A 71,787-nucleotide genomic window follows, 5' to 3' on the forward strand; every position below is an offset into this window, starting at 1 on the left:
TTTTAGCAGTTAATAGATCATTGGAAGAGAGCATCTTCAGTCATGTGGTGAGATGAGAACTAGGATACAAAGAGCTGAGAAGTGAGTGGAGGCATAATGACAGAAAACTTTCTCAGAATCTGGTTGTGAAAAAGATTTAAAGAAGTTTTCCTTGAATGAATAGGAAGGTCAAGAAAATGGTTTTAAGGAAAGCAAGGACAACAAAAAGAATTTTCTTAGCTATATATTAGGAAAACAATAATAGTAATAACCAGCATTTGTAGAGTATTTTAATGCTGGCAGAGAATGGAGAATGTAGGCAATGAGAAAGAAAAGATTGGAAATGAGAGACAGAAAGGGAATAAATGAATAGGGTAGTTAGGTGGCTCATTGGATAGAGAGCCAGGCTTGGAAACAGAGGTCCTGGTTCAAATCTGTCCTCAGATGCTTCCTAGATGTGTGACCCTGGGCAATTTAACCCCAATTGCCTAGCCCAGTGGTGGCAAATCTATGATATGTGTGCCAAAAAGGGCATGCAAAGCCCCATGTCTGAGCATGCCTCCAGTCGCCTGCCAGAGTTTGTTACTAGAAAGCCAGAGGGGCTTGGGGTAGAGCTGTTCCCTTCCTCCTCTCCATGCTCCAGAGGACATTCCTCACTTCCCCTACCCCTCTGCCCTGCAGCCCAATGGGAGCTCTTCCTTGCTCCTCTGTCTGGGGTGAAGGGTGGAGGGAGGACAGGGTAGAGTGGGGGGGCGGGGCACAACACTAAGTCTGGGGAAGGGGGCCAGCACTCCATTTCCAAAACGTTTGCCATCACTGACCTAGACTTTACTACTTTTCTGCCTTGGCACCAATACTTAGTAAAGATTCTAAGATAGATGGTAAGGGTTAAAAAAAAAAAAAGGGTGGTGGGGGGGGGGAATAAATGAAGGTCCAAATTTCCAGCCAAGAAAAAAAGAGCTAGAATCAGGTTATAAGTAAATAATTAGTCTCAATGAGGATGAGGACCATTCTTCCTCAGTGACTGGAACAGATAATGAAATATGATTTTAAGGTGGGAAATAGGGAACTCAAAACATCCTATGTTTTCTCAGGAAAGCATGAGACAAGGTCTTCTCCTGAGAGAGATTTGGACAGTGGTATCTTAGTGGATTTGAGGAAAAGAATGAAACAGTTTCATTGGGGAGCATGATAGAGTTGGCTATAACAAAATAAAAGGATTGCTGTTCAGTTTTGAAGTCCCAGTTAAATTTAGATCTCATCCATTTTTCTTGGGCCCTAAAGGTATTATGTGGTATTAGGTACCTGATGTCTGTGTTGAGTATGGACTTGAAGTTATGAAGCCCTGGGTTTGAATCCTGTCTTAGGTGCCCTAAAGCAAGGCATCCAATCTTTCTGTCTCAGTTTCCTAATCAGTTTTTAAAAAAAGGGGGTAGGATTCAAGCACCTTTCCAACTCTAAATTGCTGACCCTTTGATGTGAGTCCTAAGGTTTTGTGACCAAGATGGTTTCTGAAGAACCTAATTAAGTAGAGAAAAGGGTAACTAAGTGGTGCAGCGGATAAAATACTGGACTGGGAACGATATTCCTGAGTTCAAATCTGGCCTCAGACACTGCTTATGTCAGCCTGGGCAAGTCACTTACCCCTGTTTACCTCATTTCTTCATCTGTATAATGATCAAGAGAAGGAAATGGCAACCCACTCTAGTATTTTTGCCAAGAAAACCCCAAATGGGGGTCATGAAGAGTTAGACACAACTGAACAACAAAAAGGAGTAGAAAAAGCAGATGTGATGAGAACAGACAGAATCATACAGGAAAGCTGCTCTTAAAGCAATATAAAAATGCTAACTTTTATTATTATTATATTATTATAAGGTTAGGGTTTAGTAAGAATTTCCTGGAAATGAGACAAAGAAGCAAGTGAAGAAACTAGTGCTCAGTTGAACTGGTTAGCTATAGGATGAAGGAAGAAAAGTGAAGCCAGTTTTGGGGAAATGGTCTTGGGGGGGTACAAAAAAGGATGAAAAGACTGGAGGTCAAAGTGAGGATTAAGAGTGATTCCAGAGGACCAACTATGAAGTATTTCATCCACCTTCTGACAGACAGATGTTGGATGCAAGGTGTAGAAAAGTACATATTTTTAGCATTGTCTTGCTTGACCAGTATACATACTTATTACGTAGAATTGTTTATTTTCCCAATGTGGTGAGGGTAGGAAGGAAGGAAAATTGATTTTTTTTATTAAAAAGGAAAAAAATTAGTTTTTAAAACAATAAGTTTAGAAAGAGTAAGGTAGAGGCAGTTAGGTGGTTCAGTGGATAGTGAGTCTGGCCTGGAGACAGGAGGTCTTGGATTCAAATATGACCTCAAATACATCCTGGTTATGTGTCCCTAGTCAAGTCACAGAAGTGCTCTTCTGCCTTGGAACCAATACTTATTATTTATTCTAAGGCAAGGTAAGGCTTTTTTGTGTTGTTTTTTTTTAAAGTAGTGAGGCAGAAGAAGAGAATAAAAGTAAGGCAGGTTAGAGAGGAGGTTTTCATAATTTGATATCTTGGATGTAGTACTTTAATGGGGAGTGTCAAGATCTAAGCTATGAGCATCACTGTGGATGGAAGTGGAGTGAAGATACAAATCATGGAAACTGATGAGGGTTGACAAATGGGGTGGTCAGGGGTATTTGATATATAAATTGTCTTTATGGAATTTCCCTAATATAAAAGACAAGGGTTGGAGTATGGAGGAAAATGTGGATCCAGGTACTGAACTTGTTCAGAGAGAAGAGAAAGTGACCAAGAGGCCAAAAAACCTCATCAGGGATCTACACAGAATAATATTGATGGATGGAAGAAACCTGGAAGGTGGAAAGGTTGTTGAGAGATGATGGAAGAATGAAGAGCCAAGAGAAGTAGTGATCAGGGATGCTCCTTGCCTAGACTTTGGGTCCTTCACATATGTCAGGTATGCAAATTTCTTGAACCATGTTTGAGATAGAATTGTTGTATTCCATCTGATGGTGAACTTTGCATAGCAAAGCAGCATTCCATTGTGCCATAGAATTGCACCAGTCACAAGATTTTGGAGTTAGCAGGGTTCTTACCCATCCATCTTCTTGGTCACCAGAGGATAGAGGAAAAGACATAAGGGAGAAGTGCTGGGTAGCCAGTGAGGCAATGCCTTCCAAAGAGATCCAGGTTTCCATGAGTGCAAGAAGCTAGAAATATCACAAGAGGAAGAAGTCTAAGATAAAGGGAAGTTCACCTCTTTTATCTTACTTGGGAGTCCAAGAAAGTACAACCAAAGTTGAGGCAGAAGAATAAGAACTGGGAAGGAGGCAAGGCTGTAATGAAAGCGTGAAAAGAAGCCAGGGCTGGTTATAGAAGAAGAGGGTTTCCATCTCAGCAGATAGTGACTGAATCACAGAGATAAGGAAAAAAGATGGGTAGTCATAGATAATTGACCCAGAAACAAAAATCCTCAGTGTTGGCTCTGCATGGGGACATTTCCTATGTCTCTCAGCATCATATTTTATAAGGCTGTTATACATGTCTCATCATCCTTACCCCAAAATCCAATGCAAGACTTAGAGTAGCAGAGACATTCTAAGGCATTAGAGACATGACCCATCTGGAGATGCCCAGGCCCTTACTGAAATCTCTTCTCCCTGCTCCACCACCCCCACATTGTATATACCCCATAACCATTTCTAAAACCCATTAGTACACAATTGCTGCCAGGGGTCTGGATACATAGCTCCGGGCTGCAGGCATCGCCCTCACTTCCCATGTAACAGCAGTTGGAAGCCATTAGCCAGAGTTGGGCAGGAAATTGCTTTCTTTGTCCCTGCAATCTGTTTGGGGCAAGGAGAGAAAGGGTGTTTTTCCACTCTGAATAGGCTATTTCTTGCTCTTCTTGAGTAGGCCTCCTGTTTTCTGCACAGTTGAGATTAGATTTCTGACTTTAATAAAAAGAGGGAGCCTTGTGATGGTGGTGTCAGAGAAGAACAAGAGTCAGAATGATCCAGTTGGGAGGAGAGAAGGAGCCTCAACTAGGGGCAAATCTGGACACTATCATCATCACTGCCATCACCATAAGCTTTATCAACATTTACTCTTTGCCAAATGTCCTCAAGCCACTCAGCTTAGACTCCATGCTGTACCAGTGGAGTAGAGCTGTGGCATTTAGGCATCATGGAAGATGGAGCTCATTGGATTTAGAGTCAGGAAGCCTGGGTTCTCATCAGAATCCCAATCCTTAAGTGTGATTTGAATAAATCACTTCATCTCTCTGGGCTTCAGTTTTCTCACCTGTACAAGGTAGAGAGTGGACATTTTCATTATTGACCTCATAGAGTGATTAGATGGACAGTCTAGTACTGTGATTTCATCAGTAGAGGAAAATCTTGGTGAGGAAACACCCTCTATCACCTCCTATTAGCCACTGTCCTACAATTCAGAGTCTTAAAGAGTTGACTGGGAAGCTGAGAGCATTGCCCAAGGTCTCACTACTAGAATGAGTGAGAGATAGAACTTAATCCAAGGTCTATTTCTATCAACTAAACCAGTAGGGTCAAAGTCAAATAAAAGTGGAGGCCACTAATTCCTACATATTGACTTTTGTTTTAAAATGTGATTCTGTCTATGTTTTACTGAATTAAAAAATTAATTTTGTTAAATATTTGTCATTGATATGAGTATGGCCCCTAGACTGAATGTTTGATGAACAAATGTGATACTGACTTGAGGGAGGTCCATGGCAGCATGAAATTGTTTAGAAAAGCACTTTGCAAGCCTTAAAGTGCCAACTAAATATGAACCATTGATGGTGGACAGTGGATGGGACAAGCCCATAGGATAGGTTTCTAGGCACTTGAAATCATTAGAGAAAATATGAATCTATAGGCCAAATTATACAACCTCATTCATCCATCCAAACATCCAATACAAACACACCCACAAACAGACTATACAGACACACAGGCCCCATTGAAGTAATTCCATGGCATATGTATTTATTTAATGTTAGAAAATATAGGATATATAGAATATAGGATTTGCTCCTCTCCATGGTTCTCCTTTCTCTAGAATCTTTAGCCACTCCATTCTTCTTTCCCTCATTTCCTACCCAACTCCATACCAGACTGCCTATCCTCTATCTATGATCCATATCCCCCTCCCACTGGAACTTTGGCCTCTCCTTCAGGAATTCAGACTCTTTCACCTTGTCTTTCCTGGAAACCATCTTTTCCTATCACCTTTCAACTATCCCTATACCATACTGCTACAGGATACTACACTCTCCTTTATGGGTTATCTTCCTCCATTAGAGTCTTAAACTCCTTGGAAAAAAGGTATCATCTTGATTGTATTTGTATCCTGGGGTTTAATGCAGTATCTAGAACATGCATTTAATAATAAATGCTCTGCCTCACTACCTTAGCTATCCATCCATCTATCTTCCATCTTTCCAGCATCTAATTATCAGTCTATCTATCCATCCATCCATCTATCATATCTCAATTCTATATTTATCTCTGTCAGTCTATTCTATATCTATTCATCCATCTATCATCTAGATATCTATCTATCCATCCATCCAACCATCTTTCTTTTTTTCTTTCTTTCTTTCTTTCTTTCTTTCTTTCTTTCTTTCTTTCTTTCTTTCTTTCTTTCTCCAGGTATTTCCCCTTACCCATAACCTCTCTGTTCTTTCTTTCCATTAGAGATCCATAGCCCTTGAACCATTCCTCTTCCTCTCAGACTCCCCACCCTCTGTTTGTGGAGAAGCTAAATTGGCTTACACTGGCTTGGTCCAACCTGGTAAAATGATTGGTTGGATATTGCTTAGCTATACTTGGGCTCTACTGCAGCTTTTTTGAACTTCTTATGACCTCTTTGATATTGCCTTGTTTCATCTTCCTGCAATATAATTTTTTTCCTTTTCAGTTCAATTCATTTTTTATAACTAGTTAGCCTCTCTCTGCCTTAATTTCCTCAACTGTAGAATGGGGACAATAATAGCACCTGTGTTCTTGGGTTCTTGTACAGATTAAATGAGATAATCTTTGTAAAGCACTTAGCACAATGCCTGGCATCTAGTTAGTCATTTAATAAATGCTGATTTCCATTCTTATTTTTTCTTTCCTTCCTTGCTTCCTTGCTTCCTTCCTCCCTCCCTCCCTTTCTTTCTTCCCTCATTCTTTCCCTCCTTCCTTCTTTTAATCTTTCCATCCCTCCATCCTTCCTCCAATCACTCCATCTATCCTTCCTTCCACCCATCCTTCTCCTCCTCCTCCCTTCTCTCCCTCCTTCCTTCTCTCTCTCTTTCCTTCTTTCTTTCCTTCCCTCCTTTTCTCCCTTCTTATTCCTTTCCTTTCTTTCATCTTTCCTTCCATTCTTAGCTCTCTTTTTCCTTCCATCCTTCCTTCATTCCTTTCCTCCCAGGAAGCCAAGAGAATTCCAGGCAATGGGGAGACAATCAGAGAAAATGCCCAGAGCTGAGAGATGGAGTGTCTTGATCAAGGGATAGCCAGGAGCCAGTATCATTGCATTAATGAGTTCATCAGGAGCATAACTTAGAAGACAAATGGAAAGACAGAATAGAAGTTCTACATTATAAAGGGTTTGGTGATAGGAAGCCACTGGTGTTTATTGAGGTGGGTCTACATGGGTAGATGGGGGCTGGCAGGGTGGACTTTAGTGCTTTAGGATAGACTAGAGTGAGGAGAGAGCTATGGCAGGGAAACAAATCAGAAGGTTATTACAATAGTCCAGGTATAAGGTAATGGGAATCTGTACCAGGGTGTTGGGAGTACTGAAAGTAGAAAAGGGAAATAGAAAAGATGTTGCAAAAGTAAAAATAATCAGTTCTTAGCAGCAGATTAGATAGGTGGGGTGGAGTAGAAGGACATAGGAGTTGAGAATGACATCAAGTTTATAAGCCTGGGGGACTGGGAGGAGGGTAATAGGGAAGTTTGGAAGAAGATATGGGGGAAAGATAATGAATTCTGTTTTGGACATAACAAGTTTAAGATGTCTATTGGACATCCAGTTTGGATGTCTCATAGGCAGTTGGAGATGCAGGCCTGGAAATCAGCAGAGATTAGGGTTTGATAAATATATTTAAGAATCATCAGCATAGAAATAATCATTGAACCCATGGGTGCTGATGAGATTGTCAAGTGGAATAGTCTAGAGCAGGGGTTGGCAACGTATGGCTCTGGAGCCATATCTGGCTCTTTTGAGGGCCAGATATGGCTCTTTCTGCAGGAGCCATAAAGTCCATTTTTTTTTCAGGCATTGTTACAGGAGCTCACACTGTGAGCACTGTACGGCTCTCACGAAATTACATTTTAAAAAATGTGGCGTTTATGGCTCTCATGACCAAAAAGGTTGCCGACTCCTGGTCTAGAGGGATAAGAGAAGAGGACTCAAGACAGATCCTTGTGGGACACTCATGGTTAGCAGGCTTGATTTGAATGAAGATTCAGCAAAGGAGACTGAGAAGGAACAATCATATAGGCAGAAGAACAAAGCAAGGAGAACCAAGGAGTCATGTCCCAAAGACCTGGAGAGAAGGAAGTAGCAAGTAAAAGAAGGTGATGAACAGTGTGGAAGGCTGCAGAGAGATCAAGATAGATGAGGACTGAGAAAAATCCACTGGCTCTGGCAATTAAGAGATCACTAGTAACTTTGAAGAGAGTTGTTTCACTTGAGTGATGAAATTGGAAACCAGATTGTAAAGAATTAAGGAGGAAATAGGAAGAGAATGACCTTCTTAAGAAGTTTAGCCCCAAAGGTTGTAAGAGATTATGGGATGATAATGGGGATGGATTGATCAAGGGAGGATATTTTGAGGGGGGGAAAGACATAAGCATGTTTGAAGGCAGTAGGGAAACAATCAATAGACCAGGAGACATCAAAGTTAAGTGAGAAAGTGGCGTAGAAAATTATTCTGGAGAAGATGGAATGGAATTGAATCACATATATTTAGAGAGGTTTGCCTTGGCAAGGATTAGAGCTACCACTTCCTATGAGTCAGAGATGAGGGAGGAGATAGTTGCAGAAGGCATATGAATGATATGAAATAAGAAGGTGGGGAGAAGAGGGAATCCTTAACAAATAGCCCTCATTTTTCTTTCAATAAAATTTGAGACAAATTTCTCAGTTGGAGGGGGGGAATAGTAAAGGGGAGCCATTGGAAGTTTGAGGAAGGATAAAAAGGTTTGAAAGAGTCACATTGGAGAATAGATTGTTGAATTGATTAGGGAAGTTTGCCTAGAAAGATTGCCAAGCAGGAGTGAGGGTCCAGTAGAGGTTTGTAGGGAACCAGTTATAATGGTTCTCTTAGTTCTTATTTCAGCAGCAGGTATGTTGGGACAAGGACTAAGGATGGTGGGAGTGGGCTTGGTAGGGCACAATCAATGATGTGATAAGTGGGGAAGAGATTCAAGAAAAGAGGATAGGGTCATGTTGAACTATTTTGCCAAGGAGTCAACATGGAGAAAACAGCAAAGAGTGACTAGTGCAGGGATGATGGTCTGGGAGAGAACTTAGAGATTGAGTCTATGTCAAAATGAGGAAAGGAAGAGAGTATAACTAATACAGGGTGAAATAGAGGTAAAGAAGTAGAGAAACCCTATGAAGAAATTGACAAGATCCCCCAAAGGAGCTCAATACATACCTTGATATTAAATGATTTCAATGTAAAGGTGGGCACAGGTGAGAATGTCCAAAATGTAGGGGGGAAATGGGTCAGGATTAAGAAATAAAAAGGCTTCTAGACAACTCAGATGCTTCCAACCTGTATAATATAAATAGTTCAAGAAAATATTTGGAAGACTGGACATGGTGACTACCAAAAAGTGAGATTGACCATATGCTGTCAAGAAACAAATACTTATTGTTGTGGAAATCATTTCCAAATCAGCTGTGTGAATCATATCATGGTCTAGTTAGAGCAAAGACCAAGATCAAAACCAAATTAGAAGAAAGGTTACAGAAGAGAAAAATTGCACTATGTGCAATTACAATAGCTCCAACCCATTAAGAGATTAGAATTTAATACTATCTAGCATTTGTATTTGTAAAGCCCTTTACAAATATCTAACTAAGTGTATACGGCAAGATTTAAATTTAGGTCTTACTGGCTATAGGGCAAAGGCTCCATCCATTGTACCACCTAGCTGCCTCAAAATAAACTATTGACTCTGAAAAATGGAATATGGATAAAAACTAAAAGACATTGACTGATCATCACCATTTCTTAGAGGAGTTTAACCGATATGAAGCAGCTGCCACAACAAGAAGGCTAATAGTGCTTTAAGGCCACTTCAGCCAATAAATGCTTAATCTTCTTGTCAAACAGAGAGACATAAAAGGCAAGGACATTACCCATTTAGCTCATTTTATGAGACACCAAAGAAAATGATGACGGAAAGCTACAAAACAGCATCTAGCAAAAAGCAGTGGAGAGGAAAATGAGTTTGCATAAGACTCGACATGAGACCCAACTAAGCCAGATCATCCCAAGAGTATCTATGAAAGAAACCAGAAGGATAACAAATAACCCTGCCCCTACGAATAGAGGAGTTTCACCATCATTTCTATGGTCACTTATCTTGTCAATCCTGACAATGGAGCCATAACACTTCGATTCTAACACCTCATTTCCAAAAGTGTAAGATGAGGTGGCTGAAATGACAGTAAAGAATATGAAATTAGGAAGAATGGCACAACTTGACCAAAGCCACATGCCAGAGGTAACAATTTTGAAGGCACTCAGCGGCTAATTTTGAAGTTATTTCAAAAAAGACAGAATGAGAACTAACAAATAGAAATAAGCAAGACAGTTTTATGCATACATATGCCTTTTTGTCAAATGTCTAACGGGGAAAGGGAAGGAAGGAGAAAGGGAGTTACTTGGACATTTTAATGTAACAAATAGATAAATTTAAATTTTAAAAAGAGGGAATGAGATACCCATACATACAACAAAAACAAACAACAGAAAAATATTACAAATGGTGATATTACTTTTTTTTAAGTGCCCCAGAAGGCATCAACAACTACATCCCATTGTCTACTTTCTCATCTCTATAAACCATCTTGTGCTGCTACATACTATACTGCTACATAATGGGAAACTAAGGAGCTATCCTCCTGTGGGGAAAATGGATAAAGAAATTATGGTATATGAATAGAATGCAAAATATTGTTCCATAAGAAATGATGAACTAGACAATTTCAGCTAAATCTGGCAAAACCTTTATAAATTGACAGAGTGAAGTACAGAGAGTAGAAGAGCAATGTATACAATGATAATAATATTATAGAGAAAAATGACTCAGAAAGATTTTAGAACTCTATTCAATGCAATAAACTACAAAAACCAATGCAATAAAATACAAATAAACTAAAACTCTAAAAGAATCAAAATGTAAAAAAAATAATAAAAGTTTTTAAATTAAAAAATAAAAAATAAAAGAATCAAATTGAAATGTGTTCTTCACCTCTTGACAACAGAGGAGATGAATTTAACATGCAAAGATATCCATTTTAGGATATGGTTAATGTGGGAATTTGTCTTGCTAGACTGTATGAATCTATGTTGAGAGATTTGGTTTTCTTTCTCCTTTCTTTAAAAAAAAACTTTCTTTGCTCAGTGGTGGTTGGGGCAGGGGAAAGGAAGGGAATGATAGAAGCAGATTAATAAAAAAAAAAGGGGGCAGCTGGGTAGCTCAATGGATTGAGAGTCAGGCCTTGAGACGGGAGGTGTTGGGTTCAAACCCAGCCTCAGAAACTTCCCAGCTGTGTGACCCTGGGCAAGTCACTTGACTCCCATTGCCTAGCAGGCAATACACAGAAGTTAAGGGTTAAAAAAACAAACAAACAAAAAGATTAATTAAAAAAATTCTTGTTACTCAAACAAATAGACATACTATGTTGCCCCTTTCCCCTCCAGAACAACTTTGGGACCCAGAGCAGGCTCAGTGAGCTGACTTTTCATTCATGATTGGCATTTCAAAGGCCTGGATTATGATGCAGGGAGGAAACAAGAAAGTAGGAGGCATCTGCCTCTTCCAGCCATTCTCCCATACCAAGTGGAGCTGGGGGTGGTGACCTAAAGGTAATAATCTTAAATGGCAGTGGAGGCCTTTTGGAAACACCTTTACCACAGAAATGCTTCTGAGACAGCCAGGTGTCTGACATACAACCAATGAAGAATCTTCCACTTTCTGCATTATTCTAAATGCCTCTGGTAGTCTGACATCAGCTTGTAGTCTGACATCAGGGAGATTGGATCTCTCAGCTTTGGGGAGCTTGTCCCATCTTTCTTATTCACGATACTTAATCAGGTCCCCTAAACTGGTAGGATATTAGGGAGAAAAAAGGGAAAAAGAATGAAAGACCCAATTTATCTGGAATTCACAAAAATTTCTCCTCCAATTCCCTTTCAATTGCATCAGAAGTCTTTCCCCAAATAATTATAGAAATCAATGGCCTCTTGTAGGTGGGTTGGTGTGGATGGGGGTGAGCAATAAGCATAGACTAGCCACTCATAAATTGGTCTCTAACTGTAGCTGGCTCTTACTCCAAAGTTCCACCCTTCTCTCCACTCAGGAAATTCAGTGGAGTCAATAAAGACATTGTCTTCCATTGGGAGTGACTGCCTGAGCGCCTCAGTAGAACTCAAATTCAGACACCCCATGGTGGTCACTCAATTTCTCCTCTTTTGGACCCTACCATTCCCTTTCCACCTGTTGCTGAGCTTGCATAAGACCTGGGAGACTTTGCCATAAATATTCCTTTCTTTGATCTTTTGAAATCTCTACTTACCACTCAGAAACAAATGAAAGTGTTTCCTCCCTTCCTTCTGTCCCAAGTCCCTGATCTTTCCCTGTGCAGCTCCTGAGGGCCAAGCCAAGCCTCTAGAGCAGGTGTCAGCAACGTATGGCTCACGCTCCACCTCCCGACCAGCCAGTCCGGGCAGAGCCCCAGGATGTGCCCCAGGGGCCCCTTCAGCCCCCACCCCATATTCCAGCACTTTTGGCCTCCATCCTCCTCCTTCTGCAGGCGTTTATGGCTCTCATGGCCAAAAAGGTTGCCGACTGTTGCTCTAGAGACTGTGTACATAGATCCCTGGGAAGCGTCCTAGTGGAAATATCGAAGTAGCTTCTAAGGAATGGAAATTATACAACTTTGCAAGCCCTCCAATACAAAATACAAGAGAATGGGGAGAGTAGGAGTCCAAAAGCAGCTCCAGAGAGATAATGGGGAATCTTCTTTGAGCCTCACAGCCATGGTGGCAGTGTGGTGGCGGCTGGCTGCCCAGCCCATTAGTTTCCATTTCTCACCCCAAGAAGCTAAGGGAAGACAAGGATTGATATTAGAATCATATAGAGATGGTTCTCCATCGCAGCAGCCCTCCTGGGGCTGAAGCTCTGCTCACGTTGCAGAGCCTTTTGAAGCCTGGAGGAACCTTTCCCTCCACTTGCTCATTCAACAGCAGGCATTGGTTTATGACTTCTTTTCTTGTCCCATGCTATAAGCTATTTGCTTTATACTGACTTTTGCTCTTTCTATAAATATTTGTTCAACCACGATGTGTATTTATTTTCATGTTTGCCTTTAACCTGGAAGTGAGTTTAGGTGGAAATTTGGTTGAATAAATCACAGTGCATACCAATTGGAAGTTCCCATTTCTAGTTTGGTGGGGGATAGTCTGTGTGTCCCATGGGGACTTATCATGCTTTGATTTTGTTTTATGACCTATTCTATAACCGTCTCAACAAACAGAAACAGAAACCTAAACTTGGACATTGACTTTCTTTTCCTTTGGAAGAATAATCTTGTGCCAAGTTGTGTGGGGCTGAGCTTTGATTCCTGAGGCTAAAACTCCATCCCTTTACTCAAATGTGAGGAGATTCATCTTAGTTTTGGTTTCGTTCTCCACCTTCACCCCAGATCCTTGCCATATATAATCAATCAACCAGCATTTATAATTATGAATGCTTATTATACTTATAATAATAGTGCCTGGCTTATCGTATGCCAGGCACTAGTGACATCTAGTGGTTTTACCTTATATATCCTGCTTCTACTCCAAGATATCCTGAGAAGACTGAGCCCTGGGACCCTAGAACCCATAATTTGGTCTTCTGGAGATTTATTTGACTATCCGCCTTGAGAAAGAAAATCAGACCCTAGTACTTGGTGAGGATGCCCCAGGTTCCATCCTGCTCACGATCTCCTCCTACATGTCTCCCTGGGGTGATAGAGATGGAATCTTAGAGTTCACCTACTTTCAACTGCTTAAATTTTCAAATAAGGGAACTGAGGTATAGAGAAGTAAAGTTACTTACCCAAAGTCACACGGGTAATAAGTGCAGAACCGGGATTCAAAACCAAGTCCTCCAACTCTGAGTCTAGATCTGTTTCTAAGAAAAGCTATCTTTCCATGACATTAACAGGCTAAAGTGACTGGACTTCAAATATACAAACACCAGGACATATGGAAGCAAACCAGAGGAATCCCACAAATACATTGAGATTATGTTCCTGAGAGTTCCATCCATAACGTTAGGAGGGTTAGGATTAGAGGGTTCAGTCTAGGATAAATGAGGGGAACAAGAATAAATTAGAAGAGACAAGTGGGGAGACATAGGGACAATGAAGAGAGCATCAAATTTTAAATCACAAACATAGAATAACCTAATGTTAGAGTTGGAATAGGCCTCACAGGCCACCCAGGTTAACATACACCTAAGTAAGAATCTCCCCACAATATTTTTGACAAAAAGTTACCCAGACTTTTTGAAGTCCTTTGTTGAGGGGGAGCCTCCTATCTAAAGAGACAGCCCATTCCACTGTTGGATAGTTCTGATTGCTAAAAATGTTTGCTCCACACTGATCTGATATTTGCCCCTAATGAACAGTTCTGCTACTGGGGCCAAGCAGAAAAATGCTCTCTCTTTTCCACATGATAGCCCTTCATGTTCTTGAATAAAGTTTTTATGTGCCCTTGAGTCTTTTCTTAGCTAAAAATGCCAGTTCCTTCAACCAACTCTCACAAATCATGATGTTGATACTATTTATTTGTTTGTCTTGTTTCTTATTTTAAATCAGATAAGCCAGTAGTTTATCTATTTGACTGTTTTTTTCATAGAACCAGTTCCTGGTTTTATTTATTAATTCAATGGTTTTTTAACTTTCAATTCTATTAATCTCTCCTTTGATTTCCAAGATTTCCAGTTTGGTGTTTAATTGGGGATTTTTAATTTGTTCATTTTCTAGTGTTTATAGTCACATGCTCAACTCATTGATTTACTCTTTCTTTTATTAATATATGTGTTTAGAGATATACATTTTCTCCTCAATACTGCTTTGGTTACATCCCACAAATTTTGGAATGTTGCTTCATTTTCTTTGTTGTCATTGTCTTTAATGAAATGATTGTTGTTTCTATGATTTATTCTTTAACTCCTCATTCTTTAGGAATATATTATTCAGTTTCCAATTCATTTTTAGTCTATGATTCCACAACTTTTGTTGACTGTAACATTTATTGCATTATGGTCTAAAATACATTTAGTACTTCTGTCTTTTTGTATTTGTTTTAAGGTTTTTATGTTTTGATTCATGATAAGTTTTTGTGAAGGTGCCATGTACAGATGAAAGAAGTAGTATATACCTTTCTATTCCAACTAATTTTCTCTAGAGTTCTATATCTAACTTTCATAAAAATTGATTCATTTCCTTAATTTCTTTCTTTCTTTCTTTCTTTTTTTGGTTATATTTATCTAGCTCTGAAAGTGGAAATTTGAGGTCCCCCACTAGTATAGTGGTTTTTTTTAAACCCTTACCTTAATACTGTGTATTGGCTCCAAGGCAGAAGAGTGGTAAGGGTAGGCAATGGGGGTCAAGTGACTTACCCAGGGTCACACAGCTGGGAAGTGTCTGAGGCCAGATTTGAACGTAGGACCTCCCATCTCTAGGCCTGGTTCTCAAACCACTGAGCTACCCAGCTGCCCCCTAGTATAGTTTTGCTATCTATTTCCTCCTGTAACTCATTTAACTTTTCCTTTAAAAAATTGGATACTTTTTCATTTGGTCCATAATTTTAGTATTGAAATTACTTCATTGTTTATGGTACCTTTTAGCAAGACATAAGTTCTGTGATTATTTCTTTAGGAGTTAATTAATTCTGTTTTTGGTTTCTCTGAAATCATGATTATTACCATTGCCTTTTTTACCTCAGCTACAGCATAATAGAGTCTGCTCTGCCCTTTATTTTAACTCTGTCTGTTGTTCTGTCTCCAGTGTGTCTCTTATACCCAATAAATTGTTGGATTCTGGTTTCTAATCTATTCTGCTATCTGCTTCCATTTATGGGAATGAATTCATCTCATTCACATTTACAGTTACAATTAGTAAGTGTGCATTTCCCTTCAACTTTTTTTCTTTTTATCCTTTTCTCTTTCTTTTCATCCTATCCTTTCTCAAAAGTTTGTTTGACTTCTGACCATTGCTTCCTTAATCTGCCCTCCCTTTTATCAACCCTATCTTTCTCTTACCCTGCTTCCCTGATGAGTAAATTAGATTTGTATCTCCAACTGAGTGGATGTATATATTCTACCCTCTTTGAACCAATTCAGATGAAAGTGAGGTTCAAGTATAGCCTTCCCCCCACCATTTCTCTCCACTCTAAAAGCTCTTCCTTGCATACCTCTTTCTCACTCATTTTTGTATTTTTTTGTTGATCTGAAAATTTTATTTATTTAATTAATTTAGAATATTTTTCCATGGTTACATGATTCATGTTCTTTCCCTTCCCTCCTACTACCCCCCTTCCATAGCCAATGCATAATTCCACTAGGTTTTACATATGTCATTGATCAAGATCTATTTCCATATTATTGATATTTGCACTGGGGTGATTGTTTAGCATCTACAGCCCGATCATATCCCCATCGACCCATGTGATCAAGCAATTGTTTTTTTTTTCTGTGTTTCTGCTCCCACAGTTCTTCCTCTGATGTGGATGATGTTCTTTCTCATAAGTCCCTCAGAATTGTCCTGGGTCATTGCATTGCTGCTAGTAGAGAAGTCCATTACATTCAATTTTACCACAGTGTATCTGTCTCTGTGTATAAGGTTCTCCTGGTCCTGCTTTTTTCACTCTGCATCAATTCCTGGAATTCATTCCAGTTCACATGGAGTTCCTCCAGGTCATTATTCCTTTGAGCACAATATTATTCCATCACCAATAGACACCACAATTTGTTCAGTCATTCCCCAATTGAAGGATATCCCCTCATTTTCCAATTTTTTTTGCCACCACAAGGAGTGCAGCTATAAACATTTTTGTACAAGTCTTTTCCCCTATGGTCTCTTTGGGGTATAAACTCAACAGTGGTATGGCTCACCAACCATCTTTCTTATAGATGCATTCATTGATAGAATTCCCTTCCACTCTTAAAGCAAAAAAATTGAAAGTTCTCCTTTTAATTAAATATCATTTTCCCCATTGTAGGATTATAATCAGTTTTGTTGGGTAGATCATTCTTGGTTGTAATCCTTGCTCCTTTCACCAAAATATCATATTCAAAATCCTTTACATCTTTAAAATGTAAGCTGCTAAGTTTTGTCATCTTGACATCTTTGCTTATAACTGTTTTGACATGGTTGGTTGTCTTCTGAATTTTTTTGTAACTTGATCTTTTCCATCATCATAGTAATATTTATAGTCAGGTTTTATTGTTGTTGTTATTTGCTTCTCATCCCACCATGTTTCTTGACTTTTAATATTGTATTAAAGTTGTCATCTGTTTTCAGTTTGGGGGCATTGTCCTAAGTTTCAAGACTTTTGTGCTGCTGTTTTCAGAACTAGTTCTGGGTTTTAGAAGTTGTAAGTGCTTCCAGGGTGGTGTGATCTAAAGAGAGGAATGGTCCTTTTTTTCTTAGATTTCACTCTGGTCCTTACCCAGGAAGGAACTCTAATCCCTTGCAGTCACAAATACAGTCACAAATATTCCTCAGGGCTCTTTTTCCCTTGTGACAAAAGTGATACTATTCCTCAGGTCCCCAGCTCTCTTGTGGCCTAAGGTGCTTCTCCCTTCCTGGAATTCAACCTGGAAGTGAGTATAGGCCCGCATTGGCAAACCTTTTAGAGATATTATGCCCAAATTGCACATCTAAGCCACCTGTGAGTCCCCTGCATTACCCAGAGAGTGGAGGAAGGAAGTGCTTGAATTGGTCTGCTGGACAGAGGGGCAGTGCATGTAAAAAATGTCCTCAGGTACTGTGGAGAGGGGGAGCAGAGCAGGCCCCTCTGTGTCACCCAGGCATACATGCTACGTTTTTGCTAACATGGGATAGTCAATGGAGTTGCCATATAATATCCAGTGGTAGCACAGGGGTCTCCTGTAATCTATTTTTGATCACTCGCCCAATCCCCTTATCATTTCTGGTTTAAGAGCTCCAGAAGCTGTGATTGCTGCTATCATTGCCTCCAACACCCACAGCTAATTTTGAAGCTGTTTCTGCTCCAGGTTAGCCTCTACCCTATTGTCATGGATCACTCCTTCTGATTTCCTAAGTCATCTGGCTAGGAAAAATGTCTCACCTTAATCTTTTGTTATCTGTACCACTCCATAATTTGATTTGAGAGGTAATTTTTTTTTAAAACCTTACCTTCTGTCTTAGAGTCAATACTGTGTATTGGCTCCAAGGCAGAAGAGTGGTAAGGGTAGGCAAAGGGGGTCAAGTGACTTGCCCAGGGTCACATAGCTGAGAAGTGTCTGAGGCCAGATTTGAACCTAGGACCTCCTGTCTCTAGGCCTGGCTCTCAATCCACTGAGCCACCCAGCTGCCCCCTTGAGAGGTAATTTTAAAGCTGCTGGAGGGGAATGTTGGGAGTGTTTAGCTTTGTGCTTCCTCTACTCCACCATCTTGGCTTTACTCTTGCATATGGAATGATCTTGAAGTTCTTCACTTCACCAATTGCCCTACTCTGGACTTTCCCCTGTTTATTATCATCTTTTCTAAAATGTGGCAAACCAAATGGGATACAATATATTCAGATATGGTCTATAATTTGTATAGCTGGATTGTCACTTCCACGGCCCTGGATTATGGCTCTCAAGACAATCCAATATTTTTAGATTTTTTAGCTGACATTTCACACTGTTGATTCATAAGCAGCTTGAGATTCACATACACACCAAAAAACCCTCAACGTCTTTCTCAGATAAATAGCCATCTCCCTATTTGTAATATGGATAGTTGATTTTATATACCCAAGTATGACTTTACATTTATGTATAGTGAATTTCATCTTGTCAGATCCACTCCACTGCTCAAGCTTGTTGAGATTATTATCTTGACTCTGTCATCCAATGTGCTAGTTATCTCTCATAACTCTGTGTCATCTGGAAATTTGGTAAGTGTGCCATTTATGACTTATCCAAGTGATTGACAAAATGAGTTTAAAAATACCTGCCAACCTCAGATACTTCCTAGCTATGTGACCTTGGGCAAGTCACTTGATCCCAATTGCCTAGCCTTTATTACTCTTCTGCCTTGGAGCCAATATTTACTATTGATTCTAAGAAGTTTTAAAGTTTTGTTTTTTTAAATGCCTGCCAAGCAAGATCAAAGTATCCCACTGAAGACTTTCCAAGATGATATTTTTAATGGCTACTCTATGGATCTGGACACTTAATCTAGTCCAAATATGCTTAAATGTACTTTTTGTCCATCCCACATTCTTCCTTCTTGTCCATAAAAATACCATAAGAAACATTGTGTTATTCTTGTGGACAAGATGGAGAGATTGGTTAGACAATAGTAAAATTAGTTTTAATCATAACTGGTTACTAAATTTAGGTAAGCTAAATTACTATGCTAAACTAAACAGATTGCTAATATGTAGTTTACACTCTATCTATTGCACTTTCCTGATCTATCCAGTTTAGTAAGATGGCCAGAAATTAAGAGAGATCAGTCTCCAACCCTCATCTCCAAGTTTTATGCCTGTCTTTTTTAAAATTTAGGTTGGTAGTTCAGCTCCTTACACATCTGGATTGGTCTAACAACTCCCTTCTTTTCTTCCTCAAAGGAATTATTTTTCTTTATGTCTTCAGAATTTCATTCTTGAGAGCTTCTCCCCAATTTTAAGCTATGGGATTCTGTGTCCTTTTTATGAACCCTCTGATCTCTGCCCTCCCAAAATTCAGGGCTCACATCAAACTATGCCCAGATTTCCCTTCTCTATCATAAATTCTAAGGTGGAAATGCTCACTTCCCACCAAGTCCCATCATTTTTGCCCCAGCAACCAGGTCCTGCTTGTTGATGACGAGATTCATGCTAGTACATCCTCTCATTGGTTGTTTCCTCCATCTTGTGAATGATTGAATTATTATGAAGGCTAGCCAAGAATATAATAACTGCTCTGCCTTTGGCAAAGAGAGAGAGCTCCCACAGATGGCCAGATAATTGAAGTCCTCCATCAGTGCCATCTAAGGCCTTAATGCCAGGCTTTCCATCTATTTTCCAAATGTTTTATGTAGTCAAATATCCTGTCCAGGTGGCCTATAGCACAAGGGTCAAACATAGGATGCAGGCCTCGTTACTCACAACTCTCCCAAGTAGGCTCAAACCAGATTAAAAGACAATAGAGGAATATTTGACAAAATAAATAAAAGTACAATAGAACATATACAATGTCAATATGCAATTTTCTAAGTCAATATGAGACCAGAAGCCAATTTCTATTTGAATTTTATATTCCTGGGCTATAGAATTCATAAGATCAATTCTGCTGATTACTTGGTGTGAATATTGGTTTTGGTACTTATTATCTCCGTAACCTCAGTCAAGTCATTTGGTCTCACTAGGCCTCAGTTTTCTTTTCTATAAATGAACTACGTGAATAAAATTGTACTGCATGATTTGGAAGACACCTTAAAGCTTTCTGCCCCAAAGATCCTATGACCATGACATTTCCTTATACAATGGAAATACCAAAGATGTAAAGGACCATAGGTTTAGCTTTTGATGAGCAAGGAAAGAGGGAGAAAGGAGAAATAGGGGAAAAAGAAGCAGGATTGAGTAAGGAAAAAAATGAGGAGTGTTTGGGGGTTCATTTTGTCAATTTCACTCAAGAAACATTTATTAACCATCTTCTCTGTACCACATAGTGTTAGGAACTAGAAATACAAAGACAAAATCAAACAATCTCTGCCCTCAAAGAGCTTACAATCTACTAGGGAGGCAATGAGGATACGAGTAAGTAAATAAAAATATACATACAAAATAAATATAAGGCCATTTCAAGGGGACACTAACATTGGAAAAAATCAGGGAAGGCCTATTGTAGGAGGCAACATGTGAGCTGAGCCTTGAAGGAAGTTAGAAAGTCTAAGAGGTGGGTGAACAAAGAGAACATTTCAGGTACAAAGCTGGGGGATGAAATGTTGAGAGTGTGAAGGAAAGTAATGTGAGATTAGTCTGGAAAGAGGTTGGAGCCAGACTGTGAAAGGCTTTAAATGCCAAAGAAGATTGTATTTTAATTTCAGTAGAGGCCATATGGAGCCACTGAAAGGTTCTTGAACAGGGGGCGTTGTGTGATTGGAACTATGATTCAGGAATCTCAGTTTGGCAGCTGTGTGGAGGTTATATCAGAGGAGAGAGACGAGAAACTGAGAGGCAGCAAGTAACAAGAAAAACAAGAAACGGGATAATTATGGTGTGAATGGAGAGAAGGGGACCAATAACTGAGACTGTGAGCCCAGGGATTTGGAAGGACGTTGTTACTTTTGTCAGAAATATGGAAATTAAGGGAAGGGATGGGTGGAAGGAGATGGAAGCCAGAATCTGGGACTGTGCTGCCAAGTCCTGGTACCATGTTATAACAATGTGACTGGGCAGCCTCATGACTGTGAAAGGGAGCCACTGTAAAGCTGCCCTAAGCTAGGAAGGAGGTCCTTGGGGTCTGCAGTTGAGCATAACTCCTTGAAGTTATTATTATTGATGGTCATTCTGATGAACCCTGGAAGTGGCTGGTGTCAGAAAAGGGGCCATCACCCCCTACACATGGCAATGGCCTTTGGGGGGGCAAAGAAGTGCTGGTTTCCCAGCTCTGATTCTTCTCTTGGTGGAGAGATGATCTCAGCTTAAGCAGGGAGACACATATTCCTTTTCTGCATGTGCAGGCTCTGTCTTCTGGCCTTGGAGGCCAGTCTGTGAACAAGAGGTAGCTTCAGGAAAGTAGGTGGCGCAGTGAATAGAGAATCAGGCCTAGAGACAGGAGGTCCTGGGTTCAAATTTGACATCAGATACTTCCTAATTAACCCCTATTACCTAGCCATTATTGTTCTTCTGCCTTGGAGATGATACTATCAATTCTGACAATAGTATCAATTCCAAGACAGAAGGTAATGGTTCTTAAAAAAAAATAGAGGTAGCTTCCAGGAGAATGAGAAGTATGGGAAAAGAGATAAAGATTTTGCTCAAGCCTTCAGCATCTAGAGGGAGATAAGGGGCAGGCCATACTGGTGTCTTCTGGGATCAAGCCAGCTTGGATCCTCAGAAATAGCTATATGGAGAGGTAAGAGAAAGGGGAGACCTGCCAGGGTTTACCTCCTTGGCACTGGAGCACACGTAGGTGTGCTACATTCTCAGACCCAAAGAGATGAGGAAAGTACGGATGAGATCTTAAGGCACTGAGGTCTTAAGTGCAGGCCCTTGATATGGAAGATGTGTCTGTCCACTAGGGTTTTGCGGTGGATTCTCAGAATCCTGGGCAAGGATCCATGTCTTTGTGACATCCAGCTCTTGAATCTTCCACGTGTTTGTTGGAGACAAGGGAGAAGCCACGTACCTCAGAAGTCCCTGGCAGGTCTAGAAGAGCCCTAGGGGCATCCCATGGGGATGCCTTAGACTCTGAATTCCAGCCAGACACCTTCAGGCAAAATCCAGCCAGACTTTGTGGACATAGGAAAGCCTGGGAGGAAGATGCCAACTCTTAGATTCTCAGGGGGCCTGGAACTCAAAAAATCTCTCTCATTCCTTTCCAGCTCTTTAAGGGGGAAAAAGAGGGGAAACAGCCCTGACATGGCTAAGTAGCAGCTGCTTCCTTTGACAGTCATGAGGCTGGACAGCCATACTGAAGGAGGACGATGGGGAGATTTCTGGAGTCCTTTTACTAGGTGTTCATTGCAGAGCCAGAAGAATCTTCCTTCTGGAAAAAGATTATCTGGGCACTAAGAGAGACTCTGCTTCAAGGGCCCTGTACACATTCTCCCATGACGTTCCACCCCCAGCGTGGCTGCAGCCTAAGAATTTAGACAATTTAGGCGGCACTTCTGCTGTGCACACCTTTGTCAGCTTGCCCTGGTGCCACGATCCAGCAGGCATCAAGACAAGGGCCAGAGAATGGTCGGAGTCATTGAAGGTGTCTCCAGAGCTCCTCCATGACTCGGATCACTAGATCCACCCATTTGGATGGTCTCCATATCAACCCCTTTCCCTCTCTAAACTGGTGTGGGCAACCCTGTCAGAAAGGTCTGTGGGATTCAAGATCATGTCTCCCAATATTTTCCAGTTTGGTTAGAAAATTAGCTCCTTTTCCATTTTATGCCACTGCTGTTCCAGGCTTGGGAAAGCAGGGACACATCTGCACACACACATATACCCAGGTTCATGCATACACACACATACATGCACCCATTGAAGGAGATAATAAAGTTACTGAAGAACATCTGTTGGGCCCACATTTCCAGGAGATACTGGAGTAATCCCTGTAGCTTCAATCACAGGTGGAGCCTTCACAGTCAAGGCTGTGAGATGGTCTGGCTTGCCCTGCCAGTTGCTTAGGACTTCTGGCCCCACACCTCACCCTAAAAATAGAAGAAGAGTACAAGCAAGTTAGAAGGGCACAAGGAGCAAAAAACCTCAATGCTGCGGGGCTTGGAATTCTTCTTACCCTCCTTAGCATGGATTTGTTCTCGGCCTCAGCAGAGAAGATAGTGGGCCCCATTCAGTTCGGTTTTAGTAACTTGTCTTAAACTCTTACTATGTGCCAACTACCATGCTAGGTAGGGGAAAAGGCCACAAGGAAACAGACCCTGCTCTTAAGGAACCTACATTCAACTGTACACAAATAGGCAAATATGAGATAATTTGAGGACAGAGAAAGAATTTGGGAGGGATCAGGAAAGGCTTCATGAAAGTGGCTCACAGCAGAGCCTGGAAAGAAGCCAGTAGGAATTCCAAGAAGTTGAAATGAGGAGTATGGAAGTGCTTACTAGGCCTGGAGAATGACAAAGGCAAGAAGAAGAGAGCGTTCTGTATTTTAGGTGTGGTAAAGGTGACTACGTTAAAGTATTAATGTATATTTGGTAAGGATTTGTGCTGAGGAACAGGGCTCCTTAGATATCTGTGGGCCTGTCCTGTGCCTCCCCATCAGTTTTTTCACTTTTCATCCTCCTACTTCTGAGACATTGGAAGGGCTGGGGAATGGGCGTGTTGATATTAAATTTAACAACTGATTTTTCAAAAAAAGAAAAAACAATAACAAAGCAGATATAGCATTCTTTTAAGCCTCAACTACATTATAAATAAATATAAATAAAAACTAAAATTTCTCCATCACTTTAAGTCTAGACAGCCAACAAAATATTCTGTGTAGTTGCCATTTATGAGGTATAAATGCTCATATTGAAAATTTAACAACCGACTGGTATGAGCTGGCTCCAGGGTGTCCCTGGAGGGGTATGATTTTCCCTTCCATGACCAATGGAGACTCCAAGACACAGAGACATCAAATATCTTGCCTGATCACACAGCAAATTGGAGTAGAAACCATGTCTCCAGACTCTTAGCCTCTCCACTGGATAATACTGAATTACCAACACAGAAAGACAAGCACAATAACAAGCCTCATCTTTCACAACCCCTATGAACCAATGATGTATGTATGTGGGCTCATGGGCGAGGGATGAACAAGGGTGGCAACTTAGGTGAGTACAAAAGCAGGATCCCACCATATTTTCCTATTAGGGAAGGAATGAAAGCAAGAAGGTCTTTGAGAATGATGATACCTAAATTTTCACCAACCCTGTGTTTTATAACTAAGCCTAGGGACCTTCTCCACTTATGAAACATGAGATATCATAGTTTAGGGCTTTTGTCTTGTCTTATTTTTGGACTGTAAACTTCACGAATGTAAAAACTGGGTCTTAACGAAACTTTGAATCTAACCTAGTGCCAAGTTCTGTACACAGCAGCAAATTACTATTAAGTTAAATTTTATTTTGACCCTAAAATTCATTAGTCACAGTATTATTGTAGCCTGAGGCAGCTAGTTTTCTCAAAAGGTAGAGCACTGGATTTAGGAGTCAGGAAGATGAATTTAGATTTGTCCTCAGACATCTACTACCTGTGTGACCTTGGTCAAGTCACTTAACCTCTGTCTGCCTCAGGTTCCTTATCTGTAAAATGAAGATAATAATAGCCCCTGCCTTCCAGGATTGTGGTAAAGATCAAATGAAATAATTTTTGTAAAGTGCTACACAATAATAAATAATTCTAGAAATAATAATAAATATTAGTCAGATTAAAGGGAAAAGAGGTTTTTGTCCTCATCTAGGCCAAGAGAGGTAGGAGATAAAAGCACTTAGAGGTCCACACCTGACAAGATTAAAGATTGGTATCCAGCAGACTATTGGAGAAGAGCTAGCTAGGGTTAAGCTCTGAGCATCTCACCTGTCTCCAGAAAGCCCTAGTTCTCTTACCTCCATTTTGCTGTAAATCCAATGAAGGACTTCTGTCACTTTGGTGTATACACCAGGTTTGTTCCTCTGGCCACAGCCTGTGCCCCAGCTGGTGACGCCTGCAAGGTACCATCGGTTGTTCTTCTCACACACCAGTGGCCCCCCACTGTCCCCCTATAAGGAGAAGATAATGGTCTCAGACATGGAGGAAGATCAGAGTCTTTCCCAGGTACCTTGGGTATCTTGCTACAGGAAAGCCCGAGTCTCTGAAACTTCCCATTTCCCTGACCCACCTCCCCTCATTCTACCCGATCCCCTGGGATGTTAGAACGTCTCTCCCCCAAACAAGTGTCACTCCCTCACCTGGCAGGAGTCTCTCCCTCCTCGAAGGTCCCCGGCACACATCATTCGTGGAGTCAGATAATTGTCGTAGACCATATAGTCGTTGCATTTCTTAAAGTCAATGAGATTGACCTGAACCTCCCGCAAGAAAGGGGACGTCTTATCTTCATGGAAAATGAGAGAGAGAGGAAATAAGGGAGATGGGGAATGAACCTAGAGTTTGATCTCCAGCCCAGCCCACCAAGACCAACTCCATCTCCATAGTGCTCATGCCCCAGGGAGGCCTCCTACGGTTGTAGAAACCTTTTCATGGTGGTCTCCCAAGGGCCATTGCTCTTTGTACTTGACCCTGGGCCCAAGGGAAGTCCCTTCATGGTTGAATTTCTATCCCCAAATACACATACCCACCATTCTGACTGGCACTCACACACACACACACACACACACACACACACACACACACACACACACACACTACTTTGAATTCCCATAAACTTATTCACAAAGTAGCTTCACATACCTAGGCTGAGTCAAAATAAGCTCTATGAAGAAAGCAGGGCAATTATTTGCATTATCCTCTTACTGATGTAGAAATTGAAGTTGGATGAGGTTGCTCTTGTTCTTCTGACTAGTGACCTGGGACCCTAACTCAGACCTTCTGACATACAACACATTCACTTTGGTACAAACCCCAAAATGTTCTCGACAATTATGCATGCAAACACACAAAAAGAAACACCAAATTTACACACATTTAAACACAGACTTCTCTTAGGGAGGGCCACTACCCTCCATCTTGTTCCTGTCTCATGGTTTCACTTCCCCTAAGACTTTCAACCTAAGGATGATGATGATGATGGTAACTATAATTTATTTGTGCCCTAAGCATTTTGTGTAGAGTTATTTATATATGTTATCTCATCTTAACAACAACTTTGTGAAACAGGTGCTATTATTGTCTTCATTTTACAGATGAGGAAACTAAGGCAAACAGAAGCTAAGTGACTTGCCCAGGATCATATAGCTAGTAAGTGTGTGAGGCAGCATTTTAATTCAGACCTTACTGACTCCAAGACCAACATTCTATTTACTGCATTTTTACACCGAGTTAAAACTGAGCTTGCTGCCAGGACTCCTAACACCCTAGGGGCCAGGTACCTGTAGAGGTGACTGTTGCTACCTTCCTCCTGAAGCTGCCTGAAACTGTCCTCTGGGATGCTGACCCCCACAGCCCTGGCTGTTTTTTCTAAGGTCACCAAAAGATCCCCAATTAGATTCTGGAAATGAGGCACCCACTTAAACCCTCTTCTTTACGGGTTATGGTCAGTTCTGTACAGAGTTCCCCCCTCTGGTTCTGGGAAGGGAATTTCAGAATGCTGTGGCTTGGGCTGCCCACTTCCCTGCCCTCACAACCAGCCACAGCCTCAGCATCAGCCCTGACTTCTTACCATCTGTTTCCTTTGTCTTGCCAAAGCCAGTGATCCAGCAGGTCTCATTGAGACTGAAGGTCTGCCCATGCATGGGGAGGCAGGCGGGATGGATGCTAGCTGCAATAAAGACCATGTGGCATTAATCTAAGACCAGTGCTGGGGTTTTGTCGTTTGTTTAGATTTTTTTTCTCAAGGGCCTAAAATCCACTGTATGGTCTAAAAAGACCTTGTTCTTTCCCACTCCCCAGAACTCAGAATTCTCATGTGACCAGAGACTGGCTCCTTCCCTTTTCCCAAAGTCTTCTGACCCAAAGATTTACAGGAATTCCTGTCCCCTTTCCACACATGTTGTTGTTCAGGCTTTTTCAGTAGTGTCTGACTCTTTGTGACCCCATTTGGGGTTTCTTGGCAAAAATACTGGAGTGGTTTGACATTTCCTCCTCCAGCTCTTTTTACAAATGAGAAAACGGTTAAATGACTTGCCCAGGGTCACAAAGCTAGTACGTATCTGAGGCCAGTTTTGAACTCAGTTCTTCCCAACCCCATAGAACAGCATTCTATCCATGGTTCCACTTAGCTGTCCACATTTCACACATACAGAATCTCATTGAATTCAAGGGTGGGAAGGGACTTTAATAGCCATGTAGTCAGACCCATAATCAATCTCTATTATGGTTTCACCCTAGTCCAAAGGTCAGTCCTCAGGCCCCTAGAGTCACAGGATTAAATGCATGAGCCATGGATACTGAATAGTCTGAAAGTGATGTCCTCCTTGTATCCTCAGGGTATCTTGGGCTAGGCTGGCAATAGAGGGACATCTACTTGACAGAGAACACAGAGGACGTGTGTTTTGTAGCCACTGGGCCCTTTTTGCACTCTTTTCTTTGAATAGCAGTAGTCTGAAGTACAGGCCATCCAGTCCAATGATCTGGTCTCCTAGAGCTATGCCTATTCCACTCTGGTGATGGTGTTTTCCACCCCTCCCTGGAATTAATTCATGGCAGTATGACCCAAGCAAAAGTTCTTTTAATTCTGTTTACCATGACTTTGTCTTTGGCCAAATGCAGAAGGAAGAATGTTGAGAGTCAGAAAACCTATGCTCTGACATTTACTAACTATACCTAACTTTAGGGGAGTCATTCCCCCTCTCTAGGCCTCAGCATCTCAGATGAAGATTTGTAAAATGATGATTTGATCTCTAGTCCTTTCTAACATAGGATCTTGAGCATGTTAGTATACACTAAAAATATTTATTAAATTGAGTCCCATCCCTAACAGACCTCTCAAGCATGGGTCCACTCCACAGTCCTTCTCTTTTATCCTTCAGAGTCTCTAAAGACACAGTTTCCTTTCTCTCTAGTCTTTCTCTTTTTTGGTTTAAACCTTTCCCGTACAGACTTTTCCTGTGCAGGGATGAATGATGCCCCCTTGGTAGTCTGAGAACATCCAGAAATACTAAACCATCACACAAATTTCCTAGGGTCTAGGCTTATTCTCTTTCCTCCCCATGACTAGAGAAATAAATACAAAAAGTTCAGATTTCTCTACAGCTCATTAGGAAGATACTCAATTACCCTCTTGAGACTCTCCTCCCATGTCTACACATCAGGCCTGAGTGAGCCTGCATCCCTCCAAAGGGAACTCTTAAAAAATGGGAAGCATGTAGGCCAGGGTTTGAGATGGTCATAGTTCTGGGTGAGGCTCCCTAGGTTACTCCATGCCCCACTTCCAATCAGTCCCTCCCTGCTCAACTGGCCTCAGTTTCCTCCTCCTTATTCCATGAGCTAATTGTACTGACTCATGGCATCATTTTCATAATTAAGAAGCCAGGCACCAGCAAGTACCCCAGGCCTCAAGAGCATGAGAACATGACAATGGCAGGATTAACAAGCTTAAGATTCCTAGGACTCCAGCTCCACCCCAGGACCTCCTTCTACTAGTACAGTGTTAGGCACATAAGTGGCATTCTCCCACTACTCCTTTTATTTCTCCTCTTGCATTACAAATTCAAACATTTATGGCTGTAAGGGTCCCCAACCCATTCATTTTGCAGATGAGGAAACTAAGGCTCAAGGAAGCTAAGTAATTTACTTAGTTTATTAATTGATGTCATCACCAGAGTGGAATAGACACAGCCCTAGGATAGCAGACCATTGGAATGGATGTCTGGGAGTTCAGACTACTGTTTCTTTCTTCTACCCAACAAAAAAAAGGTGCAAAGAGTGCCCAGTGGCTACAAAACACATTTCCTGTGTTAAGTAATTTGTCTGTGATCACACAGGCTCTAAGTGTTAGAGGTAATATTTGAACCCAGGTCCTCTGTCTCTTGTCCCTTTGTTTTACAGGTAAGGCATCGTAGACCTAGGTTACTGAAGTGATTTTTCCAAAGTCACAAGACCAGGCCTAGAATCCAGATCTTCTGACTCCATACTGTTCTTTCCACAGCACCAGGATTGACTATGGAAGGTCTTCTTTCCTGCTGCTCTTTTATCAAATTCCTTCCCATCCTTCAAAACTCAGTTCAAGTATCTCTCCTCCATAAAGCCTCCCCTGAGTAGCCCAGTCCACAGTGATTGCTACCCCTCCTTGGAACTTCTAAAATACTTACTGCCTGAATCACTCCTTTGGTGTTTATCAGAAACTGCTTTATATTACTAGGTTTCTCTTTTTAAAAAAATTTTTAACGTCTTTCTACAAAAATTCAATTCTACTTTATTTTTAGGTCTTTATTCTATTCCTTCCACTTCCACAACCCTGCCCCACCTCCCCATCTCCACCACTGAGAGAGCAAGAAACAAAAAATCAGTTACAAACATTTAGTTAAGCAAATCAAATTTCTTCATTGACTTTGTCTAAACAAACAAACAAATAAATCTTAATCTGCACTCTGAATCTTTCACCTTTCTACCTACTCCATTGCGGTCACTGTAATGCACATGTCTTTCCAGACATTCTGGAAAGCAAGAGACTATGCCCCCTAAAGTCACTATCTGTCGCAAAATTGTTCATGCCCTTGGACCCAATGATAACAGTACTGGAAACACATTCCAAAGAAATTAAGGGGAAAAAAAGGTGTAAAAATATTTATATTTGCATGATGCAAAAAATATTTACAAAAGAAATTTGAATGGAATGTCAAACAACTGGAAACTAAGGAGCATATCCATCAATGACTGAATGAATTATGGTAGGCAAGCATAATGGAATCCATTAGAAATGATGAAAAGGGTAGATTCAGAGAAACCTGGGAAGATTTGTATGAATTGATGTAGAGTGAAATGAGAAGAAACAGGAGGATAATTTACACAAAGACAAGAACAGTGTAAAGACAAATTTGAAAGACCAACTATAACTCCAGAAGCCTGGAGAAGAGGTGACTTAGAAAAAAATGATAGCTATCTTCAAATATTTGAAGGAATATCACCTGGAAAAGGGATTAGATTTTCTCTTTATGGGCTCAGAGGACAGAAACAGGAGCAATGACTAGAAGCTTTAGATTTTAGCTAGATATAATCAAAACCTCCTTTAAAAGTAGACTTATTCAAGGACGAGATGGAATTCCTCAACAGGCAGCAAGTTCCCCTTGGCTAAATTACTGTTTTGGATACTGTCGAGGAAATTAATATCCATACATCAACTAGACAGATGGCTCCTTTTCTCTCTCTGCTTGTTGAAACCTTCCCATTTTCAAGTTTTTCCTCTAATGCTACTCTTCCATAAAGTTTTCTGTGCTATAACCAGTCAGAAATTGTCTTTCCAAAATTTGTATAGTACTTTGAACCTCTTATATGTTAGCAACATTCATTCCACATGAATTTTGTTAGATAGTTATAATATATTTATGTATAAAGTACCTCATATTCATTTTTCTTTTTTTTCAACCTTTACCATCTGACTTAGAAATGATATTAAATATCAGTTCCAAAGCAAAAGAACTGAAGCTCCTTGAGGGCAGGGACTGTTTCACTTTTCTCTTTGTACTCCCAGTACTTATCACAGTACTAGTAAGTAGTACATAGTAAGTGCTAAATAGATGCATGTTGATTGATTCAATGACATGTGTCACATAGCCTATGCCAGTGATGGCAAACCTATGACACACATGTCAGTACTGACATGTGTAGCCATTTTTGATGACACGCGGCCACATGCAGGCGCATACAGAGAAGTATGGGGCCACATGCCAAGGATGAAACATTTGCTGTAGTGTAGTGTAGACACTGTGTGCACTATAGATGACAATTCTACCTCTATTAATTTACCTATTTGGGTCTATTAAATACAGTTATATATTGCAATTATACATTTTTGTTATTTTAACTATAAATATCATGGAATTATGGTTTTTTTCTCGAAGTGACATACCACCCAAGTTATGCTCGGGTTTTTGGTGAATTTTGACACACCACGCTCAAAAGATTGCCCATCACTGGCCTATGCCATATAACATCATGGGCAGCTAGATGGCACAGAGAATAGCATGTTGAACCTGGAATCAGGAAGACTCACCTTCCTAAGTTCAAATCTGGCCTCAGACACTAGCTGTGTGATCCTGGGCAAGTCACTTTGCCCTGTTTCTCTCAGCTTTCTCATCTGTTAGAGTTAGAGAAGGAAATGGCAAGTAACTCCAGTATCTTTGCTAAGAAAATCCAAAATGGGATTACAAAGAGTCAGACACAACTAAAAACAATGGAACAACAAGAATAAATATGACATCCTCATTACAAATGAGATTTACATAGTACTTTAAAGTTTGCAAAGCACTATGTTATCTCTTTTGGTCTCCACAACAAATCCGAGTCAAGTGCCACAGGTATTGTTATTATACTCTTTTACAAATGAGGATACTGAGGCTTGGAGAGGCTAAATGGTTTGCCCAGAGCCACATGTTATTGTTGTTGTTGTTGTTCAGTCATGAACACAAAACATGAAACAGTCACATTTCAGTCATGCCTGACTCTACTTGATTCCATTTGGGATTTTCTTGACAAAGATACTGAAATGCTATTGCCATTTCCTTCTCCAGCTCATTTGACAGATGAGGAAATGGAGGCCAACAGGGTTAAGTGACTTGCCTAGAGTCACACAGCTAGTAAGTGCCTGAGGCCAGATTTGGACTTGAGAAGACGTTTTCTGACTCCAGCCCTGGCACTTTATCTACTGTGCCTCCCAGCTGCCGCTCAGAGCCACATAGCTAGTGCCAGGCGTGAGACTAAGTGCCCAGTGGTTCTTGTCTCCAAGTTCAGCTCTTTATACTGTGCACCATGAGACAGGGTCTGGGTCTCAATTATCATCATATTCTTTCTGCCATCCCCTGATCCCTTATCCCCAGTGCTTTGCACATGGTAGGCACTTAATCAATGGCTAACTGGTGCAATGGAGGCTGTAAAGCTGAGTTTCATCTTCCTCTGATATAATCCCCACAGGCAGATCTGGGAGGGACGGTCTTGGACTCGCTCACCGGAAAGGGTCAGGGGCTTGTCAAGCCTTACAAGGGCAATGTCATAGTCATCCTCCTCATCAGAGTAGTTGGAATTGATGATAATCTGGGAGACTGAGGCTGCTTCAGGCAAGTGCTGCAGGTTAGTCGTCCCAGCATACACTTTCCAGCCCTCCAGGATCTTTTCTCGGGTCCTGCCAGAACAATAGAGAGAGTTTTGTTGGCACCAGCCACCTACCTGCCTCGGCTAATGGGTAGCATCTGCTTCAAGCAGATAACATTAGGCTGTACCTGTGACAGGCAGCCTGATTAAATTTGTGGTGAATGCAATGGCCATTGGGAGGCCCCTAGAAGGGACAGAGATTTCAAGTTATTTCAATCACTCTAGGCTCCTGCCCTTCACTGTGCACCCCCTTTGTACTTGCACGTACCTGCTCTCGCTGCAGCACCTCTCACTTCAAACCTCCCCTCAAAGGAAAAAAAAAAAAGAAAGAAAAAGCCAGAGACTAGGACTGACAGCTGTTGTCAGTCCTCTAATGGACTCCCTGCCACTTCTTTCCTTGTATCATCTATGCTGGGATGCAGGCAGGAAATTGCTCACATTTGATCTTTTCCCTATGAGCTCTAATTCAATGGCTGTTGCCACAAACAAGCCTCCTTTTTAATTCCATTTTATGAATGCAACTCCCATTTTCTTAATACTCTTCACAGTCTGCCTCAGTTTCCTTATCTGTAAAAATGAGCTTGAAAGGGAAATAGCAAGCTACTCCTGCCCCTCCTACCTTCCCCTTCTAAAATGTTCTAAAAGAGATTAAAAAAAAAAAACATCGGATTTGGAGTCAGAGGACCTGAATTCAAATCTCATTTCTCACATTTGCTACCTTCAGAATCTCAAGCAATCATTTAACCTCTCAGGGCCTCAGTCTTCCAATCTGCAAAATGAATGTATTTGACTAGAGTTCTAAGATGCTTTCTGCTCTAGATCTGTGATTGCACCAATCATGTCATTTTATTCTCCTATAAATCAAATGAGGCTCCTGAGAGAGTGTTAGCAGCATTTTGTACCCTTCCAGAGGTTATCTAACCTAATTTCTGACTGTGAGCATAACTGTATCTGAGATAGTCCAGATGGAGGAGGGGAACGAGTAGAGGGGAAGGAGAGTCTTTACTTTGAAATGTGTCCTTGCCCTTATCAACAGGAAGTCTACCTTCTACCCATCCCACGGCAAATGAGAGGCCCCATGTTTCCTCCCCTGCCCAATCTAAACCACTCTGCATGCATCACTACTTACACAAAGAAGCAATGGGCAGCTGTGAGCACCCACTGGGCATCAATGAGGGTCCCCCCACAGATGTGGGTTACACCGAAGTGTAGACTAACTTGCCAGGGCCACTTGTTCTCAGGGGCCAGAGCCCCACCCACAATCCGCCCATGTGGGGCTCTCATACCACAGCCTGTTGGGGAAAGAAGAATGGGAGAAACCTAAAAACATGGATTATTTCCTATTATCCTCCTTCCTCAACCTGGACTCCATGCTGTTCCCCTTGGGCTCAGGAAGGGCTAAGAAAACTCCACCCCTGGAAAACATGCCACCCACATCTGCTGCATCATGGCTCAGACATAGCCTGGCTTTATCACTTCCTAGTCCTGCACTGTGCAACTCCAGGGATCTGCCTTGGCCATCAGCCCTTTTTAGGGTTGTCTAATATTTGGAGATTCAAGTGAGAAAACATATGCAAACCTCAAAGTGCTATGTAAATGAATGCTATTATTTGTATTATTCTTTCTGGTCCATGAAGGCTATAGCACTTCCTCCTTTCAATCTAATTTTAATATCAATCTTAAGCAAGATATAATTAGAGGAATAAATCTGGTTGGTTTTTTTTTTTTAAACCCTTCTCTTCCGTCTTAGAATCAACAGTGTATTGCTTCTAAGGGAGGAGAGTGGTAAGAACCAGGCATTGGGGCTTAAGTGACTTACCCAGGGTCACACAGCTAAGAAGTGTCTGAGGCCAGATTTGAACCTAGAACTCCCTATCTCTGGGCCTGACTCTCCTCCACTGAGCTACCCAGCTGCCCCTCAAAAATCTGTTTTTAAAAATAATCATGTGATATGCTTCAAAGTTCAGATTAAGTAAATTTTGAATTATATTTTTTGTTATCCATTCCATAGCTCCCTTCTTCCTTTAGAACAGATAAATGAGGGTGAACTAGGACTCCTTATCCTGATTTAGCCTGTCCAAACATCCATTTTATCACTGAGTTTCTTTGATGATAAGTAATATGCAGGATGAGTGCCAAACCTGGAGTCAGGCAGACATCTTCCTGAGTTCAAATCTGGCCTCAACTAGCGATGTGACACACCACCCACCTCTCTGGCAAGTCACTGAACCTTGTTTATCTCAGTTTCCTCATCTGTAAAAGAAGCCGGGGAAGGAAATGACAAACTACTTCAGTATCTTTGCCAAGAAAACCCCAAATAGGGTCACAAAGAATCAGATACCACTGAACTCAGCCTTCTATTTGCTCCTTCTGCCCTCCTCATGAAACACATAACTTCTGCCTTGGCCTCTGACTCACTGACCTCTAGAAGAAGTCTCCCTGGTTCAAGAGGAGGGCTATGCTGGTAAATGTTTAACAAGAAAAAAAAAGGCATGCCTAAACACCTTTAAGTTTAATCTACTTATTAACACTTTCTTAAGTCTAGACAATGGATAGGATAATAAATGAAACCCTGATTTATTGCCCTTTTTAGAGCTGGCTTAAGCACATGCCTGGTAATATGGGAGTAAACTTCCAATCACGCACCAGGGAGACTTCTTCTAGAGGTCAGTGAGCCAGAGGCCAAGGCAGAAGTTATGTGTTTCATGAGGAGGGCAGAAGGAACAAATACTAGGCTGAGTCTTTGGGTACTCTATTCAGTGCCCTGGGAGCCTCAGGGACAGGACTACAACAGGGCTAGAGGAGATTTGCTTAACCCTGATTCTTTGAACAATGTCATCAAACTCAAATAAAAATGGGACCACTAATGTGGACTGCATGGCTAGGTGACTCAGGGGATAGAGTGCTGGCCCTGGATTCAGGAAGACCTGAATTTAAATCTGGTCTTAAGACACTTAATAGCTGTGGGTACCTGAGCAAGTCACTTAACTCTGCCTCAGTTTCCTCATCTGTGAAATGAACTGGAGAAGGAAATGGCAAACATTCTAGTATCTTCACCAAGAAAATCCTAAATGGGGTGGATATGACTAAAAAGAAACAAAAACAACTGAGCAACAACAATCTGAACATAAGAATCTCTGTAGGTTGGGGACAGCCTCAGTGGGTAAAGCACCAGGCCTGGAATCAGGAAGGCTCATCTTCCTGAATTCAAATCTGGCCTCAGATACTTCCTAGCTGTGTGCCCCTGGGCAACTCACTTAACCCGGGTTGTCTACCCCTTACCATTCTTCTGCCTTAGAACCAATACCCAGAATTAATTCTAAGATAGAAGGTAAGAGTTTAAAAAAAAAATAAGAAGAATGAAAGAAAGGGGGGCAGCTGGGTGGCTCAGTGGATTGAGAGCCAGGCCCAGAGATGGGAGCTCCTGGGTTCAAATATAACCTCAGCTACTTCCTAGTGTAAAATTGGAATTTGGGAGATGCCATCTAAAAGTATATATATATTTTCTATGGACACGTGGGAATTATCAAACTACATTTCCCTTGGTCCAACGGGTTTCCATTTCTGGTTCTTTGGGCGTGGGAATGCCTGCGTCACCACACAGGGCACAGTTTATAAATGAGAGAATCAAAAATAGTCTCGCTCTCTTTGGCTAGCAGGCAGGGAAGAGAGGAGAGGTAATAATAATGGAGGAGGCAGCAGTTTTGAATTCTTACTGGCGCGTGGTCTAATGATTTATCTCTATCAGCATGGCTTTAATTAAAATACTAATTTATATATTTATATCAGTCTTTATTATTTTTAATCGTAACACTAGTGTGACCCTGGGCAAGTCACTTAACCCTATTGCCTAGCCCTTACCACTTTTCTGCCTTGGAACCAATACATGGTATTGATTCTAAGGTGGAAGCTAAGGGTTTTAAAAAAGAGAAAAAGAGTGAATTCTAAGTATCAGCTCCAAGGCAGAAGAACAGAAAAGCTAAACAATTGAGGTTCAGGGATTTGTCCAGGGTCACAAAGCTAGGAAGTATCTGTGGCCATATTTGAACCCAGGACCTCCCTGTCTCCAGGCTTGGCTCACTATCCCCTGAGCCCCATAGCAGGCTTTTCCAAGGTTCTTTATGATTGTGTCCTTACAAATGGCTTACCTACAGTCACATAGCTACCAAGTATCAGAACTACAGCTCAAACTTATGCCTTCTGATTCTTTTTTGCTACTCCCCCCCCCCCCCCCCGCCAGTAATCCATAATGAAGCCATATCTCCCAGGAAGACTCTGGGCCAGAGCCCCTGAAACCTGGTCATCCACTCCTTTCAAGTTCCCTGCTACTGTTTTAGCCCAAGCTTGGCTGTTAGTTGGAGCCAAGTCTACTCTGGTCCAATGAGAAGAGAATCTTCTTACGGGTGCAGTGAAGAGAGATGAACTGATGGGAAGGGCAGTCAGACCTAGAGGAGGAGACATGCAAAGAGGTGGGAAAAAATAAGGACAAACTTACCTCCCCAAGGAGCCTCCCTTGATTCACCACTAATCAACCCAAATTGCTATGATGCTGCTATCCAGTAAGAATTCACTTCACATAAAAGTCTAATAAAACTCTACTTGGCAGACAGAGATGACCCACTGCCAGCAGAGATGGTCATTAAATGTCCTTCTTAGCCATCTACCCTTCCTCACCCAGTTGCTCTTGTAGCTAAAGACCCACATTTGCCAGAAAGGATGGATTTCACAATTTCTGTGAGAATTTGACTTAAGGAATCTATAAGGGTGGTGTTTTTGAAAGGGTACCAAGGTGGGGATCAGATGGCCTTGGTTCGAATCCCAGCTCTGCTATGTGAGTATGGGCAAATTGCTTTGCCTTTCTGTTCCTCAGTTTCTTGGTCTCTAAAATGAGGGGATTGGACTAGTTAATATCTTAGTTCCCTTTGAGTTCCAAATCCTACCACTCCATGGATCATGCATACACATTCTAATAGCTGAGCACTGTACTCACAGACTGCTGTAGTATTCCTCAGCCTACCCCCAAATCAGAGCTCAGGAAATACTGTCCTTTGACTAATAGCAAAGTCCCGATGATGTCAAGCACAGGAGACCAAGCCGTATCAGACAATCTTACAGTTAAAAACTGTATTCAAGGCATATAGTTGGGGACACCCTCTAGGCTCGCCAGTTCTTGGAATTCCCTTCATTCCTATGGCCCAATGATACAGTCACTCACCCTCCCTATTCCCCTATTCAAAATTCACTTCCTCTTAGATTTATAGTACAAACAGTGTGATGTTTACCTTAGCATTAGCCTTATTAAATTTTATTTGTACCCTTTGTTTGTGGGTTCAGCTTGGTCACTCTGGCCTAGATGCCAACTTCCCAGAAGCCCAGAAGGTAGGAACTACGGTCATGTACCCTGTCCATCCTAAATAGGCATTGTATACATGCTTATAGACTGTAAAGAAGGGAGAGGATTGAATTTCCTGAGACTTCCCTAGATGGCATAAAATCATCAACTAACAGAATCTCAGAGGTGGAAGGGACCCCCTAAGTCACAGAACCATGGGTTCTTAGAGTTTGAGCTGGAAGGAGCCTTAGAAGCTGCCAAATTCAACTCCCTCATTTTGTAAATAGATGAGACTGAATGGAATATAGAGGGGCAGATGGCTTCTAAACAAACAAGTTTACCTATTGATGCTCTCCTGGATGGTATTGTTGTACTCAGACACGATGTAGCTACTGGTGTATTCTTGGAGAGTGATTTCACCTGTGTGGTGAGCACTGCTGGGATAAAGGAGAAAAGAATGAAGGCCACTGGTTCCTCCCCTAAGATTTTGATTTCCGACATAGTCCTGAAGTCATTTGACAGCCATTCACAATCATAACCCCTTAACGTTGGTGGCAAAGAGTTGGAAATTGAAAGGATGTCCATCAGTTGGGGAATGGCTCAACAAATTGTGGTATATGATGGCGATGGAATACTATTGTGCTGTAAGGAATTATGAACAGGAGGATTACAGAGACAGCTAGAAAGACCTACGTGAACTGTTGCAGAGTGAAATAAGCAGAATCAGGAGAACATTGTACATAGCGACGGCAATATTGTGGAATGATCAACTTGAAATATTCAGCTACTCTCAGCAATTCAATGATCCAGGACAATTCTAAGGGACTTAGGATGGGGATTGCTATCTATCTCCAGAGAAAGAACTGTTGGAGTTGGAATGCAGATCAAAACATATGGTTTTTTACTTTTATTTGGGTTTCTAGTTGGGGGTTTTGGTTTTATGATTATTCTCTTACAAAAATAACCAATATGGAAATATGTTTTATGATTATGCAAGTAAAACCCAGATCAAATTGCTTGCCAGATCTGGAAAGGAGGAAGCAAGGGAAGGAGGGAGACAATTTGGATCATATAATTTCAGAAAACTTATGTGGAAATTTGTTATTACATGTAACTGGTAAAACAAAATATTGGTAAATAAATAAAATAAAAATACAATATCGGTAAATAAAAATAAATTTGGCAAAAAATAAAATACAAATTAACAAAACAAAACTCCTTAACATTGATAGGACCCTTTCTTATCCCTCACTCAAATGTTTTATTCCGTCCTCATACCATTTCTGAAAGGTAGACAAAGCAGGAATTATTCTTCCTATTTCACAGATTAGAAATTGAGACCTCAAAGGGTTGTCATGAGGATCAAATGAAATAATATTTATAAAAGCACTTAGCATAGTGGCTGACAGATAGTAGGCCCTTTTAAAATACTTTTTCGCTTCCCTTCTCCCATCATCCAAGACTCCTTTCAAGACATAAATACTCATGGCCATAAGCACATTCAAGCATTTACATGCTTGATCAGGCCTGTGAATAGTCCTACATTAATGATACCAAAAGCTCAGAAACACAAAGGGCAGAAGGAGAGCAGATATTTGGGCCGTAAATCAGAGACTTTTTAAAATCTAAAGATCATGTGGCATATCCATGAATCCCAGTCATTGCCTAAACCTTCTTCAACCTAGTAAAGTAACTACTTTGACCTTTCTTATAGAACTTTCCAGCATTGTTGGTCATCTCTCCCCACATCTCATTCCCTTGCTAGGACAAGAAGGTTATGAGATTTGGATCTAGAAATAGCCTTTGAGATCAGTTAGTCCAGCCCTGGAATTTTGCAGATAAGGAAACTGAGGTCCAGAGATGTGAAGTAACTTGTCCAAGATCTTATTTAAATCTCTCTTTCCATGGCATGAGGCTCATTTAATCACTGAATATCAGGTGTGAAAGGGTCACGAGAAGTCATCTAGACTATCTTCCTAACCAATTTGAGAATTCCAATTGTGATATCTCCAACAAGTGATGGCAGAGACCTAACTTGGATCACTTCTAATGATAAGATGTTCATTTCCTTTTAAGACAGCCAGTTAAATTCTTGCACAGCTCTCAGGAAGTTCTTCCTTAGGGTAGAAAGATCAGACAAGCAGGATGGCTTTGAAAGGTATAGTTTCTATAATTAAAAATGCTTTCTACCTCCAAAGAAAGAACTCTGAAAAGATTCTAAATGTAGATTGAAACATGCTGATTTTTTTTACTTTAATTTTCTTTTTGTTTTGTTTTTGCCTCTTTTCTTTTACAACACAACTAATATGGAAATATATTTTGTTTTACTATTATATGTATAACCTTTATGAAATTGCTTATCTTCTCAATGAGGGGGTAGAGAAGGAGGGTGAGAGAATTTGAAACTCAAAATTATAAAAAATGATGTTAAAAAACTTTACCTGTAATTAGAAAAAAGTATGAAAATTTTTAAAAATTAAAAAAGAAAGCTATAGGCTTATCTTACTATATACTTAAAATTAAAAAAAAACAACAAATAAATTATGGGAGCATCTAGGCAGCACAATGGTTAGAGAGCCAGGCCTGGAGTCAGGAGGTCCTGGGTTCAAATATGACCTCAGACTAATTGTCTGACTGGGCAAATCACTTAACCCCCACTGCCTAATCCTTACCTCTCTTCTGCCTTGGAATAATATATAGTATTGATTTAAGACAGAAGGTAAGGGTTTAAAAGAGCAAAAAAAGCAAATTATATATAATAGAGACCTGCAGATTAATGTAAACCCTCTTGCTATTCTACTATATATGTGCATATATATTCTTTCTATTTGGTGTTTGTTAAGATCAGAATCAAATTAAAAATTAATTCTTAAAAATGTTTTTCTTTAGACTTATATAACTGATGCAAAGTGAAGTAAGCAGAACCAGAAGAACATTGTACACACTATTAAGAATATTGTAACAATAATCAACTGTGAAAGACTTAGCTACCCTAATCAAGACAATTCAATTCCAAAGAATCAATGCTATCCACTGCTAGACAGAGAATTGATGAACTCTGAGTGAAAATTCGAGCATTCTTTTTTACTTTATTTTTCTTGTTTTGTGTGTGTTCCCACGCATATTTTCTTTTACAAAATGATTAATATGGAAATACGTTTTGTGTGACTTCACATGTATAATCAATATTTTATTGCTTTCCTTTTTGAGAAAGAATTTGAAACTACTTTTTTAAAAACGAAAGTTTAAAAATTTACATGTAATTGGAGAAAATTTACAAAGTAAATAAAATATATTTGCAGTACAAATGTTCTTTCTCATATGAAACTGAAATCTGACTTTTTATAGCTTCTGTCCATTTGTCCTAAGGTCGTCCCTGGGACCTAGAAAATCATTTCAGAATGAGTCCTTTCTTGGGATGCTAGAACCTGCTCAAAAAGATTCTGGAGAGCTGATTGTTAAGTTTTTAGCATAAAAATTTTAAACTTCAGAAATCAGCAAAACACTACAAGTCAGGGCTTGATTTATTGTTTTGCTGATTTCCAGTCTTAAGAAAGTAATGAAGAAAATGTTGGTAATACATATTAAACTTTAAAATGTCATGCATTGTTGTTCCCATTCCTGGTCCAAAACTGGTTGTTAAATATTTACCAGCATACTTTTGAGTTCTTTGGAACTCAGCCAGCCTATTAAATAGTACAACTGCCTCTTTTGGAGGGGGGGATGTTTTAGGCCTAGACTCTGACTTTCAGAAATATTCTCAGGCTAATTTTTAGCTATTATAAGGCTTAGAGAGCTTTGGGGTCTGAAGGAGAAATATTGGAGGGAAGGTAATGGGATGTAAAGAGATAGGGACACGGGCAAAGGTGGAGGAGGGATGAAAGGACACATTACCTCTGAAAGCCAAGTTGTTGGCAGATCTTCTCAGAGTAGGAGTTATTCCAGCCAGCACTGCAGACAGGCAACCACTGACGGTGCACTCCAGAATAGACTCTAAGCAGAGACTTGTCCCAATCAAACCTCACTGTAAAGAAAGGAGAGAGATCCTGAGGCTTCAGGATCTATGAGTTTAGAAGTCGTTCTCTTGCAATAGAAATTGGGAGGGAGAAAGAGCTAGACACCTGGAGGGTGTGAACATCTGTTTTTCTGATTTGTCTGAAGAAGGAATAAAGTTTCAAAACAAAGTCCCCAAAGCAAGAGCCAAGCCAGGAAGCTCTATATTCCAGGTGTTCTGGAACAATTCATGAAAGAGAAAAGATCCCCTCAGTTGATATACTGGTTAGTTTTGCTGAAAGGCATTTTTTCTCCCTCTTTCTTTCTTTCTTTTTTTCTTTTTCTTTTTTTTTTTTTTGTAATAAGGGATGACTTTCTGGGACAATGAGATTCTATCAGTGAATAAGCATTTATTAAACTCCTACTATGTACCAGGCATTATGCTAACTGCTAGGGATACAAAGAAAGACAAACAAAAAACTGTCCCTCCTCTCAAGGGGCTTACCATCTAATGGGAGAGACAATATAAAGACAACAGTGTACACACAAAACATGCAATCTGTAAACTGAGCCAGAGAAAGAAATGGCAAACCACTCCAGTATCTTTGCCAAGAAAACCATAAATGGGGTCACAAAGAGTCAGACACTACTGAAATGACTGAACAACAACAAAAAAAAACTAGGGGTAGTCTCAGAAAGAAGGCCCTAAGGTTAAGGAAGATTGGGAAAGGACAGAGGAGCAATATATTATAAAATGAAGCTGATGTAACAAAATCAATAAAATTATTCTAAACATCTTGGGTCTTTATTTATTTATTTAATTTAGAATATTTTTCCATGGTTACATGAATCATGTTCTTTCTCTCCCTTCCTCACACCCCCCTCCCATAGCCAACAAGCAATTCCACTGGGTATCTTGATGGTTTTTTTTTTGTGTTTTTTTTTTTAAAGAAAGAGACTTTCTGGACCTTAGTTTCCTTATTTGCAAAATTATAGAGTTGAAAACTAGCTGGCCTCTGATATCTTCAGGCTCCTAATCACCTAGGTCTCATGACCTTGGCCAGGCTATCTGTACCTGGGAGGGCCACAGTAAGCCACCGTAGGTGAGATGAAGAAACTGCTAAGGATAGGGCAGCTAGATGGCTTAGTAGATTGAGAGCAGGCCTACAGGTCTTGGGTTCAAATTTGACCTCACAGTTGTGTGATTCTGGCCAAGTCACTTAACCTCCACTGCCTATCCTCTTCTGCCTTAGATTGGTTCCAAAGTTGAAGGTAAAGGTTTTGTTGTTGTTGTTGTTTTGTTTTTTTTAAGAAAGAAAAAAAAAAAGAAACTGCTAAGGACTCCTGCTCTGGGAGAAGTTATGAGGTCCTCAGAGGAGAGAACAGGGTCCAAAATCTGAGCCAAGTATATAGACATCAAAGGATAGAGTAGCCTAATTTGGAACTGGAGGGTACTTTAGAGGCCCTCCACATTTTTATAGTTGAGAAAATAGAGATAAACTTTGTCTATCTCTTGCATGCATATTTATGCACATATATTCGTCCAGACAGACTCGCATGTGGATAGGATATAAATCCACATGCATGCATAGACATTCAGAGATGTGATTGTCCAGCACCATCATGGGATGGGGTGGGCATACAAACCTTTTGTTTATCCCACATTCACCCTCCCACTAACAGAGCCCCTTATGCCAGGCTCAGGCAGGATCATTCACACTTCCTCCCGCCCAGAGTAAGTGCTGCCCACCCATCCTTACCCCACTTACCACAACCCAGCTCATCACTCTTAAGCTTGCAGTCCACAACTCCATCACAACGCACAGCATTCTTGTGGCAGTTCTCAATGGGCTCCCTGTACTTGATTGTTGTGTGACCTTTCCAGAAATGAACTAGAAAAAGAACAGATGTATGGGTCACTATCAGGACACAGGAGACTCAGCAAAGTACCAGTGGTTTGTAGAGATATGAAGTTGGATTCCCTCTGGGACTCTGGGCTTTTCTTTCACCATTCTCAAGGAACAGATGGTCTAGAGTGCACCAAAAGGACTGTAGCCTAGAAAGAAACCTCTAGGAAACTGAGGCAAGTAATTTCTTTCACTCTGGGGCTGTTTGTCCATTTGCAAATTAAAAGACTTGGACCAGCATATTTCTAATGTTCCTTTAAACTACAAGGAATCAAAGAGGCAGGATGGCAAAGTGGAGAGAGACCACTGAACTTTGAATGAGAATGATCTGGGTTTAAAATATACCTCTCACATACTATTTGCATGATCATGGGCAATATGCTTAAATTCTCTGAACTTAGATTTCCTTCTCTTTAAAATCAGGGTGATGATTTCTATACTGTTCACCTCATAGAGTAGTTGTGAAGTAGTGTATTTATGATAACAAATAAGGTAAAAGTGAATTAAAAACTCTAAATGTCCATTTTTATTTTAAGTGATTATGGGTCCACACTCATTTCTGCTGCTCTAGAGGAGAAGCCCTCTATGTTGTTGATGCCATGTAACCTTTGTCCTAGTTCCCTCTCTTTCAGTTCATTACAGTCCATCACCTCTAAAATGCTCCTACAATTCTTTTTTGTTGTTCAATCATTCTGCCTTATGTAACTCTTCATGACCACATGGACATTGTCCATGGGGTTTTCTTGGCAAAGATACTGGAGTGGGTTGCCATTTCCTTCTCCAATGGGTTAAGGCAATCAGAGGTTAAGTGATTTGCCCAGGAACACACTACTAGTAAGTATCTGAAGCCAGATTCGAATTCCTTCACCACAAATATGCACAAACGTTGTCCCCCTAAATGGTTACCATCATCCCCAGGAACTCAAAAGCTAGTGGAGTTTCTATCCATTCATTGTAGGGGCCCCTCAAAATTTTATCTTGAGCCCTACAAATTCATTCTGTTGTTAATTGCATTGGATTATCTCTAAAGCTTCCTTTAACTTCAATGATCTGTGACTACAAGTGGTCAAAAATGTGGCAGAGTCTATAGAAAGTTGGCCTACAACTTGGTTCAGGAGAAACTAGATTCAAATCCCAACTCTAACAAATACTGGGCTATATGATTCTGGAGAAATCACTTAATCTTTCAGTGTTCTAGTGAACTCTCTAAGATTCTATGCTTCTAAGAAGTTGCTGACTTGCATTGACAGATTGCAATAAAATCAGATGCACTCTATCCATCAATCTTTTGATGAAGGAAAGCTCACTTATAATCATGGTTGCAATTACCATCTCTTTGAGGTAAGTGGGATCATTTGAATGACTCACAAATCTACGAGCAACAAAACCATTGCCACAAGCCACATATCACAATCTAGCCCATTATGTTTTAGATCATAATTTTCTTTAGTAACTCAATCCAGCCCTGAAGTTTCACTTAAACTCTAGTTCCTGCTACTTCGACTGACTCCAGGGCATCTCCACATCATCATCGTCATTCATATTTCCATAGCACTTTTAAGGTTTACACATTTCCCACTACAGTCCTGTGAGGTAGGGATAGCAAATATTACTAACTCCATTATCTGGATGAGGAAACTGAGATCTAAGAAGGTTGAATGACTCTCCCAAGGTTAATGTGAAAACAAATAAGTACTGGAGCTTGGATTCTAACCCAGTGTTTCCTAACTACAGTCTCCGACTTTCCAATACACAGTGCTTTCCACTACCTCCAACTTAATATGTTCACAATTGTAATCATGTCCCCGCCCTCCAAAGCAATTCCCTCTCCTAAACTGCCTATTGTTGATATTGGTGCTACCATTCTCCCCATACTAAATCTGAAAGCTGGATGCAAGCCTTGACTTTTCCTTTCCTTCATGTTGTTCAGTTATTCAATTGTATCCAACTCTTCATGACCCCATGAACCATAGCCATCCATGGGGTTTTCTTGGCAAGGATACTGGAGTGGTTTGACATTTCCTTCTCCAGAAATCCTTTTGCCAAGCATTCAGAAGTTAAGTGACTTGTCCAGGGTCATACTGCTAGTAAGTGTCTAAGGCTGGATTTGGTCTTCTTGACTCCAGGCCCAGCACTCTTTCCTTTGAGCCATCTAGCTTTTCTTTCTTTATACCCTCTATCAAATCTGTGTCAACGGCTGTCAACTCTTTCTTTACCATACCTCTTGAATTAGTCCTTTGTCCCTGTTACCATTACCATTCTCCCCATCTAGACCCTTACCTCAGGGATGATTGATTTATAATCCATTGATCAGTCCTCCTGACTCCAGTCCCTCTGTTTTCCCCCCAACCCAAACCATGCTGAATATCATCTAATAAATTTTCTTTATATGCCAATTAAGTCATATTACTCCCCTTTCTTAAGAACTTACAGTGTACTCATGATGAATCAGATCAAATCCAACTGGGGATACTGAAACTCAAATATAAGGCCAAGATATGGCCTCATTTTACCTTCACTAAACCTCTTTCTTATCCCTCTCCATTACGGATCAGGCAGAGCAGACTCCTCATTAATTTCTGAACTTGTTCCTATATTTATTCTTACCTTTGATGGAACAACCTGCCTGGAATGTCCATCTCTCCTGGAATACCTTTTCTCTTTCTTATTACCCATCCAAATAGCCTTCCCAAGTCTACTTCATATCTTATTTCTTCCATGAAATTTTCTCCTCCAAATTCCTCTCCCAAAATTCATCTTAGATACTGCCTAGCTGTGTGGCACTAGATAAATATCTTAGTCTCTCTGAGTCTCAGTTTCTTCATTTGTAAGGTAATAACAACAATAATAATTGTATTTATATAACACTGACATTTATAAAGTACTTTACTTATGTTACTTCCTTTGATCTTAACAATCCTTTAAGGGAGGCCTTATTATTAGCCCCATTTTACAGATGAGGAACTAAGGAAGACAGACGGCGACATTCACAGAATTACACAGATAAAAAATGTCTGAGGCAGGATTTTAATTCAATTCTTCATGAATACTATCTTGCTGCTTCCTAAATGGTGATGAAAAAGTAAAAATATCTACCTCACTGCTTGTTGTGAGGATTGAACAAGATAATGTATGTAGGTTGCTTTTCAAACCTCTAAGTACTACATATTTACTAGCTATTATTAATGTTGTTGGGTTAAGAACTGAGTGGTTGGTTCCCTGACCACTTCTCACCAAGGAATCACAATATCTCTGAGATGAAAGGAATCTCAAGCCATCTAGGTCAACCCATCACCATCCAGAAACCTCTCTACAACATACCAGTCATCTGACCATCTAGCCTTTGTCTGAGGGCCCCTAATGAAGGGGAATTCACTATCACCCAAGACAATTCATTCCATTTTGGGGTAGCTCTAATCAGGACATGCTTGACCTTGACTGCCCAGCCCACCATCAGCAGCAGGACTCACACAACAGGATGAGTGCGACGACCAAGGCGATGAGTAGCAGGATACAGCCTATGAGGCTAAGTCTCTTCTGGCTCCCCTGCCAGGTGATCTTGGGCATAGAGACACCTAGGAATGGAGTGGGAGTAGAGGAAGATGAGACTCAAAGAAGGGATATAGACACTATGGAAGAGGGAGAAGGAAACAAGGCTGGGCCATTTGGGTCCATTTGGGGATTTGACCCTTCACAAAAGTGAATAAGAGAGATAAAAGTCTCTCAACAAATTGGTTGATTGACTGGAGCTTTCCCAAATGACAACTATTTAATGCAAAGTCCTTGGATTCTCATTCTCACTGTTAGGAGAATAGTTGGGTCTGGGATAGCTAGACAGTATATCTCTGGTATTAGGGCATAGCAGGGGTAAGCTAGCAGGGCAATCATGAATAAGATTTTAATATTATCAGGACCAATCCTAAGTAATCCATTCAGAATGACTAATTTTCCTGTAGATCAGAGATTCTTAACCTTTTTGGTGTCATGAACTCCTTTGGCCCTCAGTTGAAACCTATGGATCCCTAAATGCATTTAAATAATCGAGGGAAATGCTCATTTGGAGGTTGTTAAAGATGTAATTTTTTTTCCCCATCCACATACTTAGACCTTCTTAAATCTATCCAAAGACTCTTCTCCCCACCACTGGTAAAGAAAAGCCCCTTGCTACTGAAAAATACCCAATCCCATCATCTGGAAAAACCATGTTTCTCTCCTATGTCAATCTCCTCCAAGAGAGGGATGCTTTTTATCTCATTTCTTCTCCATAGGTGCAGCTCGTTTACCATCACTTCAGCCCACATCTAGCAGTGTGTGGTACCAGGCTGACTCCTAGTTAGCTGATTAGGATGACCCAAAGGAAAAATTATTTGGTCTTTAATTCATTTCAGTTTGCAATAAATTATCCAGGAAATCAGAGCACCAGTCAGAACAATAGTCCCCTATATTCCCTACCCTCTGCACTGCCATAGTACTTGCCTACTTAGTCACTTCTTCAATATCTTAATAAATACTCAATAACTGGACAGATATTCACTGTCAATTCCTCCCACTCTTCCAACACTTGCAAACATATCCACGTTCAAGAAACAGAACCAATAGCAAGTCCTTCCCCCTCTTATAGAGAGGTTCATCGTGCCTACTGTTTTCCTATTGCCTTCAACCCTAGTTTTGTTTCCCTCAACCCAATATCCCATCTTACTTCTGCTCTCTGAGGCTGCTCGTGTGGCTGGAGATGACCTTGTAGGGGTTGATCTGACAGCAGATCGCACTGGGGATGATGTAACTAATCTGACTGGAGATGCACTGGCAGGGGATGAATTTGCTGTTGATGCGATGGATGGTGACCTGGTAGGTGATGACCTTATGGGGGGTGATGTGATGGATGTTGACCTCGTGGACGATGACCTTATGGGGGCTGATGTGATGGATGTTGACCTTGTGGATGATGACCTTATGGGGGCTGATGTGATGGATGTTGACCTCGTGGATGATGACCGGGAAGGCAAGACATTCTGAAAAGAGAGGAGATGGGTAGGGCATTTTGTGCAATTCCCCCAAGTTTTCAAAAGTGTACAACCCCCAAATATTCCTATACTAGGAGATAGAAGCTATAAGAAGAGAGTCTAGAGATTTTTTAATCATGTTTTCTTCATAAATAACAGTCTGAGACAAGCATATATCTCAGTAAAAGCTCTTATAATAAAATTACTTTAGAATCACCATAGCTCCCTACAAATTGAAAAGGATAAACTGGACTTCCAAGGACAATGGTGCATTTTCCCTGAGGCCCATGGAATAATCTGCCTTTTGAGGCCTTTTTCTGTGCAGGGGAGTTGAAGCACCTTAGACAAGGTTACCATATACAGGACATTGATTAATGTCTTCATACTGGGGAAATAGGCCCTCACCATTGAACATTGGTAATCCTATTGTAATTCAAAGAAATCCTGCAGGGACAATAAGCTTTGGAAGATAGACAGGCAGATAGATAGATAGATAGATAGATAGATAGATAGATAGATAGATAGATAGAAAGAAAGAAAGAAAGAAAGAAAGAAAGAAAGAAAGAAAGAAAGAAAGAAAGAAAGAAAGAAAGATAGATAGATAGATAGATAGATAGATAGATAGATAGATAGATAGATAGATAGATAGATAGATGGATTGGTGGGTGAGTGGATAGATGAGATGAGATGAGATGAAACGAGATACATATATAGCATCCATTTTGCAGGGTTGTTGTGAGGATCAAATGAGATATTTGTAAAGTGTGTGACACAATGCCTGGAACACAGTGCATGTTTAATAAATGTTTTTCCCTCCTTGTTTCTCTTTTTCCCTCCCTCTCTCCCTTCCTGCCTTCCTGCCTTCTTTTCTTTCTTCTTTCCATTTATTAAGTATTATCTATATGCCAAACACTATACCAAGCAATGAGGATACAAATACAAGCAAATAAGGCGATCTATGGCCTAAATCTTACATTCTAAAAGAGGAAGACAATGAAAAAAGAAAGAGATGGGGTTGGGGAGCAAGATGAAGAAGGAATAGTACAAGGCTGCTCATTGCAGAAGTGGAGAATAAATAAAGGAAGTAAAGCAGGAAGTGAAATGAGCGTGACTAGCGCCCCTCCTGAAATGATGGTCAGCTCAGGGCTGGGAACTCACCAATCCTGAGAGCAGCCTCAGGACACAGACAGTGGGACACAACACTATCACAGCTACCAGCAGCCATTGACACCAAGACCAGATCTGGCCTGTGGACAACAGGAGATCCAGGGCCTGCAGGGGCTTCTAAATCCGAAGTCCCTTAAGTAAAAAAGCTAATTGGATCTTGGGGCCCATAGTTGTCTTCAGCTAGTGTCTCCCCCTCTTAACCCACTGCTGAATACTAGGCCTCTAGGCTATCTAATTTTTCCTTCCCAGCCCTGGCTGTCACCCTGGAGCAATGCCAGAGCTAGTAGTGCTGATATATTCAGAGCTGCCTGGTATTTTTCCAGTATCTGGGCATGCTGCTCCCTGGTGATGCTCTCTGTGTATGCCTGGCACCTGCTGCAGCTGGAAAGTGTCTCCTCTTCCTCCCTCCTAAGCAGTCCCTGTAGGAATACTAACAAGAACTCCAATAGGCCAGTCCATATGACTCTGTCCAAACTGCTCTGGCTAACAGGGGTGAGGTGGGGACGGAGAACTGGGAAGAGGAGGCTCATAGGAGCATAAAATTGAGAGCTGGAAGGGACTTGAGAAGGCCATCTATCTTCTCTAGTCTCTCCAACTCCTCAGTTTACTATGGTGGAGGAACTGAAGTCCAGGGAGGGTAAGGAAGAGAGGTCACACAGGTAGCGGAGGAAGGATTCAAACCCAGGTGCTTTGACTTCACTATACCAAACAGTTGGTTTGGGAAGGATAAATTTGGCTCTGAGATCTAATCTGTAGTGCTATGTGAGTATGAAAAAAAGTTACCGCTCTAGGTCTCTACTTATTTTAAAGGCAGAGTAGAAAATCCCCTATCATGATTTAATTTTATTAACTATTTGGTTAGTTTTAGTAACTAATTAGTACTTAATATCAACTATATTTGTTATTAAATCAATTTGATCAATAATTAACTTTTACTATTTGATTTTTATCAATTATCTATTTTTCAATTAATGTATTAATTATTCAATCAATTCTATTTGCTCATTAACTTATCAATGATTTTATTTTATTAATTATTTATGGTTTTTGATCATTAGATCAATTTTGTTTACTACTAATAATGAAATGTATCAACTATCTAATTTCATTATTCAATTAATTTCATTGAGTTTAATCAACTGTTAATTTTATTATTTGTCCATTAATTATAAATTATTAACCAGTTTTATCAATAATTTGATTTTATTAATTCTTCATCTAGTTTTATTGGATAATCAATAATTGATCTGATCAATTCTTTGTATTTCATTCATTAAAAATTTAATTTAATTTATTAATTAATAATTATTCAGGCCAACTATCTAAAGTTTTGGTTATTCAATTAATTTCACTGGCTAATTAATTAACCATTAATTGCTCCATTAATGTTAGCAATTAATCAATAATTGATTTTGCAATGTTGATTTTATTAATTATCCATTAATTCTTCAATTAATTTTATTTATGAATTGATTCATTTTGTCAACTATTTGACTTTTATCACTCAACTAATTTGTTGACTAATCAATACCAAATTGTCTTAATTATGTTTTATTAATCAGCAAATTAATTTTATTTATCAATTAATGGTTAGTCATGTCAACTATATAACTTTGTTGATTATTCAATTAACTTTATTAATTAATCATTCCTACTAATTTATATTCATATGTTCATTATTGATTATAAATTGATTAACTTTAGCAAATAATTCATGATTGATCTTACTATTTAATTGTATTAATTATCCAGTACTCATTCAATTGATTCTATTTACTAATTAATCAGTGTTATCAATTATTTTATTTTTATCAATTATTCAACTAATTTTATTGACTAATCAATAATTCTTATTCTGTTTTTATTAATGATTAAATTAATTTAATTTACTAATTAACAACTAATTTAGTGTTAATTATTAGTTACTTAATCATTTATCTTATTAGTTATTTAAAGTTATTGATCATTATTAGTAGGGATCACAATTAATAAAATGGCCTATCTAGTTATTAAAGCCTTTATCTCAAGATCCAACTCTTATATCCCTTTGAGGTATTATCATCAATATTATTACTATCATTATTATTGAGATAATAAAAATGACAGAATAGACAAGATCTGGGTTCAAGTCTCACTCTGACCCATAATGATTGTGTGTCTTGGGCAAATACTCAAACTCCAGGTAATTCTCCTAGTCTGGAGATTGCAGAGCAGGGGTCCTCTGCATTGATAGAAATTTTTACATTGGAGGCAGCTAGGTGGTTCAAGGGCCTGGAGATAGGAAGTCCTGGGTTCAAATATGATTTCAGACATTTCCTAGCTGTGTAACACTGGGCAAGTCGCTTAATTCCCATTGCCTAGCCCAGTGATTCCCAAAGTGGACGCCACCACTCCCGGGTGGGTGCTGCAGCAATCCAGGGGAGTGGTGATGGCCACAGGAGCATTTATCTTTCCTATTAATTGCTATTAAAATTAAAAAAAATTAATTTCCAGGGGACTAAGTAATATTTTTTCTGGAAAGGGGGTGGTAGGCCAAAAAAGTTTGGGAACCACTGGGCTAGCCCTTACTGCTTCTGCTTTAGAATTGACTCTAAGATGGAAGGTAAGAGGTTTTGTTTTTTTAAAAGAAGTTTTCATATTGCAAATTCCCTTTACAGATGGAACCAGAGATCCAGTCAAAAAAATTCACACCGGGGCAGCTGGGTAGCTCAGTGGATTGAGAGCCAGGCCTAGAGACAGGAGGTCCTAGATTCAAATCCGGCCTCAGACACTTCCCAGCTGTGTGACCCTGGGCAAGTCACTTGACCCCCATTGCCTACCCTTACCACTCTTCCACCTATAAGTCAATACACAGAAGTTAAGGGTTTAAAATAAAAAAAAAAATTAAAAAAAAATTCACACCTCTGAGAATCAAAAGTAATTCATTTAGTCATTTCTTCATAGTGGAGTTCTGAAGAAAAAAGGGCCTTTTTGTGATAATATCCTGGTCAAGTAGTAGAGAATTCTGGGTTACTATGCTATATGCTAATGGCTGAGGAAGAGATTAGAATGTCTCAGTGACTAGGCCAGCATGTTGCTAGGGCTACTACTGAATATTAGCTAGTGGTGTTGAATTCCCAAATGAGATATTTGTCAAGCACTTGGCATGGTACCCAACACATTTTTGTTCAATCGTTGTTCAGTCATGTCCAACTCTTCATGACTCCATGTAGGGTTTTCTTAGCAAAGATACTGGAATAGTTTGCCATTTCCTTCTCCAATTCATTTTACAAATGGGAAACTGAGGCAAACAGGGTTAAGTGACTTACCCAGGGTCTCACAGCTAGTAAATGTCTGAAATTGGATTTGAACTCAGGAAGATAAGTCTTCCTGGCACTCTATGCCCTGTGCCACCTCAGTTCTTTGCCTGGCATTCTCCATTTGGCATGTATTCAGTTATATGTCCTTTTATACTGTAACCTTTATTTACATGGTAGTATAGCCTATGAGCTACCAGTTCAATATATAGTGTATAGTAGACTCTGGGGAAATGGATTTTTTTTTCACTTATTCATTCTGAATAATTAAAATATGTGTATTTGTGTAGCCTTTTAGACTTATCTAAATGATGCTCATGATATTGTTCTTATGTATCCATTATAGATTTGCTTCTCTTTTTTTAGTGTTGTCCTACTGTACAATAAATGCTACAAAGTGTTTACCTAGCAAAAACCTGAACCTGTTGTAGTATGAACTTTTGACACTTTGTTTTTGCATAGAACCTTGTGCAATCTCAAAACAAAAGGCCAGGATTACTAAAAAATATATCTGAACTCTCTTGTATCATAGAATTTTCTTGTTCTGAATATCCTCAGAATCAAAGCCAACAAACTGGCATTTCAACTCCATTTTCTGAACTCTTAAGCTAAAATAACATGAAGAAACAAGTTTGCAGCTAATTTTGACACCTTTTAAGTCTGTATAAAAGTATATTGTGTTGAGGCGGCAAACAAACGAGTGCTACATTTTGGATATTTAGTTTTCTCTTCATTTATACCATCTAATACATGACACGCTGTTGTAGTAGGTATAATTTTGTGGTCTTTATTTGCCTTTACATTCATCTTAAGCTTCTAAATAAATCACTCTATTTTTTGTACTTAATGTAAAAAAAAAATAGCTCTTAGAAAGCCCTTAATAAATACTCGTTCCATGAAGGAATTCCATATGAACTGGAATGAGCTCCAGGAATTGATGCCGAGCAAAAGGAGCAGAACCAGGAGAACATGGTACACAGAGACTGAAACATTGTGGAACAATCGAACGTAATGGACTTCTGTACTAGCAGCAATGCAATGATCCAGAACAATTCTGAGAGACTTATGAGAAAGAAAACTATCCATATCCAGAGAAAGAACTGTGGGAGCAGAAACACAGAAGAAAAACATAGGATCGATCACGTGGTTCAATGGGGATATGATTGGGGGATTTTGGGCTTTAAATGATGGCTCTATTGCAAATATTAATAATATGGTAATAGGTTTTAAATAATAATATATGTATAACCCAGTGAAATTGCTCATCAGCTCAAGAAGGGGGAGGGAAGAGGGGAGGGAAAGAACATGAATTTTGTAACCATGGGAAAAGATTCTAAATTACTTTTTTAATTTTTTAAAAATACTAATTCCATTCCATTTTTCCATTCTCATACATGTCCAACTTAACATGCTCAAGGGATATGTTTGTTTTAGGGCTCAGATCTATAGTCATTGCTGTTGATTACTAACCCATTTTTACAGGGCATTTTGCTTAGTAGGGATTTTTTCACCTGGGGTAAAAACATTTGGAAGAGTGGGGAGAGAAAAGTGGCATTGCATGACTGACAGTCTGGTAACCACAATCAAGCTCTATAACCCTCTCTTTAATTTGCCTTCATCCTTAACTGGCATAGAGAGGCCATGAGGAATAGACTACACTGGGAGAATGTCCTTTTTTACTCAAATTCTCTAAGATCCACTTCCCCCATTAAGGAGATGGGTTGTGGAGGGACTGCAGTGTGGGAGGCATGTGCAAACCAGTCTCTGGACCATATCGAAGAAGAAGTAAACTCCATGGATATTGGCACTTAGGACACAGTTCTGGTTGTCCCAACTTGCTTTTGGTTCTGCTCTTATGAACAAGAGACTGGATTTGCAGAAATCTTTATAGTGAAGACCTCTAAAGATTTGCACAGCAGAAGAATGTGTGCTTCCCCCATACATTTTCGCCCATGGTCACATAAAGCATTAGCCATGGGATCAGTGACTAAATCTTGAAACACTTTTGGCAGAGTCCTTGAATTCTCTGCTCAATGGCTTAACACATTAGGCATTTGCCCATCCTGTTCTGGCCCCTCTCCTCCCTATGGCCAAGGTGGGAGCCTTCTCCTTGTCTAGGGGAGAAAAGGGAATATACACAATCCACCCCTATGCCCCCAAATACAAGCCAGGCATATGGGATAGCCCTGGAAGTGTGTAGAATGAGCCAAAGTCCCTCAGTGCTTTGGCCTATCTTGTGGGCTCCCCTGCATTTCCTCCTATCACCTTTGACCTCCTTCCACTCCAAGAAGTCCAGCCAGTAGAAACTACAAGAAGGCGGTAAAAAGGGCCTTGAAAGAACTTCATCATCTCTCCCTCCAGTGTTATTTTCCTCTAGCAAACAAGCAGGTTTAAAATATCTGTCCACCCACTGCCTTGGCCCCTGCAGGAAGTGGGGGTAATAGGCCCAGACCTTGGGGAGGTATGTAAAGGGTGGAGTTACCAAGACTCAGTCCTATTTTGCCTAAAAAGGAAGATGGTAGGGGAAAAAAGACCATGGGGAAGGTGGGCCCCTGGTAGCTATAACCTTGGCCTTCGCTAGCATTGTGGGGAGAGACTTAACTCCCAAGAGCTAGGAGGCAAAAATAAATTAAATAAATAAATAAATAAATAAACTCCTAGTTTCCTGTTGTGAAGCTTTGTGAGCACTTCATTGTTCACAGGCATGGAGGGCAGAGGCAGTATGCCAGGAATGAGGTCCTGTCCGGGGAATGGAGTATGTAGGAGAATGGAGGAGAGGAAGGAAAGGAAGAGAATAAGTCCTGGACAGAAGATGAGGCCATAGAATTCAGGACAAGCGACAAGGGTCCTGCTCTACATGTACTCTGGAATTGCTAAGACCCAGATTTGGGCAAAGGTGGCTCCTGGCCACCGAGGAATAAGCAGCTTTGTTGGCAAAGCTGCTGGGGGTTGAGGGGAAGAAGGAAGGAAGCACCACTGGAAGAAGCCACAGACATTACCTCCCTTTGCAGAATCCCCCTTTGCTAAGAAACTCAAACAAAGTCCCCCCCAAATTACCAAGTGCTGAGAGAGTCTCTTATGAGAGAAATCTACGCCTCCCTCACAGGGAAGCAAAGAGGCAAAGAAAATATAATCAAAGAGAGAGGAGGCAATTAAGATGTACTAGAATGGATTTATAGTCAGAACACCTGGGTTCTAATTCCTGTTCTGCCCCTGACTAGTTGTGAGACTTTGGGCATGTCTCAACCTCCCTGGGCCTCAGTTTCCTCATCTGTAAAATGAGTGGATGGAACCACACAATCTCCCAAACTCCTAGCTTCAACAGTCCATGAAACCCTCATTTAGGAAGGGTGGTATCAAGGTTTTCCAGTATGGACATGGATCTTGGGGTGGAAAGACGCCCAACCTTTCTAGAGAGCACATGGACTGATCTAGTCTGTGTGACCCACCAAGAAAGCCTTTTATTTTGCATGCAGCAGACACTTTGCGGTGAATGTCTGTTAAATGAGATTCCAGAGCATTGCCCTTCATTTCTTCTCCTATTTGGCATTCCACCCAATAAGGAAGTCCTTCTTGAGGTATACATAAGAGCAGCATCAACTAAACCAAATCTCTTCTTCCTTCCTCAATAACAATGGGAATTAAAAGCCATAAACGTTTATTCTTACAATGTGCAAAGGGCTGGACAAGATGCTAGGAATCCCCTTCTCTACAAGATAAACCAATTTGTGCAAGTAAAGTTCTACATGCCAAATGATGAAACATCCTGGTTCTGGAGAGTAGCCTAGGACACTGACAAGCTGACTTGTATACACCAAAAGTGGGACTAGAACTCAGGACTTCCTAACATTGAGACTGACTTGTCAACCACTCTACCATGCTGCCTCTGTTTATATGTATATAAAATATGTACAAAGTCAATGTAGAATGAATCGGGAAATACTGATTCAAGTGCTGCCTCTGACAAATTCTGGCTATATGATCACGAACAAACTTAAACCCCTCGTGTGTCCCAGGCAAGTCTCAGACCGTTAAGGTGCATAGCCTTTGCCCATCAGCAGCTTTGGTAAAGGAAGTTTTCTTACTGGAAATTCTCTATATTTTATGAAATTACAACTTCAGACCCATCCTCCCCATCCCTTACCCCTCAAAGAAAACCCAAAGGAATTTGGAGGAAGGAGAGGCCTCACGTAGGAGCTAAGCCTTGAAGGAAGGCTAGGTATTCTAAAGAGGCCGGGATTGGGAGAGAGAGCCTTCCAGGGATGTCTGACATACTGAGCTAAGGTATGGAGATGGAATGCTATGTATGGGGAAAAACAAGTAGGGCAATTTGTCCGAGAAGTAGACTTCAGGGTAAGGCTGGTGTCTTCCAAGGCTTCGTCTAATGGGTCCCAAGTAGGACCCACTAGGATTGGTAAAATAATTCTTGCCAGAGGAGAGTAACAAGGTCCAAGAGAATGCCACCCTGGAGATCCAGGCTGATGACAATCATAGAATCATAGAATTTAGAGCCAGAAGATACCATAAGGATCATCTAATCCAATCAGTCCCTCTTTTTTTACTGAGAAGGAAACCAAGGCACAAAGTATTTTAGTGACTTGCCAAGGATCACACAGTTAGTAAATGACAATTGAGTTTCTAACCTAATTAGTCCTCTGGCTACAAATCCATGGCTCTTTCTACCTCACTGCTTATATATTTTTGTAACTTTTTGCAATTTACAAAATTATTTTTTATAACAACCTCGAGAAGCAAGCCTTGTCAAAGTTTTATGACTCCCACTTTGTGGAGGAAGAAACTGAAACCCAGCAATCAAGTGATTTGTCTAAGTGTTAGAAGTAGGATTTAAGCTCAGGATCTCCCTTCTTCAAGTCCAGCTCTCTATCCTCTACACTCAGAAAGAAATTTGTCAGTCTTAGAGTGTCATATAAATACAAGCTATTATGAATCATCCTTTCATTTAACAACCAGAAAAAGACTGGAGGCAAAGAGGCTTTTGAAACAGTCCAAGCAAGTGACAATGAAGGCCTGTAAATGGCAACAGGATTAGGTATAGAAAGAAAGATTCCTTTTTTAGATTCTTTTTTTTTTTTCAGGTTTTTTTCAGGATTAGGGAGAGAGTAAACAAATTGCCCAAATCCATGCAGCAAGCAAGACAATGATGGAGCAATGAGAAAAATACTGGATTTGGAGTCTGAAGGTCTGAGTTGAAGGCCCAGGTCCACCATATAGAAACACTCTGTGTTCACAAACTCAGAGAATTTCAAGGTTGGAAGGGACCACAGAAATCATTCCATCTAATATCTAGCTAAATGGGAAACCCCCCTGTAGCAACATTGACGAGCCATTCAGTAATTACTTGAAGACTTCTACTTCTAATGATAAGGAAACTCACTAATTCCCACTACTTTGGACTGTGCTAATTGTTAGATTTTGTCGTTCAGTCATTTCAGTCATATTCGATTCTTCGTGACCCTATTTCGGGGTTTTCTTGGCTGAGATACTGGAGTGGTTTACCATTTCCTTCTCCAGCTCATTTGACAGTTGAGGAAATTGAGACAGTTAAGTGACTTTCCCAGGGTCACACAGCTAATAAGTACCTGTGACCAGATTTGAACTCATTAAGATGAGTCTTCCTGACTCTAGCTCACTGCAACACCTAGTTGCCCAGTTGTTAGAACGTTTTCTTTTAATCAAGTCTGTCTACCAATCTACTTCTCTGAAACTCCTCATTGTTCCTTGTCCCACCTTCTTACACCAAGTAGAACAAATCTAATCCCTTTCTTCATGACAGTACTTGGAGATGGCTATCAGATCCTTTCTTAGTGATCTTTTCTACGAGTTAACCATATCTGGTTTCTTAAAGTAAACCAGTCCTTGTTTGGCAGGATCTCATGATCCTTAATCATCCTGGTCATTGTCTCCATAATGGTTTGTCAATATTCATCCTAAAACATGCTCCAGATATAGTCTTGGCAAGGTCAAGAACCATGGAACCTTTACTGACCCCTTTCCATGCTGCTTTTAACTTAGCCTAAGATTGCATTTACTTCTTTTTTGCCATATGATGCCACTGGTTCGTACTGAGGTGTCAATCTACTAAAAAAAAAAAACAGATCTTCTTCAGACAAACCATTGATGATCTTTACCAGCCATATCCTGTATTTCTGAGGTTGATCTTTTGAACCCATTTAGACACTTTCATTTATCCCTACCAGATCTCATTTTTTAAAAATGGGTGAACAAAATGTACTTAAGTGCTTATTTAGACCTTACCAAGTGAAAGGAGGTGCTAGGTGGCTCAGTGGATAGAGTGCTGAGCTTGCAGTCAGGAAGACCTGAATTCAAAACCAGTCTCAGACACTTCCTAGCTGTGTGGCCCTGGGCAGATCATTTAACCTCTGTTTGTCTTAATCCATGAGAGAAGGAAATGGTGAACCACTCCAGTATCTTTGCCAAGAAGATCCTATATGGGGCACAAAGAATTGGATACTATTGAACAATATCTGGTAAAATGCATGTCACAAAGAGCTGAAGATACAAATAGAAAATTGAGCCAGGGAAAACCAAGTGGCTCAGTGGTTAGAGAGCCAGGCCTAGAGATGGGGCTCAAATCTGACCTCTGACACTTCCTAGCTGTGTGCCCTGGGCAAGTCATTTAATTCCAATTGACTAACCTTTACCACTCTTCTCTCTTGGAACCAATACTTGTATCAATTCTAAGACAGAAGGTAAAAGTTTAAAAAAGAAGAAAAGAAAAGAAAAACAAGCCAGGCTCTGCTCTAAAGAAGCTCACATTCTAAGGAAAGGGATGACATATATAAGAGGTCTTGGCTGCAATACAGAATTAAGGCTATGATCTTAGCCTGCTAAGATGCTTTTGAATCTTGACTTGGTCATCCAGTGTGTTTGCTAGCCTTCCCAGCTTTGTGATATCTTTGCTTTCTTTGTACCCGTTTGTTTATGCGAAACAATTAGGCTAAATACCTCTAAAGTGATTGTCTTCAAGTTGCACTCAAGATTTCAGGCCAGGGTTCTTCCTACTTGACCTACAAACCTCTATTACCACTACTATTACTACTAACAACACCTGAACCACTATGGCCACTACCACCAAATGCCATCACCACCTACCACTGCCACCTTATCACTGCTACGACAATCACCATCACTACCACCACTACTATCAATAGCACCTGAACTACCACTTGCCATTGTTGCTTCACCTCTGCTACCACCACTATTATTACTATCCTTCTTCTTCCTCCTATTACTACTACTACTACTACTACTGATAATAATTATTATTACCATTTAGTTCTATATATTTTTAGTGAACCTGAGGGAGATAAATTTATGATGTGAAACTTTTTATTAAAATTACAAAAAAAAACAATTATTTTAACCAAATTATGCAATTGTTCTCCAAACATTAAATACAAAATAATAGCAGAATAATGACTTGTCCCAGGACCTTTTTCTATCTAAAGAGGGTAATAAAATCTGAATGAGATAAGAAAATTCAATTATTAGTATTATTACCAATAAGAAACAATAATTCACTTTTTTATAGTGCTTTCCTCACAGTAAACCTTTGGGGATAGGTAACGAAAGGCTTATTATCCCCATTCTACAGATAAAACAACTGAAACCCAGAGAGATTATATGATTTGCTCATTGTCAGATGGTTAGTAAATATCAGGGCTGGGATCTGATTCCACTGAGCTCTCTGAGAAAGATGACAGGGGAAGGAAATAGGTCCTGGAGAGAATAATGAAGGAGGGGAATTGAGAATATGACCTCAGATTCCTTATAGAACTCAGGAACATGGAGAATCCCCCTTCTCTAGACTTCACAGCCCTGCCTGCCCATCCATGTCTATTCTCTAAAACAGTTTCCCTCTCCTAGGAATTACTCTTTCCCCTCCTCCCCACAAGGCAGTGACCTCTATAACTTTCTGCTTTCCCCTTGCCTATATCCAGCTCCTTCTGAAACTAAGACCAGAGGCATACTATTTATCCTACTAATAAAAAAAAAAGACAGTGGTATCAGACTTCCCTAGAATCCCACAGAAAAGAGCAAAGGGGCACTAAGAGAAAACAGAATTCTCTTCCATATTCAGAGAGTCTAATATTTTGCAAAGCACTCATATTCACAATATCCTTCATAACCCTATGAGTTAGAGTGACTATCAGACCCATTTTATTCATGAGAAAATGAAGGCATGGAGAGATCAAATGATTTGTCTAGGTCATTACTTAATAGCTGAACCAAGATTAAAATTCATAATTCTCAACCTAGTGCTTTTTTCAGGGAAGATTTTTCCCCTAAGAGGTAATTTATGTTTTGCCTACTATCCTGAGGGCTAACCTGGAGCTTTTCTACTTTGGTGAGGAAAGAAAAAGCAAATGGATCCCTCATCTCTCAGTATATCCTGGGGTCTTGCATCCCAGCATAGTCTCCTGCTCTAGGGAGGGTTTCCCATCCTTCTACCTTCTGAGAAAAGAGGCAAAGACATCATCTTGGGGCCAGACAGGAAATCAATAGAATTTCCTAGACATTTTCGAGATTCCTAATTCCTTTTTTCCCCTGGAACCTCCCCAAAATCCTTTATTTTGGGCCTTGTTAACTGACCAGTCATGTTAGATTGTGTGAATTGTACTAATATGTGCGTGTGTTGTATCTTCTTATTAGACTCTAAGTCCCATGAAGCCCCTTATCTTACTTAAGAAGGCAATGGAACTTTTTTGTTTGTTAGTTTAAAATGAGCTCATTTTTATTCTTTTTAAAGTATAAACATTTTAATTAGTCCTTTTAGAACTCACAAATTATTACAATATTTTCATAAAGTCTTGAAAATAACAGTTAGATGGAGTATAATTAGGGTACATACAGCAAGTATAGATGATAGAGTTCTTATATTTTTGATAACGAAGCAGATGTGATGTTATTTTTAGCTAGTTTCTTTTATTTTTTCTCCTATAGGAAATACATCCTCAGTAAAGGTTTCATATTCCTTATTCACTACATGAAACTAGAGATTGGCTTTCCATTTCTTTTCATTTTGCTTCATAGTTTTCCATCTTTTCTAATTTGTGTAAATGAAAGAAGAGGTTATAGCTAGATGCTTTATATAAATGCTTAGGAGTATTCTTATAAATAATCTTTACAAACTCCATTTTAGTAAATAACTTTCCAACATTTTCAAGAAAAAAATTAAGGATAGAATATTCCTGTGTATCTCTATGAGAAATATATTCTTGATTTTTAGGTTCAGCATGATGGATGACTGGGCCATGCCCTACTAGATATATAGTCTTAAAGTCAAAATACTTAGGATCCAGTCTTAGCTATGAGACTTCATAGCTACATGACTGAAGGCAAGGCCCTTGACCTCTTCATTTCCTAACCTGCAAAATGGAGAGATTAGAGTTTGGAAAATTTTTCTCATGGGATTGTTACAGATGCATCGTAGGTACTTAATAAATGTGATATAGAGTAGCTTTATTACTTTCTGAGATCATAAATCTTGAAATAGAGGAAACTTCTGAGGCCATCTTACTAGGTACATGACCCTGAGCGGGTCACTTAATCTTTGTTTGTCTAGGTTTACTCATCTGTACAACTGGGATAATAATGGTACTACCTTCTATGGTTGCAATCAAGACAAGATGAGATAATATTTGTGAAGTACTTTATGAATCTTAAAATGCTATGTAAATGTTGTTTATATTGTAAATGTTGTCTATTATTTTGCAGTTGGGGAAACAGGCCTAGGAAGGTTGAGTGACTTTGCTCAAGGTCACACAGATGTCACATTGCCAAAATTTGGACCCAGGTCTTTGAGACTTGATACCATTGCTTTCTCCACATTGCTTCTGGACTAGAATGCTTGGAGAAGCTAGGATTTTGTGAAACCCTTTCTGCACTGTGTACATGCTTTCTGCTCAGAAGGAAGATGACGAATCTATAGCATGGAAGAGGCATGCAGAACTGTCAAATATGACCCATGGCATTCCCTAGGGTAAGAACCAGATTAAAATATAACTCGGAAATATAATATAAATTAAAATACAACATAGATGATGTTAGTGTATGGTTTTCCAAGTTGATATTGTCATTATGGGGCACTTAGGGATTATTTCTATTTGAGTTTGACATCACCAGTGTAGTGCATTTATAGCTAAAAGATATGGGTTTAGATCTTGACTCTGCTATGTCCCATTTGTACAAACCTAGATACCACTTTTCTCTTTCTGCATCTCAGTTTCCTCTTCTGTAAAATTGAAGGGACCAGCTAAATGGTGTAGGGAATAGAGTGCTGGGCTTGAAGTCAAGAAGACTCATTCACCTTTATGTTCAAATCCAGCCCCAGACTCTTAAAGGTAGCTGTGTGACACTGGGCATGTTTCTTAATTCTGTTTGCCTCAGTTTCCTCATCTGTTAAATGAGCTAGAGAAGGAAATAGCAAACCACTCCAGTATCTTTGCCAATAAAACCCCAAATAGAGTCATAAAGAGCCAGACATGCCTGAAAAATGATTGAACAACAAAAGACCTATATGATATCTAAGTTCCCTTCCACTTCAAAATTCTCTGATCCTATCCTGATAATGAGCATAATGGTAGATGGATGAGACTAGAATGCAACTCCTTTATTTTTCTATTCCCAGCCCTGACCAGTTGGGTAGTCTCCATATAAGGATGAAGGGGAAACATTCAAACACCAAATAACTATGTTAGCATAGGAAGAAGCTTTAGCAAGCCTCTAGTACAGTTCTTAAGTTGGGGTATGTGAAATATTTGAAAACCATTTTGATAACCAGATTTCAATATAATTACAAAATCACATAAGTATCGTCAGAGATGAAATTGAATTGGACAGAGGCCCTGTGCTTCCAAGCTAGTGTCTACATTTGTGTCTTATTAGATAGTTGGTTAAGCTACAGGGCTAATGAAGTTGAGATTGTAGGTTCAATTCCCTATAGATTTGTCATCTTTGAATAAAGAAATATTTTGCTCCTGAGTTACTTCACAAGATGGGAGAAGGGAAAGGAATGAGAGAGTGTGGATGATGAAGGTGTAAGGTTGGAGGGATATTTTTCACTTTTCTGGGACATGAGTCTGTCTCAATGTTTGGAAGAAAAGTAGTTGTTCCTAAAGCAAAAATCTGAGGTAGCATTTGAACCTCGGTCCTCTGATTCCCTATTTAGTATTTATTTTACTGTACTGTTCTATACCTGCATCTGCAAGTTCTGAGATAACAGGTTGGAAAGGACATATTTCACTCTCTCATTTGCCACTTGATTCTGGGAAGAATTAAAGAGGATACTTTGCTCCCTACTAGAATACAGCTGCTGACAAAAATAAGAAGATGGAAGGTATTTCTCTGTATTGCATGAGAATTGTCGTTGCAAAGTGAAGAACCCGCTAAAAGAATCATTGAGAGGCTTTTGCCAATATTAGAAAAAAGGTCACTGCTTTTTCCAAAAGAAATATAACACTATTTTAGCTGCAGGCATCAACTAAGCCAGCGGCTGGATGTGATGGATACTATATCTTGTCAAGGATTAAGCCTCGTTTAGTAGCAAAATATATCATCAGAGAAGCAGCCCAACAGCTAGAGTCACCCAGCAGAGACTGTACCTAGAGAAGTTTAGCAATGCAAACACTTGGTTCAACACAGAGACTCCATTTAACAAGTAACTTGGATGGACAGTCCCTGAAATAGCATGGCAATATCAAAATCTTTAATTCTGCAAATCTGAGTTACCATGGTTACATGTATTCCCTAGATGTGTGCCTTACTACCCTGGTACATTAAATGTGTGCCTTCTCTTCCAATGGGCACTAAGTGCATTGGTGGGCGAGTATGATTCAGGTTTATAAGTGGCATGTTCTATAAAAATTATGTGTTTATTTTAGATTTTTAGTAAATGTTTTGCTAAAGTGAACGAACTATTAACTGACTAATAGACTAGTGAGAAATACCCTGGTAGAGATGGAAAGGAGGAGGTGATGAACTATTGTGTTAGTAACACCCACAATTGTTACAGCTAGGGCTCTGAGAGTATTGGGTATAACAGCTGCCCTCTCTCTGGTGAAACTTCTACTTGCAAGCATGGAGGCAGGTTAAGGAGGGAGCTTAGGGGCTGAGGGTACAGCATTGAATATCTCAGAGTACATGTTTTTCAGATAGGCAGTCCACCAATCTATCTTTAAAGTGAGGCACCTACCTGGGATCCAGAATGATCCAATGATCCAGAAACCTCAGGACAGATGCCAATGCTGGAGAAGGCCTCCCAGTGTAACTTTGAGGCCCTAGTGTCTGCTTCAATAGAGAAGCTGCCACAAAACAGGCCAAACCATTCAGTAGTATCCCCTTTTCCCCCAGCAATCTCCCCCAGAGAAATTTGGACATCTATCCAGGTAAAGCACACAGGACCAAGTTCTTAAACCAGCTACTAGAGTCTCACGGAAGGTCCTTTGGTCTATCCTTAAAGAAATAAAAAGAAATAAGGAATGTCAGGACCTTCTGCCTTGACCACTCTTCAGCCATGGATGGATGCTGGAGTAGAGAGAGAGAGAAAGAAGAAAAATTTCTACCTACCCTAAAAAATCCTAAGGGCTTCAGAAAGACCTCAGTGAGTGGATGGAGCCTTTGACTTAAGGAAACATGAGCAAAATTAGATCAAGTTTGGATTGGATTGGATTGGATTAGATTGACCAGAATAGAATGAATTAATTTCTCCCTTGGTGGAGGCTACCAGAAACACATAAAACCCCCAAGACAACTGAGTGACTCACAACCAATTGAGTCTTTCTAGCCCAGGCCAAGCACACCACATGCTTTCAAGTCAATGGAAAGAATTCCCTCTCTTCTCCTAATCTTCCATAAGAACAAAGGGCCTGCATCCCCAAAGACCCAGGGCTGGAATAGATTGAGTGCTCTTTCCATAGTGGGCATTAAAATGTTAATCCTTTACTCTTGACTCCATTCCCTCCAGTCCCCCAGTCCCAGAATGGAGTCAAGACTGCCTTTAGTGCTCCAAAGTGCCAGGCTGTCCCTACTTTTTGGCCTGGTACTTGTTCTTTCCCCCACCCACCCCCATACTAAACAGCTTCCTGCATACCTTGGATTGTCACCTCCACCCCCAATATTGTTGTACAAAGAGGAAGATACATTTCAAGACAACAAGCCATTTAACTGTTACACAAATCAGAATTGCTAGACATCACCCTAGGAGTCATACGCCCACACACACTTATAATAAACCTACATTGGCTGTACAAAAGAATGAAACCCTACAACTGAAGGGAGATACCTGTATGCGATTGATAGTACTGAACCCAGGAATCTGCCATCAGGCTAACCCAAAGTCTAGTTCTCCCAAGTATAATGCCAGTGCCTGGGAAGAACCTATATTTTGTATACTTTATGAGAAATGCAGCATGGAATATCCAATAGACCACTGGATCAGTAGTCAGGGAGGCCTGTTTTAATCACCTAAAAGCTATGTAACCCTGACCAGATCATTTAATTTCTCTGAATCTTAATATCCTCATTTGTAAAATGGGAATAAAAATAGTTAACACCTACTTAGAATCACAGTATTTCAGAGTTGGAAGAATCTTCATCAGTTACTAATACAACCTCTACCCCAAAAAAGAATTCCCACTATGAGGTAAGGAATCCACTGACTCCCAAGAAAAACTCATTGATAGGGATTTTTCCTGACATCAAGTCTAAATTTCCACTTCTTCATAGAGTTGACTTGAGATTTTATATATAAAGCTCTTTGCAAAATTTAAAGCACTATGTAAACATTAACTATTTCTCTAAGGAAGACTGAGAATGGAGAGGGATCCACAGCAAAAGGCTCAGTCTAAGGATTTTTTACTTGATGCTCTGAAATCCTGGTATTATGCCAGGCCTGTTCTTGGGAGGGTATCTCTAGCTATCCCATAGGCCCAAAGCCTCAATGTTATTAGGGCAATGAAAACTGAGTTCTGCTTTAAGAATGTTCAATAAAAGAAAATCTAATTTTTGAAAATGGATGAATTAAGGGAGAATTATTCTTTAAATAGCTTTAAGCCTGAAGAAGGCCCAAAAAAGAATGGAAAGATGGATGCAAGTGTAAGGAGGCTGTGTTAGCTGGTATGAGAAAAGACATCAAAGTTACTACTAAGGTTGCATAAAATGAGAAATGGAAGCTGGTCAGTCAAACAGAGGAATGAGAAATAGCAGGCAGTGTTGCACTGTCTTGGCTTTTCCCCCAGGATTGGAAGAACCAGAGGAAGGCCACCAACATATTGGATATATCTCACAAAGTGGACTTAATAGCAGGATGTGGAGAAGAATAACGACTAAAAGCATAGATAGGTTGTAACAGAATCCAGTTCATGGATCCTTCCTACCCACCTGGCTGTACCACTTTGGGACTCCTCTGACCTACTTCTCCACTGTGCCTCAGGAATCTCATCATTAGGAAATCTATCATTCTGCAAGATCAAATCATTCTTGGTCCTCACAACTCATCACTCCCTTCTGCCCCTCTGATTAGAAGGTGAAACAATGAACACCAAAACTTTCATTTAAGTAAGGGGGCTCAGGACAAACAATTAATTTCTCACCTGGCAACATTATATTAGGATTTCTTTAATTTCGACACCATTCCCCCCCCCCCCCATAAGGTACTTTCCCCTCCTTCTCTACAGTTTCCTTTGTATATTGTCTTTACCCTTTAGATTGTAAGCTCCTTGGGAGCAGGAAGGTCTTTCTTTTTTGCATTTGTATTCTCAGCCTTTAGTACCAGGCCAGGCCTGAAGTAGGTGCTTAATAAATGTTTATTGACTATGGGAATATCAGTAGAGTCAAAATATTCACTTTACAAAGGAATTCTTCACTTAACAAAATGGTTTGGGTCAGCCTCTGACAATTCCTAGCTGTGTGACCCTGGGCAAGTCACTTAACTTCAATTGCCCAGCTCTTACTGCTCCCCTGCCTTAGAATACTTAGTATCAATTCTAAGAAAAAAGGTAAGGGCTATTTTTATTTTTAATTAATTTATATAATATAATTATGTAATATAATTTAATTAATTCACATAGTGAATATCAAATTCACTTCATGCATCAAATTATATTTTTCTTGCAAAAACTCAATTTGCAGAATACTTCATATTTCTTCTTCCTTACTATCTGTCTGATCTTTGACAGATCACATAAGGTCTCTAGGGATCTTAGTTTCTTCTTCAGTAAAATAAAGGAGTTAGACTAGATGACACATAAACCATTAAAAGAAAATCTAGTCTATGTGAGGAAGATTTCCACTGAACAATGGAAAGGGCAGTATCTTTGGAGTCAGAAGAGATGTATTTATATCCAAGTTCTGACATTATGTCAGTGATGGCAAACCTATGGTACAGGTGCCAAAGATGACACACAGAACACTCTCTGTGGGCACTCAGCTTCCCACCGCTATCCCCCCCCCCCCCAGAGTTTGTTAGTAGAAAGGCAGAGAGACTCAGGAGAAGATGCTCCCCTCCCCCTCTCTACTGTGCCTGATGACATTTTTTCACATCCCCCATCACTCTGCCCAGCAGCCCAATGAGAGTGCTTTCTCCCTCCCCTGTACAGTAACCCACACTTGGTGAGGGAGGGGCTTGGCACATGATCTATGAGGGGGTGGGGCACTGCAGTCAATCTGGGGGTGGGAGTGGGGGTGGGGACTGGGATTCCATCTCTAAAAGGTTCATCATCACAGATCTATGTAGTTTTGAGCAAGTGATTTAACCCCTCCGATCTCAGCTTCCTTATCTGTAAAATGAGGGGGTTGAACTAGGTCCCTTTCAACTGTAAAAAGATTATCTTTAAAAGGTCAATATTCCAATTGACTTAAAATGTAATGAGTGGGGTAGCTGGGTAGCTCAATGGATTGAGAGTCAGGCCTAGAGACAGGAGGTCCTGGGTTCAAATCTGACCTCAGACACTTCCCAGCTGTGTGACCCTGGGTAAGTCACTTGACCCCCATTGCCCACCCTTACCAATCTTCCACCTATGAGACAATACACAGAAGTTAAGGGTTTAAACAAAAAAAAATGTAATGAGTGGCCATCCTTAAGCCAGCAATCTGTGTAAGTCACCAGCTACCATACTACCAGGAATTCTCAAGGATTGTCCCTGTGTAGGGCACAGATGAGCATGTAAAGCTTTGAGACAACTTGTCATCTCAGTTTTGCCTCAACCCCTACCTCATAAACCTAAGCCTCCAGAAGAATGCCTTCCAAAAGTTTTAAAGGAACCTTCCTCCAAATACCCGGGAACACTGCCCAACAGGGAAGTACCACACCAAACAAAGGAATGAACTCAGAGACCACAGAGGAGGGAATGGTGGTTTAAATTGCTCACACCAACAGTGAAAGTTTGCCACTCAGGGGCCTATATAGATGGCACCTGCCACACCATGGGGAACTTGGGAATTAATTATTCATTAGTCACCATTCTTCTACCAACAAGAACAATCCCACTCTCAGCATTTCCATGTTGGAAATGAATGTTCTTAGCAAATGTTAACTCAAGGTCACCCACACCAAGAAACCATGTGTGATGAAGCCTCCAGTCCAGCTCTCCTACACTCCAGGCCTGCCCCTTTCTCACCCTGTGGGCTTCCAGTTTTCCCCCTTTGATTGGCAAGCTTCATCCACCCAAACTGTAGGAGCACTGAAGGTATGGGACTCCTAGATGAACTTGGCAAATTAGAAGAGTGGGCAAAAGTAACAGAACATAATTCATTATGGACAAGGAGATACTCAAGTAGTTGGGGGGAGTTTTTGGGGGGGTGTGAAGAGAAATATAGCCAGAGGGACTAAAGGGAAGAATAAAATGATCCAGGAATCAGAGTGAATAGCAAGCCAACTTCAAGTCAGTTTTGTACCTTTGTAATCATCCATGTTGTGAAATTCAAATGAGACAAGGCATATAAAGCACTTTGCAAAACTTAAAATGCTGCATAAATGTCTGTTATTATTATTATCATTATTATTAGCCTAGTCTCCAAGCCTGAAGCCTGGTGATGACTTTATTCTCCGAACTTTCTGCTACACTCCTTTTGAGCTTAAGCAAGAAAATTGCATTATAAAATATTCCAGGCATGGGCTGGTAAATGTTTAACCCCCAGGTGTAGGAGAGAAGGGGAGTGTATAAACGTACTCTTTTCAATCTACTCTGGATTATTACCACTTTCTTAAGTCTAGACAGTCAACAAAACAATAAGCCAAGCCTTGATTTATAGTGATTGACTATTTCTGAGGTCTAAATGCTCACACTGAAAATTTAACAGTAAGCTTTCTCAGACTGGTTCAAGCTGGTACTGGCACACTCCACTTACATGAGGAGAAAAATCAGCATTGGCTAGATCTTTCCTAGAGTCCCAAGTCCTGTTATATAAGAGATATGAGAGAAATAGTAGGAGGACCCAAGGAGAACTCTAGGGAAGGTAAAGCAGGAGAGGAAATATATCTTGGAGAAGAAGCTCAAGGAATTGGAATGATTTTATCTGGTAAAGAGAAGGCTAAGGTATAATTTACCAAATACCTCTATTAAGCTATGCCAGATGAGCAAAAAGTCTAGCAGATCCTATCGATTCTAAAAGACCAGCCTTGATTGAATGCCTATCATTCTAGCTGGTACAGAGGTCAGAGTGCCAGGCCTCAAGTCAGGAAGACCTGAGTTCAAATCCAGCCCCAGACATTTATTAATTTTATGACCCTGGGCAAATCACATGACTTTTGCCTGCCCTTCAGTTTCCTCCCCAATAAAATGGGAACAATACTTAAAAGGTTGCCAAATAGATCAAATGGGATACTTTGTAAAGCACCTGGCGCTGGTGCTTAAAAATGATTACTACCTAGCTAAATCTGGCAAGATTTTTCACCAGCTTGTAGGCCACCAGATGATAAAATAGTTTGATTTTTTTCCCCTACAATTCCCAAAGACCATCTCCAAAAGTCCAGATGGGGTTGTAGAGTGAATAATCACCCCAAGATATAGTAGATATTTTGAAATCTGAAAAATTACTTCTAGTACCTAGGGTATGGTCAAAGGCAGAGGATCTAGATTGAAATCTTTCTTAGCAACTGTGAGTCCATGGGCAAAGCACTTCGCCTCCTTAGGCCTCAGTTTCTTCATCTGTCAAATGGACTAAATGCTTCTGAGGTTCTTTCCAGCTTTAGAATTGTGATCCCCTGAAGTCTATGAGAAGCATAGAGGAGAGAGTAACCAAGGTCAGAACAGAGGAAAGAAAGTTAGAGTACACAAGGAGGGATTATAGTCAGGTATAAGAAAGGACTTCCCAACAGCAAAATAGTAAAGATTATTAAGTGGGAGAATGGATGGCCAAGGAAGACTGTGTAACCTCCTTTAAAATTATAAAAATCATCAAAGATTCACATCTATCTGAAATGGTTTGAATGTCTAGAAGTAGAAATGAATGACATCACTCTAGGTCCTTTCTCCTTCCATGAATCTTGAAACCCCAGAAAGGTTAGGTTCAAGTCAGATTTATGATCTGTTTGTGATCAAGGCAATAATTAGAAGTGACTGATCACCCACAGGGTGCAAAGTATAGCGTGTAGCACTTACAGAAAATTCAGAAGTCATGACCACTTGAGGGGAGCCCCAAGCCTGGCTACTCCCACTGACCAGACCCCAGCAGCCATCTTCTTCCCCTCCCTTGGGGCATCCTCAGCCTCTGGGCCCCTCCAGTTCAGATCCACCCCTCACATCCCCTAGCCTTGGGCAGTATTTGCTTGAAAGCACCCTAGAGTGCCCAAGTTTCCACTGGTTTTTCTCTCCCACCACTTTTTTCTGAACAAAAAGATCTCTGATCTGAAGTAGCCATTAAATATAAAAAGCTACATTCAAAATTTAAGAGGGGGGTGGAGAAAGAAAGGAGAG

The 71,787-nt window shown here is 40.2% G+C and overlaps 1 protein-coding gene across 1 annotated transcript; it reads right to left on the bottom strand.

Annotated features, from left to right (window-relative positions):
• Positions 1-22,792: 22,792 nt before the first annotated feature.
• On the bottom strand, positions 22,793-60,046 carry TMPRSS13 (transmembrane serine protease 13). The gene is made up of 14 exons (XM_044669028.1): positions 59,966-60,046; positions 49,527-49,652; positions 48,065-48,377; positions 46,836-46,940; positions 43,228-43,350; positions 41,360-41,489; positions 37,807-37,899; positions 36,535-36,578; positions 33,263-33,425; positions 31,992-32,164; positions 26,549-26,647; positions 25,122-25,264; positions 24,751-24,932; positions 22,793-22,883 (listed from the first exon to the last, which is right to left on the bottom strand). The coding sequence occupies exons 1-14, from the start codon at positions 60,044-60,046 to the stop codon at positions 22,793-22,795; spliced, it is 1,866 nt and encodes a 621-aa protein (XP_044524963.1).
• Between the last annotated feature and the right edge of the window lie 11,741 nt (positions 60,047-71,787).

Source organism: Gracilinanus agilis, chromosome 3 (genome assembly GCF_016433145.1).
Source record: "Gracilinanus agilis isolate LMUSP501 chromosome 3, AgileGrace, whole genome shotgun sequence".
In the NCBI taxonomy this organism is placed as follows: Eukaryota; Metazoa; Chordata; class Mammalia; order Didelphimorphia; family Didelphidae; genus Gracilinanus; species Gracilinanus agilis.

Coding starts and splice junctions, on each gene's coding strand:
- TMPRSS13 (XM_044669028.1), bottom strand. CDS start 60,046: ATGGCAAGTGGTAGTTCAGGTGCTATTGATAGTAGTGGTGGTAGTGAT. Junction 32,165..33,262: donor GCTGCCCATTGCTTCTTTGT/GTAAGTAGTGAT, acceptor TTGTTCTGGCAG/GACCCGAGAAAAGATCCTGG. Junction 24,933..25,121: donor GAGGGAGAGACTCCTGCCAG/GTGAGGGAGTGA, acceptor TTCTCCTTATAG/GGGGACAGTGGGGGGCCACT.